The following is a 72,089-nucleotide window of genomic DNA, read 5'->3' as shown; positions in this document are numbered from 1 at the left end:
AATGGAATAATACAAACTAAAATGCCAACTACACGTATCCCTATCCAGTGGCACCAATTATTAGTATTTTTAACCAGATATTATGCTTTTCTATATCACTCCCAAGACTGCATCTGGAAAAAAGCTCAGAAGAGTTTCATGCAGAAAACCTGAACTGAAAAAAGGGAATTCAGCTGAGCTGTGGTTGTCCCACAGGCCAACTTCTCTCACTGGCCTGTTTCTAAGGGGGCATCACACCAAGGCCGGGCAGCTCTCAGGCCTTAACATCGGGTGTCTGATGAGGAGCTAAGGCTCTGCTGGTCCACAGGCCTCAGCTGCACCCTCTGCCCCTGGTTCTCCCACTTCTTCCTCTTACACAGACTCGGAGCTTCTGCCCCTCTGCTCCCCAGACAACATGCACACCCATGTGTGCAGCTGGGCCCCCAGGAGAGGGGTTTGTGTTAAGGGCTGTATCACTGTGGGAGGAGATTCTTTAAATTGCAAACAGTAATAAACGACTGCATCCTCAGCCTCCACCCTGCTGATTTTCAGGGTGAAATCTGTGCCTGATCCACTGCCACTGAACCTGTCTGGGACCCCAGTATCCCTGTTGGTAGCATAATAGATCAGGAGCTGTGGAGACTGGCCTGGTTTCTGCAGGTACCAATTCAAATAATTCTTTCCATCAGTGTGTAGGAGGCTCTGACTGGACCTGCAGGAGATGGAGGCCGGCTCTCCAGGGCTGACTGACAGGGAGAGTGGAGTCTGGGTCAGCACAATGGCCCCATCGGATCCTAAAGGAAAGAGGAAAGTCAAAGATTCTCAACAATTGATAAGCCAATTCTCGAAGTTCCCTTTTCCTTATCTCAGTCTACATCATTTTTTGTTTCAACTGAGATCCTAAAGAATCAACTTCTAAAAGAACCCAGGATTTCTGAAGCACAAAGTGTGTCTGAAATCTGCCTACACTTCACCCCCATTCTGCATCACCACCTTCAGCAGAGGACAGGGACTTGGATTTCATGTGGATCGATCCTCCTCATGCTCACAGATCCAAACATCTCCCGCCCTTGGCAGAGGGTGAGAGATGTGAACGTCCATATGGGCCAATACACATGAAAAGCAGTGCTGCTCCCCACAGCCCCCCTTGCCCTTCCCATCTCCCCTCCATCCTCACATGGGACCCAGAGCAGGAGGAGCCCCAGGAGCTGAGCAGGGAACCTCATGGTCAGCTGTGAACGGAGGAGCCCTGATCAGTCCAAGCCAGGCTAGAGCTGCCCTTTTATGTCAGGCTGGCCAGGGCAGGTCCTCCTTAGGGGACAGCATGCAAATCCCCTGGTGGGGGCAGCAGAGGGGAAAGAGCCAGTGGGGAGGTTGGGTGGGACTCAGCTCTGAGCCAAGAAATCTCATGGGGCTCATTTTTCTCATCATTTTCACTCATTATCTTGACATTCATGAGAGCAGCTGTCACTTCTCTTTACTCCCTTACAGTCTCAGGAAGATCTTTCATTGCTCCCTGGCTTGTGTTCACAGGTCATCCTTTTTTAATGAGAAGCTCTATTACAACTTATTCACTGAATCTTTCTAGTCTTAATTAAGTAAGATTTTTAACATTAGAAATAGTAATGAATGCTGCTTAAATAATATATCAAACATTTAAATCATCCATCAATGTGATCAAAAAGGTTTTCTTCTGGAAATCATTTCTAATCAGCTACATTAATAAACCCTCTGGACTCACTGGACCTCATGAGGACCATTGTCAGCGTGATGACTCATATGAGCCCCCAGAGCTGCTCTTAGTAGAAATCTGGAGAGCTGCCCATGTGGGAAGCAGCTTGACTGTAAATTACCATCAACCCTGAGGACCAGACCTAGTGATTTTTTTTAATTTAAGGCATAGAGTTATAATATCTTCCTATTTTGGAATGTGTCCTCTCTTTCTCTTCTTAGATAATAGAGCATAAGCCCTCATCTCACATGCCTCCTCTTCCTATTGGCAGGTCCAGGGGCTGCTCCGTTGTTCCTCTTTTAGCCACTAGGAGGTGTCTGTCTTTGTCCTTAAGGTCCAGACACAGCTCTTAAGGGAATCCAGTCATACCAGAGAACTGGTATTTTGATACAGACCTATAGCCATGAAACACTCATTTTAAAGTCATAACTCATTATTCATTAGATTAGGAATATGTAGGATTTCTGGCTGTGGGTTAGTGGGTTAAGAATCTGGCTGCACTGGGTCCCTGTGGAGCCATGGGTTCCATCCCTGGCCCAAGCATTTCCATGTGCTCCAGGTGGGGCCATAAACTATGAATAAAAAGAAATATGTAACACATATCAGAGTCTTATTTTCTTTATTAAACTCTTTTTTTGTTTCTTTAAGTTTTCATTTCAATAATGACAGCATAATAGCGTGGGGCTAAATTGAGGTATACAACATATATACATAGGATTGAAAATATAGAGTTTTGAGTGTTCTAAAAAGTTAGAAGATATACCAGATGTTTTTATTGAATTTTCATCTGGGTCCAATAAAAGACAGGACCTCTAATTTAGTGCTGGAAAAGCAGATTCAGTTTAAAACAAAATTAATACCAATTGAAAAAGTACATGAACAGACATGCCAATGAATATTCTTGGTTTTATGTGTCAAACTCAAATTAATAGCTATAACTGCTGAATAGGAGTTATACAACACAATGTTACCATTTTCTTTCCGTAACTTCTTAAGAATATTTTCCCTTTGTTTTTTTCCTACTTCCTAACACTCAGAGTGCTAATGTCTAAAGGAAATTTTTAATGACTACAGGAAATATTAACATAAAAGCATGCACAGGTACTTTGTATGTTGTTGTCAAATCCAGTAGACTTATCTTGAACATTTTGGGTAGTACATTTTGCTAGTATTTTATCTTTATAATCTAATACTTTCATTTGTGGTCTATTATGTTTCCATCATACGTCTCGAAGTTGACATTCTCTTTCTGTTTTCAAAGGAGTGTGATGGGCCTTTCAGTACATCCATTTAGGGAATTTTTAATGTCAAGGAGAGTGTCTAGAAGTACGGCCTACGGAGCGGTCCTGTCTGTTCCATGAGACTTTCCAGGAATACTTCGCTGCCCACTCCTACCTTCTGCGTTAGTATTCATGGCACCTGATCTCACCTTACCTCCTGGATGTGAAGGACCCTGGCTCTCTTCCTCCCAATCATTCTTGCATCCTCTTCCCTCAGTCATTTCTATACTCCTTGGGCAACTCCTCATTTTGTTTATATTTTCAGGGTGGTGGTTTCACATGAACTTTTTTTCCTTGAGTTTGTGTTGCTGCCCTTTTTTACACTCTACACCTATTTGAACATGTCCTTTCTGAACATGTAGATTTTGGATTTCTGGGTGTTATTTTGTATCTGCATTTACTTGGTTAATTATACATTACTCATTCTAAAAGAACAGTGTGACAGTTTTTCTTTTCTGTAGATTTTTTTAAATTTCCTTTGTTGGGGCTCCTCAGTGGCATATGGAATTTTCCAGGCCAGGGATGGAGTAGGAGCTGGAGCAATGCTGGATCTTTAACCCACTGCACCAGACAGGGGATTAAACCAGCACTTCCACAGAGACAAGCCTGGTTATTAAGTCACTGAGCCACAATCAGAAGCCCTCCATAGCTTTTTACAAGTATTCTGTGACCCAAAGAATTTCAGTACTCAACTTTCATTTTCTCCTTTATAGGAGTCTACCCTTGAGAATGAATGCATTTGTTCATTCAATGATGTGTTGGAGTAGATATTTCCTGATCAGCAGGAGGTGTTTCTTTAGGAGCAAGGAGGGATTTAGGTTGCTGAGGTGGTTTCTTTAAAACAACACCTAGTCTGTATCCACTACAAGAAAGCGCATCAATCATAAAGCTGGGTGCTGTGTCTTCGCACACATTGGTGCTATATTGTATCCAGAGGATGCATATCTGGAGCTGATTTCCACAACTTCACTCCCTGGAGCCACTAGATTCCCCAGACCCCAGCTGTCCTTTCTCTGAGGGACTGCATGCTTTTCTACTAGTTTCACATTTGTCCTTGGTGCTTCCCTCTGGGAAGTGACTCTTGCCTCCTAGGGTGCAGCCTATTGCTTCCCCTCCTGGCTCCATAGCCTTCTCTGTCACTGCTGGGATGATCTCTCTTCCCATAATCCCCCAGGATCCTCACTTCCTCTGAGTCAGGCTGTTGATGTCATCAATCTGGGTTGTTCTTTTCTCCATTGACATAGAGCATGAGGTCAGAGTATCCTCTGCTTTTGGTGATTCTGTAACGTTGTGCTGTGAGTAATTTCCTTACTTTATTGTCTGTTTTTTATGGTGTACTGAGGATTTTTTTATGAATTCTGATTTACACAGCTAAGTTCTTCTATGGGAACTTATGCCTATATGACCAAGGCAAGCCTAAAAAAATTTTTTTCCATCCCTTGAGTGGCATGATGGTTAGTGTATTGTTTTCCAGATACTTTATTAAGGTATGCATTGCTTCTTATTCTTCCCTTTCTCCGTATTTTTATCACTAGCAGATACTGAATTTTACTCTATAATTTTGTTTTCTTTTTAGGTCTGCACCCACAGCATATGGAAGTTCCAAGGCTAGGGGTCAAATTGGAGATAGAGCGGATGACTTATACCACAACCATGGCAACTCAGGTTCTGAGCTGCATCTGTGACATCATGACGATACTCGATCCTTAACCACTGAGCTAGGCCAGGCATTGAACATGCATCCTCATGGAGAGCAGTCAGTTTTGTTTTCACTGAGCCATGATGGGAACTCACTACTCTATACTTTGTAATGTGTCTATTGAGGGAATATTTTTTTTTTTTTTTGCCTTTCATCTTTCAATTGGGGAAATTACATAACCATTTTATAAAACTCAACTTGAGTTTTTAAATTAAAGTTGATTTTCATAATATATTATCTCACTTATATATTTCCAGTTTTGGTTTGCCTGTATTTTCTTTCATATGTCTCCACCTAAGTTCAAAGGCAGATGGGAGCATACTTTTCCCACTTTGCTAGGTCTTTGTCTGATTTTGCAGTTGAGGTTCACAGAACAAATTAAGAAGCATGTGCTGCTCTTGTATTTTCTCACAGTGTGTATAATTCAGAAAAGGCATGAATTTTATATAAGCTAGTGTTCATCTATTAGACTGTCTGACCCCGTTACTTCTTTTGTGGAAATATTTTTAAGGACTATGTCGAAGAATTTTCTGCTCATATCCTGATGTGCTAGTTTCCTAATGTTTGTCAGTTTCAGGAAGTGATAGATATTTCTTAGAATTTGTCTCTTAATGGGTTGCAAATTTTTAGCAATATTGTCTATTGTTTTTCACAAAGTTCTCCTATGGCCTCTACTTGTACTCCATGTGGGGGCCAAATGCTTTATTATGTGGAATCTCCTGCATCTGGATAAAGCCCTAAGAAATACTCCGGAGATATTTCTGGCCAGAAATATAAGGCAACTGCAAATACAGGGAACAGTCACTGCCTTCCTCAGGTTGGATTAGAATCACTGTCATCCACAGTCTCCCAGTGAGTCTGATCCACTGCTGTCTGCTATAGTAAAAGGAAGCAAAGGCAGCCATTATTCTGGGGGGTGGGGTAGAGTGCACAGAATTGTAGGCAGCTGGCACCTGCAGTCAGATATGCTCTGGCTTCTTGGGGGAGTGCAGAGAAGGGCTCATTTCTAGGCTTGGCTTCCCATGTGAACTTACCCCCAGGTAGTTTAAAATTTTCTTCACTGTTTTAAAACAAGACCTGACAAGAAACACCAACAGAGACAAATCACAAAATACCCAAGGGATAAAAGACTGATAATCCAAAACACACAAACACACTCACAAAACAAACCTTGTAAAAACTGAAGAATAGGGGAATAAACAACCTGCCCACAACTGAGCCAAAGGGCATACTGGACAGTTCACCCAAGAGACAGACAAGGGATAAGTAAGCACAGAAGAGATGTTCCACATCCTATGTCATCAGGAAATGAATATTTAAAAAAAATAGATACCACTGCACACCTTTCAGCATGGCCTAAATCCAAAACAGTGACCACACTCAATGCTGGCAAGGATGTGGAACAACAGTTACTCTCATTCATTGCTCGTGGGGGTGCAACATGGAACAGCCCCTGTGGAGACAAGCTGGTGGTTTCTTACAGAAAACGGTCTTACAATGGAGGGTCTTGCCATGGTTTTCCCCCAAACTTGAAAACAGTATCCAGATGAAATCTGCACACACTGTATATTTGCTGAATTTTGTATGGAAACCAGGATTTCTCTAAAAATTGATATCTCTTAAGAAAATCCTTCTTGGACTCTCAAGAATATCTTCACCTGCTATGTGAACCAAGTCACCTTGAATCACAAGCAAGGTGACTCAAGGGTCATCATCTCTGAATGTATTTCCCAGGAGAGGCATTGTCACATCTGTGCTGTGAGGGCTGAGGTGGGGAGAGAAAGTTAGGGCATCAAGGAAGGGCCCTGGCCCTTCTACCAAAAGCTTGCAGTGAACTTCATAAGGTGGTCTGAGAAATGCTCTCAGGAGATGGAGGAAGCAGAAGCAGATGGGGTGGCCCAGCCTCACACTTCTGCTTCCCTGGGAGGTTTTTGGGCTTGCCTATAACACTGTGGGAGGTGCACTATGATGCTGCTGACAGTAATAAGTTGCAACATCTTCAGCCTGCAGGCCACTGATGGTGAGGGTGAAATCAGTGCCAGATCCACTGCCCTTGAACCCGCATGGGACCCCACTTTGCAAAGTGGATGCTGAATAGATCAAGAGTTTAGGAGCTTTCCCTGGTTGTTGTTGATACCAGGCTAGCCACTTGTTAATGCTCTGACGGGCCCGGCAAGTGATGGAGACTGTGTCTCCTAGAGATGCAGCCAGGGAGGCTGGAGACTGGGTCAGCTGGATGGCACTCCTGGCACCTGCGAGGGGAAACAAAAAACACATATTCCTGTTATCAGAGGACTTCCTTGAAGAGCCCAGAGGTACTGAGCCCAGTGGCCGAGGGGATGCTCCCATGTCCCAGACACACAGAGACACTCAGGTGTCCCACAGTGAGCAGGGATGAGGGGTAGGTGTCAGCATTGGGAGTCATTTTGAGGTTCCCCCTCCTCACCTGGGAGCCAGAGCAGCAGGAGGCTGAGGAGCTGCATGGGGGCCCTCATGTCCATGCTGGTTCCTGAGCACTACTGCCTCCTGCCCAGGGTGGGCCGAGACTCTTAGTAAGTGTCCAGGGTGGTGGGCTGTGCTCTGAGAACATGCAAATCATCAGGGGGAGGAGAGGGCTGGGCACAGCTGCAGGGCTGGCTGGTCCCAGTGACAACCCAGGGGCTGTGCCCTGGGGACTCAGGTCAGAGCAGGCAGCACACATGTGCTGCAGAAAACATGTTTCTCCCTGGAGACCATAGAATGGACTCAGTGCACTGTCCTTTTGCGAGAGTATTTGTTTTCCTCCATTCAATGTTCCCCATTTCTTGCTCCATCTCCATCAAAAAGCAGGAATGTTGGGGCTGACGCATTTCAAAATACTGCAGGGAATGTAATCAACTCCCTGAATTGTGTACCTGGAGATCTAATTGAGGCTCAAGACCATACCTCTGCGATCTGATAACCTGATGTCCTTGGTGTGACACGTTCTTTGCCCAAACACAGAACCAGGATATCTGCAGAATTTCCCTCCGGATTCCTGCTGGACTGAGCAGTGCACATGTGGGAAGAGCCTAGCAGGGTTGGGGAAATGTCTGTCTGAAAGTCTGACAGGAAAATTCATAGCATTCCGTGCTCACACAGACTAGGGTTATCTTGGGCTCCACCAGCCAAAGCAGACCCCGCATCATTTATGGGCACAGGCTGGGTGTTCTCAATGGCTTTGCCTCAGGAATGGAGCAAAGTAGCCCCACACTCAATGCTGTTTGCTCTTTTCACACAAAGTGTATACAAGCAGGACTCCATAGAGTTAAGAGCTTCAGATGAAGATCATAGATGGTGCTGGAGTTCTCTTGGGCAACAGAGGGGTAATGATCCAGTGTTGTCACTACAGTTTCTCAGGTCACTGCTGCACATTCAGTCCATGGTCTGGGAACTTCATTTGCCTCGGGTGCTGCCAAAAATTTAATTACTGCAGAAGTATAGTTTAATGTCACAGGTTAGAGAAAATTGGCAAAATCAAAAATGGTGATAAAGAGATTAAAAAAAAATGAACATTCAGAGTTCTGGCCATTGGTAATAGGTTAACAAATCTGACTAGCATCCATGAGGATACAGGTTGGATCCCTGGCTTTGCTCAGTGGATTAAGGATTGGCATTGCTGTGAGCTGTTATGTAGGTTGCAGACACGGCTCAGATCTGATGTTGCTGTGGCTGTTGTGTAGGCTGGCAGCTACGGCTTTGATTAGACCCCTAGTCTGGGGTCCTCCATGTGCCCTGAGTGCAGCCTTTCAAAGAAAAACAAAAAAATTAACATCCACTAATGAGCCGTGGAACGGCTTCCAACATTATGTATAATTACAGCCCTGAAGAGAAAAGGTGAGGAGAAAGTTACAGAACATTTTAAAATATATATTGCTTAACATTGTTCTTGATTTAAGAAATCAATACTAGGACTTGCATAATTCAAATTCCAATTCCCCTTGAAACCTTGTGTTCAGTGGCTGAATATAGAGGCCCAAAATATCTCTTCTTAGCAATGGTTTCTAGCATCATGCTGGAAAATTATTCTGGAATTCATCTGATCTGAGGAATGATAAAATAATCTCCAAATTGAGGCCATAATTTAACATAATTACAGCACATATTTCTATGCAGATTCAGACGTCAATACATACACATTTTAGAGTGGGTTATTCTGAATCATGTATTAACTGACCTGGAAGGAGTCCTTTTCAGCAAGAGTTCCAGAAGAGAAAAGGACTCTGCAGTGAGTCCACCTGCATTTGAACATATGTCCTAGGTGTAAAATGACTTTTCACGTTCCTGTCCCAGGTGGGGAAAGTGCATGGAGGCTACAGAAAGCCCCATGGAGACAGACCACCAGGGGTATTGGAGCAAGAACAGAGTAACTGCTCAGCAGAAGACACATAGGGCTCCCAGGTTGTCATTAACCCCTAGCAGAGACTACATGCTGTCTAGGCATCATGAGCTGGGCATGTGACCTGAGCTGCTGTTATGAGCTGAATGGCATGTGAGGCACCAGGACATAACCATATGTATGCATAGCAGCCTTCATCATCAGGTAGAAGGGGACACACAGGCTGGACCTTGATGAAGTTCCCAAGGCCCAGATGTCCTGAGGCACATACAGAGGCTACTCAGAATCACATGGAATCTAACCTTGCTGCAAGGCTGCCTTTTCCTGCTCCTCTATCTCTAGAGTCCTGTGGATGCTCCATAGCCTCGTGACCTGGAGAGAAAGTAATGAAACTTTAATTCATGTAGGATATGTTACCATCCCTTCAAAGTAGATGTTCAAGGCCTTAAATCCCTTTTAAGAGTAGTGGATCTAGTACACCTGAGAGGAAAGTATTTTCAGTGGCAGGACATGGAGTCCTGTGTCCAACCCACTTTAACACACAGTGAGACAACCTGAGCCAGAGATCTTCACAGACTCAAGGGCAGTGGGTAACGGTTTGGTGAAAAGCTCAGGAGACTGGATAAACCTGGGCGATTGGTGCTGAAGAATCCCAAGCTGATTGTATGGGTGGATCTCTGGGACTGGGCTTAGTGTAAGGACCTCTGTGCTCTATGAACATGGTCAGTCACTGATGTCTCCTTGGCTGGAAGCGCTCAGTGATCAGAGAGCCAAGGTGACCAGCTCTGTGGATGTCAGTTTCCTCTTTCCCAGACACCCCAGTGCTTGTTCAATGAGGTCATGCATCACCTGGCCCAGGTGGCCAGAAAGGAGCTCCACAGCCTGGATGTGCCCTCACCTCAACCTGTATGGCTTTTCCCTCAGGGAATTGCTCCACAGGACAAAGGCAGGGACTCATCTGGTCCCTAAACTGTCACCCTGGCTTCAGAGCCTGGGGCACCATCTGGCCACCTGGTGGCAGCTTTAGGACATGCACTCCCTCCATCAGGAAGGGAAGGCCATTTGTGGTCACTGCCCTGGGCTCCTTGTCTGGGTCCACTTGCCTCTCTTGTCTGCCATGTTCTGCCAGCACCCACACCTGTGCTCACAAAACCCCTATTCGGCATCATGGTATCTCAACAACAGGGATGGGAGAGAATTCATTGGTCCTTTTCTACAATCGGTGAACTGGAGATGGGCACTTGCCATCTGCCTCTCCATGGCTGAATCATGAGCCACTGCAGCTGCCGACCCTGAATTCCCCTGAACCGTGCTCTGAGTGGAGATCAGGAGTGAGCCACTCTGCGCTCTGGGAAAACTACCAGAACAGGTCTTCGGATAGTTGGATATTTAGAGGAGAAATTTTTATGAGCCCGGTTTTTGCATCTCCTCATATCTAGAAAGGCACTTAAATCCTTCATGGTAACGTCTGCTCCTTGTGATTAGCATAAACCGTCATGAGACCAGCAGCAACCTTCTCTAAACACGTGTGCACGGTTGCATGTGCCTCCCCCCATCACCAAAATCACATGTCTACTGACATTTCCTCTCCATCCAGGAGTGCTTTTCCAGTGCTCCCTGAAATGCTGCCCCCAGGCTATAGGCATCCTCTTGCTCCAGAGAATCCTTGGTTCTCTGCTTACATTGTGCACAGATTTTACCTCCACCAGATACAACCAGCCTGAACACTGGAATATCCTCTTAGAGAATTGGTTACAGTCAGAGTTGGTATTAACTGTTTTTTGGTACGGTTTTTATTATAACTGGAATACAAAGATTCAAGAACCAAAATGCAGAAATAGGAGTGCCTCATATGAATGTCACACTTGCAAAACATTGCTTACTGTCCTTGAACTTGATTTCTCAATTGCAGACATCTTTGTTCTCCAAGAAGGCATGCTCAGGTTATGGGCACAGTCATGGTTCTATGGACCTGGGAGAGAATTCTTTCCCTTGGCTACTCAGGGCTGCTCATGTCACTAAACCAACAGCCCAAGAAGGACATGAGCCATTTGGGTGTTTGTCCTGAAACTGGTAATGAGGACAAAGAGACTTGGCACTGAGGCGTCTCTGGGAGGTCCTTAACATTCTAATGTCCAGTGTAAAAAGTAACAGATTACAGGAGCAGAGTACTGGAAAATTAACCAGAAGTTTCCTCCCACCCACAGGGGTGGCTCTGGGTTTGGGAAACCAGGGGTGGCCTTCTCTTCTGTCTCTATTGCATTTGTGGTAACTGGTTTCCATGCCACCTGCACATCTGACCTCAGTGGAGTCACAGAAGAAGGGCAGACCAAGATTGCAAGGGTCTTACAGGGCAGGCATGGGTGGAGTGTGTGGTCAGGCCCTCAAGGTGGCTGTTCTCTGCTCTCTGTCCATCCCCTGCCCCACCAACACCCTGTGCACATGACTGGCCTCCTAGGTACCTGCTCAGGTCCCCGCTAGTGATGGATGATCCAAGGGGCAGTGACAGACCCGCTACTCACTGATTTCCCTGGTACCTAAGGAGCCAAAATACCTTACTCCCCCTGTAGCTTATAATCTCCTCTCTCCCCCTGGGAGGAAGAAGGCAGTCAAGTGGTGCCTGCACCCGCCGCATAAAAGGGGGTATTTTGTGGTTTTCTTTCACTTCTGGTCTCCATTCCAGCTGATTCTGGACATACCAGGTTCCTGCTGTCAGATCCGGGATCTCTTCCTTAGTCCTTCATGCCCTTGTCTACTTACTGTAGGGTGGTAGCAGAACACAATTTAATGTCCCAACTGTATCTTAATTTGACCTTGTGTGTAGTTATTTTCTTTCCTAATTAGAATGAACAACACTCATACAACCATGTGCATTTAGCAGCAATTTTCACTATGTTCTCTTCAATTGCACAGAGATACATCAGTGCAGACAGCTGACCCTGTGGAGTTTCAGTTCAATGAGAGGGAGTCAGACTAGAAGTGTGAACATCATGAAGCAGTATGTTTTCTCGTACATTGGAAGATGAGGACTCCCTGGAACAAGAGTGTGGAGCAGAGTGTGCTATGAATGCAGGATGGCATGACCACAGAGCAGGTGCCAGAGCCCGTGTGCTTGGGTACCCCCAAAACACATACACTGAATTTCTTTTTTTAATTTTGGTGTTGAAAGTCTTTACTGACAGATTAAGAATTATTTTTATTAAAGAATGGTTGGTTTCCAATGTTGTGCCAATTCTGCCATACACTGAAATTCAACGACTCAAGGTAGAGATGTTATAGAGGGAGGTGCTTAGGTCATGGGAGTGGGGCCCTTAGCATTGGGATTCATGCTCTTAAAAAGACACCTCTAGGTGTCCCTGGTCCCTTCCTCCATATGAGGATAGGAACGGTGCCCCTCACCAACCACACTCACTGTCAGAATGATCCACAAACTACAGCCTCCAACAATCCTGAGAAGTAAATGACTGGAGTTTATCGACTGCCCAGTCTCTGGGTTTAGTTGAATAGACTGAAGGGACTGAACAGAGGACCTTGGAGCTGACTTGATGGGCTGAGAGTCACCCCACTGGGCATCTGCAGACAAGCTCTGCCTGCTGAGAGACAGACCATCAGGAGCAAAGCTGGGATGTCCAGATGGTGTGGCTCCTTCCAGGCAGAGCCAGGACACCAGGGAGGCTGGTGCCGAGCAGAGGGGTCAGGGCATGCCAGGGAGTGTCCAGATCAGGTGCAGTCCCATGGGCACTGCGAGGACTTGGGCTTTTGGTCTGTGTGAAGTGGAATCTAGTGCAAGTTTTGAGCAAAGGGGAAACATGACCCATTTTGAAACATCTCTCTGTTATGGATTGAGAACCGACTGCATGTTGGCAAGGGGGGAGCTGAAGGAATTGACATATCACACTTGTCAAGTTTAAGGTGCCAAACATTTCATTTGATAGAGTTATATGTCCCAATATGGTTGTCACTGTAGCATAACCAGACTCCTCTTCCCATGACGTAGTTATCATTTCCGTTTTGTGGAGGAAACAATGAAGATCTGGTCTCTTGGCAGCTGTGAACCTCCTAAGCCAGTACTGTTGACTATGACCCCTCTGCTGGGCATTCCCTCCCCAGAATTTGAGTCTACAAGGTCCAGGCTTTTGCCCTTAATCAACACGACCCCATAGGCCCCAGCCCAGCTTCCGGTCCCCCCATTCTCATCTGTTCTCAAGAGCTGGGCTGTTTTGGGTTCCACATAGAAGTGATATCTGGCAGTGCTTTCCTTGGCTGTCTGACATCACTCACTTCACATAGTGCCCTCAAGGGCCATCCTGCTGTCCCGAAGGGGAGGATTTCCTTCTCCTTCATGGAAGAACACCTGTGTTTGTATTTTTATTTACATACACATGTATTATACATCATATGCATGTTCACTGTTCTGTAGCTCCAATTGTCTTCACCAGGAGCTGATCTGCTGATGCTCCTGTACCTTTGGTTTATGTCTCCTCTCACCCAAAGAGGAAGCTCCAGGTCACTAGATAGTCACTCACTTGGGCTCAGATGACCACGGCATCACTCAGTCCCCAGGCTTCCCACTTTCACTTGCCTTCTCCCAGGACCTTCCAGAAACTCTGCATTTCAACAAGGCATTAGTGTTAGCAAATAATTGAATAAGTGCCTTAGGTTTCACAATGAGGGCTCTGGTCTGCTTATTCCTATGGATAGTTCTCTATACAATTTTAGACCTAATGGAATAGACACATTGAAGTGTTCATTTCCTTTGCCATAAAATTTCTTTTCCTCATTTCTAAAGTATTTTATATTCTTAAGCAGAAAAAATAGATCAGGTGTTTCATCAATTCAGTGCTTCTTTTCCTGTCTGTAATGCTCTATCATGGCATGTAAATGACAGGGCACATTATTTGGTCAAATGTCACTTTGGAACAGTAGTATAACTGGGATATTTACAGAATTTATTCAATGCAGGAATTTATACGCTCTTTACATTTTCCACTAAAATATATTATTTCATTTATTTTCATTTAATGATCATTTTGTATTAAAAATGCATTTATTTATTGTTTGAAACTTTTCCTTTTGACAACAGACCACCACATGTGTCAGACCTACAACCCTATTAGTTTAGATGGGTCCTCATTTGCTTCCCATCAGGGAGTTTTTACAAGTCTCCTATCATTCTAGATTATCCTGGGGTAAATGGAGTAATCTTTATTTTCCCCTTTATTCACGATTGTAGTTTATTTTTAAGGCCCATTTTAAAAACTGAAAGAAGCTCCCTTTTGCTACAAAACATGTAATTAAGGCAAATCATAGGCTCTGGCATTGAAACCTTGTATTTGGTGTACATTGTAAACAACCTATATTAATAAACAAAAGTTAAAGTCTCTAACAAATAATTCTCATGCCGAGTCACCCTGAGGGGAGCACGTGTGGAATACTTGCTCAAGTATGTTAAAGAAAGTGGACCTGTACAGATTAAGGAAGGAAGAAACTGATAGATGGGAAAAGTATCAATTCACCAATATTACCAAATATTACATTGAGAATTATGTGCCACTCATGGTTCATTTGTAATATGGTTAAACTTTTCTTGCCTCACATTAGTGTCATTTATTGGTTATTACATTGGGTGCATTTAACTGTCCAATGTAGGAACAGGGAGGATTGGGCTTCCCCTTCCCTCAGCCTCCCTGTCACATCCCTGGTTGCTACAGGACACAGGAACCACTAAGTATCCCTGCTGCTTCTGCCAGGACCAGGCTGTGCAGTTGATGGGGCCATAACAGAGGAGCCTGAGGTGCATCCCAGATGCTCATGGCCCAGAGCCCTCAGCTGCCATGTACCCCCTGAGCCCTCCCACAGCTGCCTTTCACATGGACTCAGAGCATCAGCTCCCAGTTCCCCAGAGAAGGTGCACCTTAGGCAGCTGGGCCCCCAGGCAGGGAGGTTTGTGTTCAGGGCAGTATCACTGTGGGAGGAGATTGTATATCTTGCAAACAGTAATAAACTCCAGCATCCTCAGCCTCCAGCCTGATGATTTTCAGGGTGAAATCGGTCCCTGACCTACTGCCACTGAACCTGCCTGGGACCCCAGAGGCCCTGTTGGTAGCCCAATAGATCAAGAGCTTTGGAGACTGGCCTGGTTTCTGCAGGTACCAATTCAAATAATTCTTTCCATAACTACCTCGGAGGCTCTGAGTGGACCTGCAGGAGATGGAGGCCGGCTCTCCAGGGCTGACTGACAGCGAGAGTGGAGTCTGGGTCAGCACAATGGCCCCACTGGATCCTGAAAATATAGAAGAGTATATTGGCATAAACCCCATGAGTAATTATGAGAATTTTCTACTTGCTTTTTCTTCACACCGAACTCTTTTCTGCATGTTGATTATTATACAAAATTTCCAATTCCAACCATCCAAGTTTACAACATAACAAGAGGTCCCCAGATGTCCTGTCCACTTTTCCACACTTCCTATGCCTCCATCACCAGCCGAGGATGGGGACCTGCTTCTTCTGGATTTTTCCTAATTATCACTTTGCTAAACCTCTCCTGCCCCTTGGCAGATGGTGAGAGATATGCACATACATGTGGACAAATACACATGACAAGCAGTGCTGCCCCCACAGCCCCCTTCCCCTTCTCATCTCCCTCCATCCTCCCCTGGGACCCAGAGCAGGGGGAGTCCCAGGATCTAGCAGGGAACCTCATGGTCAGCTGTGAAGAGATGAGCCCTGAATAGTCCAAGCCAGGCCTGAGCTGTCCTTTTATGTCAGACTGGCCAGGGCAGGTCCACCCTAGGGAACAACATGCAAATCCCCTGGTGGGGGCAGCAGAGGGGAAAGAGCCAGAGGTGGGGGAGTGGGCACAATTTTGACCTAAGGGAAATCAAGTTCTCCTGTGTTTAGAATGAAATGGATACATAGCATCTGTAGTTCTTGGAGTAGCAGGTGGCAGAATCTCACCATGAAAGTCTGAATTAATTGCAAGAACCAGGTGTCCATGGGGCAGCTGCTCTAAGAATGCATCAGAGACCCTGGGTGCAGACGTGTGTGTCCAGGGTCAGTACCAGGAGGGCATGGCTTTCTGCCTCAGAGCCTCCCCAGATGGTTCAGATGGGAGGACAGCTCCCTCCCCATTTGTCCTGAACACCCATGTTTTCTGCCAGTAACAGCACGGAGTTGAACTGGTGCAAGAGCTGCCATGTGCCAGCTCTTCCCAGGTTGACTGCTTATGGACCTTAGAGTCAGGTGTTAGAGTCAGTTAGATTGGATCGTTTCCAGGTACCTTGTGAATTACATTTCAAAGAGCACTTAAGAAACAGGACTTGACTGAGGAAAAAAGATGTTATGTCTGCTGTGCAGAGAGCTCATAGTCCCATTTCAGACAGTAAGAAAAGGCATAAGAATGTTATGTCTCAGGCACTAAAAGGAAATATCTGAACCTGTTTAAATCTGGTGCATATTATTTCATAATTCTGTTTCTCTCTGTCTCTGTCTCTCTCTGCCCTGTCTCTCCATCTATATATGGCGATCATGCCATGTACATGCCTACATGTACATATGCACAGACACATGTGTATATATGTATTATATACGTGACAGGCTAATCAAAGAATTTATGAAGAAAGCATTCACTTTTCATGAGGAAATATAATGAAAAAAGCATGATTTTATATGATTTTTGAGAGTGTTCCTAAAATATTATTTCCCAGGTTGACTCTTTCTCCTCAAAGCGAGAGTTGCCTGGTTCTTGACTGTTTGGTGTAAGAACCTCCTCCTCTCACTGATGTATGTTTATTCAGATCCCTGAGTCAATAATTCCAAAGGAGATGCTGTTTGCGAGGAGAATAATGACTGGGTCCTTTGTTTTCATGTCACGGGATAGTCTGTGTCTGTTACAGACACGTTCCTGGGCTTTATCTTTGAATGGTCACTGTGGACCAGGGTTTCCAGCCAGCACTACTCAGGGATTCAGCCTGTCACCCCCACCTGTCATGACATAGGAAAACCACACGATTCCTCAAATGTTTCAGACTGATGCAGGTCATGTTGACCTGAACAGCCCCTGAATAACAGTGACAACGTTAAATGGCTTTTATTCTGAAAATAAAGTCTTGGGGATTAGAAAAATTAGACTTTGCCCTCTTATTAAAGTCTGGATAATTTAACCCCAAGTTGAGGCTTAATTGACCAAGACAAATTACCTAATACAATAGTATGGAAGATTCCACAAGAAGCTTTTGTCTGAATGATTCCTGGGAAATGCTCAATAATAGGATTTTGAAACGATGCTGAAAAGGTAACTGAGCAAAACCTATGTTCACCTATAATGTGAACACGATGGCAACAATCTCATTTTGCTGCCATTCATCAGGGTCTAGAGGTAAATGTACAATTACAAATGTGACATATTTATCGGGTCAAAATGTTGTTTTCCATTTCATTGTATCTATTTCTGGAAGTGTTTGCTTTCTTGGCTTTGTTTGTGGTGCTAGCCAAATGATTCTGGGTGTTGCTCCTGGCTTTGAAGTTACCAGGCAATGTCTGTGTTTCTACAACCAGATGCAGGGCTGCTTTCCTGAACATTCCAGCCAGTGCAGGACACTCATGGCTTGGCAAGACTGTCTTGTTCATGTTTGAGTTTATGTTCATGCTGGCATTTTTCTGTAGGATGGAGACTGTGACACACTCTGGGAACCGTGTTTTGTAGACTTTGTTACCCCACAGAGCTCCCACCTGGGCTGCTTCAATCAAGATGAGAGACAGCAAGAACTGTTCCCCGTCTGGATCCAGATGGAGGTTCCTTGTGTTGAGATCAGGCCCCAGCAGAGGGGGCCCCAGGGGCAGGTGGGCTGGACCAGATCCTGAGCCCTGAGCACCTGGGATTGGAGCTGGCTGCCTGTCAAAACCAACAGCACACTGTCACTCACCAGAGGATCAAGTCCATGGCTTAAAGGGACATTGGGTTATGGAAAGCCCAGGGAAGGCTCTGCGAATGCTTTGACCTCTGACTCTATCAGTTATTTCAAAACATGGAGAAACAATGTTTCCACACATGACTCTTCTGGATCCTCAAGAACTTCCTCTCCATCTGCCTAACAGGCATCTGTATTTAATGGTTGACGCATTGTTATTTCTTTTCTCTTGGAACAAATTTAAAAATTCCTTAGACATAAAAAATGATCAATAGGATAAGTGGGAAATCACGTGTTCATGACGAAGGCTTTTTGTCTAGAAACATTAAATGATGTGCTGAATCCTGCTCCCCGTGGAGTAATTGCACAAAGGAAGATGGTCATTGCATTGTATCATCTGCCTGAGCTTCCTCTGATCTGTAGGTTCTTCACCTGCTCCAGGAACTTCACTCTGGGCTCACCCTTAAAACCCAGTATTTGTACCTGAAATAAAATCTCCTTCAAAGCCATGGCTGTACAGGCTGCTTAGCAATCTTCTCCCTCGTGCACATGTGAGGTTCTCTTTGACCTTGTAAGCATGTCAGGTGACTTGAGATGTGGGCAGTGAGGGCACAGGGAGGTTCTGGGACCCACAAGGCAGACCCTGCCTGTGGAGGAGGATTTGTATGGTGCCCTGGGTTCAGCAAGACAGGATTTTCTCAGAACGTCATAGATAAGGTCATGCACATAAAGCCAAATGGGGCCTCTCAGCTGAGAATTCTCAAGTTCAGTGCTTCTCTTTCATAGTCAGTGACTTCAGGAATCTAGCAATTCTTATGATTGTGAAAATGGGACACTGCAGACATTCTGGGAAAAAACCAACATTAAATTAAAACACTTAAAATGATTTTTTTTTTTTTTCTGTTGAGCCCATAGCATTTGGAAGATCCAGGCTCGGGATTGGACCCAAGTCACTGCAGTGACATTCCTGGATTTTTAAGCCATGGCAACATAAGGGAACTCTTAATTGATTTCTTAAAGCTCAATAACAATGCCTGTACATCACCAGTTTAACGCAAAAGGGAAGATCATATCAGGAAAGACACAAGAGATGAGTGAGTTTTTTAGTGCTCACTCCTCACCTTATAATACAAATCTACTAACCACCTCAGTAGTGACAACAGTGAATTCTGCCTCAGGGACCCACTAGCCTCACAGAACTGACTTCTCATCCACTCATTCACTTTTCACCAGAAGCAAAGATAAGCCAGAGTTCAAATGCTCTTTGAAGCATTACTTGCACTCATTTTTCAGTGCTTCCAGAAATGTGTAGGTGGACTCTTCTAAAGCAATTGCTAGGCCAAGTTGATAAAAAGGAGCAAAAATTAAAAAAAAATAATGAAAGTAAAAATAAAATGAGATACAATGTGTATTCCTGAAAGGAGGCAGGGAGGTCTTATAAAGTTTACTGAGAACTACAGGCCATAATAAATTCTTAGAAACTTCCATGTGGGAATCTTAAATCCCATATTCTTATCCTGGGCAGTTGGGAAGCTCTTCCATCAAGAGATGGGCTCTTAATTCTGGGCCCTGACAGCCTCATGTGAAATCTAAAACCCATTATGAGACTGTCTATTAGTCTACAATTCTAGGTAAGCTTATTGCATCAAAATGATTTATTTAAGAGGGAGGACAAGATGGCGGAGGAGTAGGAGGACACGCTCGCCCTCTCCCACAAACACAACAAAAAAAGCACATCTGCAGAATAAATGACTCGCACAGAACAGCAACCAATCGCTGGCAGAGGAACCTAAACTCCAATAACGGCAAGAAATTCGTGACATTATTGGGCAGAACGGGAGAAAAGAGGAGAGTGAGAGAAGGTGAATCCGAGCGGGACGGGCACTCCCGAAAGGGAACTGCGGAGGAGAAGGGATCCCGCACCCTGGAAAGTCACCTACCGGGCGAAAGATCAAACGAACCTGAGGAATCTCCAGATGCAGAGAAGAGTGTAGCAGTAAGTTGGAGTACGGAAAAGCCGATCAAGAACCCAACGGACCATCTGAACTACGGGCACAGTCACCAAAAATTGAGACGCCTGGGTGGGGGCTGGGCACCGAATCCTTGGCTCCAGAGGTTAGTCCCCCGGAAAGGGCCGGGGGACGACTGGGTGGGGGCTGGGCACCGAGACCTCGCCTCTGAAGGTTAGGCCCCGAGAAAGGGCCGGGGGACGCCGCCTGGGTGGGGGCTGGGCACCGAGACCTCGGCTCCAGAGATTAGTCCCCCGGCTAGGGGGGCGGGGCAGAGCGGAAACTGCTTGGGAGGTCTAGAAACCATTTGACCGGGCAGAGACTGCCTGGGAGACTAGAAAACAAAGCTGTCGCAGAGGAAGGGAGCAATACTACAGGGGCGGGGAAGTGGAAAGCCACATCAGAGGGAACCTGGGAGAAGAGCCTGGTCTGCGCCCGTGCTGGGGAGGGGAGAAAAGAAGGGGTGGGTCCCCATAGAATATCCCCCACGTCACAGCAAGCTTACAGGCCCGCTAGCTAGCTGAAAACTGTGCTTCCCAGTGCATCCCCTCCCCCCACCCCCGCCACGCCCTACGCTCTCACCGGACCTGGGGCTGCCTGCCATCCAGGAGGGCTGGCCTCAACAATTGCCTGAAGCCTACCACCGCAGGGGCGGTCCCTGCACAGGCCTGCTTGCCCTTTGGTGGGGCTACACTTCCGCAGAGCAGCACCAAACACCACCAGCCCCCGAGAAAAGGCCTGCAGCCCAGAAAAGCTAGAACAAGCTTAGCCAGGCTGTGAATAGATCGGCCTAATTCTCGGACGGTTTTTCTGAGTCGGGTTGCCCCGGGGAGGAGCCTCTTCAGTTTCCAACGGCCCTGCTACCCGCCCAAGCCCCCAGGGGGTGCCCCACTCCCGTGAAATAACTGCTCAGCACCACCAGCCCCCTGGAAGAGCCCCTGCAGCCCAGAAAAGCTGCAACAAGCTCCGCCAGACTGTGAAAAGATCCGCCTACATTCTCAGGCTGTCCTTCTGAGTTGGGCTACCCTAGGGAAGAGCCTCTTAGGTTCTCAGTGACCCAGATAGCTGCTCCAGCCCCCAGGGGGTGATGCACCCCTGAAGAGCAGCTGCCCAACACCGCCAACCCCCTGCAAGAACCCCACAGCCTAAAAACACCAGAGCAAGCTCTGCATGACCAAGTGAAATCTGCTACCATCGTGGTGTGGACCTCCCAGTCCTGTCTGCCGTCAGGAAGTCCTCCTTTGCTTCAAAGAAACACTGTTAGCCCCATCAACACTCCAGAAAAGCCACACTGCCTCAAAAAAGATTGACCAACAATGCCAGCCCTCAGGAAATATTCCACGGCAGTGACAAGGCAAACACTGCCCGATAACGGAGAGTACAACTCCCTCAGGAGAAAGAAAACAACAAGCAAGATGATGAAGCTGAGAAACCACCCCCAGTCAAACCAACAGGAGAACTCACCTAAAACAGTCAACAATGAAACAGATCTCTGCAGTCAGACAGTCCTGGAGTTCAAAAGAGAAATACTGAAAATACTGAAGGGATTAAGAGAAGACATGAACAGTAATGCAGATACCCTCAGAAAGGAACTAGAAAATATAAGGAGGAGCCAAGGAAAACTAGAACATTCATTTGCAGAGATGCAAACTGAACTAGGGGCAGTAAAAACCAGAATGAATAATGCAGAAGAACGAATCAGTGATATGGAAGATAGAATAATGGAAATCACTCAATCTGGTCAACAGACAGAAAACCGAATCAAAAAACTGGAAAGCAATATAAGAGACCTATGGGATAATATAAAGCGGGCCAATCTATGCATAATAGGAATTCCAGAAGAAGTAGAAAAAGATAAGGGAATGGAAAATATATTTGAAGAAATTATTGCTGGAAACTTCCCAAATCTAAAGGATACTGGATTCAAGATACAAGAAGCACAGAGGGCCCCAAACAAACTGAACCCAAACAGTTAGTGATAAAGAGAGGATCCTAAAGGCAGCAAGAGAAAAACAGAATGTTACCTACAAGGGAACCCCCATAAGAATATCAGATGATTTCTCTACAGAAACACTCCAGGCCAGGAGGGAATGGCAAGAGATATTGAAAGTGCTAAAAGGAGAAAATATGCAACCTAGAATACTCTATCCAGCAAGAATATCATTTAAAATATAAGGGGAAATAAAAATTTTTCCCAACAAACAAAAGCTTAAAGAATACAGCAACACAAAACCCAGGTTAAAGGAAATATTGAAAGGGCTTCTCTAAACCAAAAAGAAAGGAAGGAAAGGGAAGAAAAAAGAAAAGGAAAAAAAAAAGAAGAAGAAGAGGAAGAACTAGGACTGAGGAAACTGCAATCAGAGAGCAGTCACTCAAATAAGCCAGCATACAGATTTAATCATGAACATGCTTCAAACAAAATAAAATTAAAAAGAAAAAAATAAAAAAGAGTCATCAAAACCATAAAATGTGGGCAAGGGATGTCAGGAGGACCATCAGGCTAAAACACACAATTATGGGAAGGGGTTAGCATACTTAAAAAACAGGGCAACCACAAGCCAAAACCAAATATTGCATCTGCAAAAAATGAAAAAAAAATACACTCAAGCAGATAATAACAGGAGACCATCCAACCAAAAAAAAAAAAAAAAAAAAAAAAGAAAGGAAGAATGGAGAACCATAGAATCAACTGGAACACGAGGTTCAAATGGCAATAAATAATCATCTATCAGTTATCACCTTAAATGTCAATGGACTGAATGCCCCAATCAAAAGACACAGAGTGGCCGAGTGGATAAAAAGGCAAAAACCTTCAATATGCTGCCTACAAGAAACTCACCTTAGGACAAAAGATACATATAGATTAAAAGTGAAAGGGTGGGGAAAAATATTTCACGCCAATAGACATGACAGAAAAGCAGGAGTCGCAACGCTCATATCAGACAAAATAGACTTTAAAACAAAAGACATAAAGAAAGACAAAGAAGGACACTATTTAATGATTAAGGGATCCATTCAAGGAGAGGATGTTACTATCATCAACATATATGCCCCAAATATAGGAGCACCCAGATACATACAGCAAATATTAACAGACATAAAGGGAGATATTGATGAGAATACAATCATAGTAGGATACCTAAATACCCCCCTCACATCAATGGACAGATCCTCTAGACAGAAAACCAATAAAGCAACAGAGATCCTAAAGGAAACAATAGAAAAGTTAGACTTCATTGATATCTTCAGGACACTACATCCAAAAAAAGCAGAATACACATTCTTCTCAAATGCTCATGGAACATTCTCAAGAATCGACCACATATTGGGACACAAAGCGAATCTCAATAAATTTAGGAGCATAGAAATTATCTCAAGTATCTTCTCTGACCACAATGCCATGAAATTAGAAATCAACCATGGGAAAAGCAGAGAGAAAAAACCTACTACATGGAGACTCAACAACATGCTACTAAAAAACCAATGGGTCAATGAGGAAATCAAGAAGGAAATTAAAAACTACCTTGAAACAAATGATAATGAAGACACAACCTCTCAAAATCTATGGGATGCTGCGAAAGCAGTGCTCAGAGGGAAATTTACAGCAATCCAGGCCTTTCTCAAAAAAGAAGAAAGATCCCAAATTGACAACTTAACCCTCCACCTAAACGAATTAGAAAAAGAAGAACAAAGAAGTCCTAAAGTCAGCAGAAGGAAGGAAATTGTAAAGATCAAAGAAGAAATCAATAAAATAGAGACTCAAAAAACAATAGAGAAAATTAATAAAACCAAGAGCTGGTTCTTTGAAAAGGTGAACAAAATTGACAAACCCCTGGCCAGACTCACGAAAAAGAGGAGAGAAAGAACCCAAATAACCAAAATTATAAATGAAAAAGGAGAAATCACAACGGATACAGCAGAAATACAAAAAACCATAAGAGAATACTATGAACAACTGTATGGCAACAAGTTTGACAATCTGGAAGAAATGGACAATTTTCTAGAATCTTACAGCCTGCCAAAACTGAATCAAGCAGAAACAGACCAACTGAACAGACCGATCACTAGAAATGAAATTGAAGAGGTCATAAAATCACTCCCTACAAATAAAAGTCCAGGACCAGAGGGCTTCACAGGTGAATTTTATCAAACATATAAAGAGGAATTGGTGCCCATCCTCCTTAAACTCTTTCAAAAGGTTGAAGAAGAAGGAATACTCCCAAAGACATTCTGTGATGCCACCATCACCCTCATTCCAAAACCAGACAGAGGTACCACCAAAAAAGAAAACTATCGCCCAATATCATTGATGAATATAGATGCCAAATTCTCAACAAAATCTTAGCCAACCGAATCCAACAACATATCAAAAAAATTATACACCATGACCAGGTTGGGTTCATCCCAGGTACACAAGGATGGTTCAACATACGCAAATCAATCAACATCATACACCACATTAAGAAAAAAAAGGTCAAAAATCATATGATCATCTCAATAGACGCAGAAAAAGCATTTGACAAAGTTCAACATCCATTCATGATCAAGACCCTCGCCAAAGTGGGTATAGATGGAACATTCCTGAATATAATCAAAGCCATTTATGATAAACCCACAGCAAATATAATCCTCAATGGGGAAAAACTAAAAGCGTTCTCACTCAAATATGGAACAAGACAGGGATGCCCACTCTCACCACTGCTCTTCAACGTAGTTTTGGAAGTCCTAGCCACAGCAATTCGACAAACAAAAGAAATAAAAGGCATCCATATAGGAAGAGAAGAGATCAAACTGTCACTGTATGCAGATGACATGATACTATACCTAGAAAACCCTAAGGACTCAACCCCAAAACTCCTTGAACTGATTAATAAATTCAGCAAAGTGGCAGGATATAAGATGAACATTCAGAAGTCAGTTGCATTTCTGTATACTAGCAATGAAACATTAGAAAAGGAATACAAAAATACGATACCTTTTAAAATTGCACCTCACAAAATCAAATACCTCGGAATACACCTGACCAAGGAGGTAAAGGACCTATATGCCGAGAACTATAAAACTTTAATCAAAGAAATCAAAGCAGATGTAAAGAAATGGAAAGATATTCCATGTTCCTGGATTGGGAAAATCAATATTGTAAAAATGGCCACACTCCCCAAAGCAATCTCCAGATTCAATGCAATCCCTATCCAATGACCCAGGACATTTTTCACAGAACTAGAACAAACAATCCAAACATTTATATGGAACCACAAAAGACCCAGAATCGCCAAAGCAATCCTGAGAAACAAAAACCAAGCAGGAGGCATAACTCTCCCAGACTTCAAGAAATAATACAAAGCCACAGTCATCAAAACAGTGTGGTACTGGTATCAAAACAGACAGACAGACCAATGGAACAGAATAGAGAACCCAGAAATAACCCTGACACCTAGGGTCAATTAATCTTTGACAAGGGAGGCAAGAACATAAAATGGGAAAAGGAAAGTCTATTCAGCAAGCATTGCTGGGAAACCTGGACAGCTGCATGCAAAGCAATGAAACTAGAACACACCCTCACACCATGCACAAAAATAAACTCCAAATGGCTGAAAGACTTAAATATACGACAGGACACCATCAAACTCCTAGAAGAAAACATAGGCAAAACACTCTCTGACATCAACATCATGAATATTTTCTCAGGGCAGTCTCCCAAAGCAATAGAAATTAGAGCAAAAATAAACCCATGGGACCTCATCAAACTGAAAAGCTTCTGCACAGCAAAGGAAACCCAAAAGAAAACAAAAAGACAACTTACAGAATGGGAGAAAATAGTTTCAAATGATGCAACTGACAAGGGCTTAATCTCTAGAATATATAAGCAACTTATACAACCCAACAGCAAAAAAACCAATCAATCAATGGAAAAATGGGCAAAAGACCTGAATAGACAGTTCTCCAAAGAGATATACAGATGGCCAACAAACACATGAAAAAATGCTCAACATCGCTGATTATAAGAGAAATGCAAATCAAAACTACCATGAGATACCACCTCACACCAGTCAGAATGGCCATCATTAATAAATCGACAAATAACAAGTGCTGGAGGGGCTGTGGAGAAAAGGGAACCCGCCTGCACTGCTGGTGGGAATGTAAACTGGTACAGCCACTATGGAGAACAGTTTGGAGATGCCTTAGAAATCTATACATAGAACTTCCATATGACCCTGCAATCCCACTCTTGGGCATCTATCCAGACAAAGCTCTACTTAAAAGAGACACATGCACCCGCATGTTCATTGCAGCACTATTCACAATAGCCGGGACGTGGAAACAACCCAAATGTCCATCAACAGAGGATTGGATTCGGAAGATGTGGTATATATACACAATGGAATACTACTCAGCCATAAGAAAGGATGACATAATGCCATTTGCAGCAACATGGATGGAACTAGAGAATCTCAACCTGAGTGAAATGAGCCAGAAAGACAAAGACAAACACCATATGATATCACTTATAACTGGAATCTAATATTGAGCACAAATGAACATCACCTCAGAAAAGAAAATCATGGACTTGGAGAAGAGACTTATGGTTGCCTGATGGGAGGGGGAGGGAGTGGGAGGGATCGGGAGCTTGGGCTTATCAGACACAACCTAGAATAGATTTACAAGGAGATCCTGCTGAACAGCATTGAGAACTATGTCTAGATACTCATGTTGCAACAGAAGAAAGGGTGGGGGAAAAAACTGTAACTGCAGTGTATACATCTAAGGATAACCTGACCCCCTTGCTGTACAGTGGGAAAAAAAAAAGACAAAAAAATAAATAAATAAAAATAAAAGTTTTCTTCAACTCACAAAAAAAAAAAGATTTATTTAAGACAATAGCAAGAGGAGAATTCTTGGATTCTATGGAAACATGAAAGCAAAGAACTCCTGGTCACAGAAATGCAGCCAATCCTACTAACCAGACAGGTAAACACGTATTGTTTTGGGGTTTAGTGGTAATATTTAAAGTAAAACTCAGTAAAAATCATTCATCTTCATTGCAACATAAACCCGTAGTGTTGGATATAACTGGAATTGAACTAAGAATATGTATTTAAAAAAAGATAACAAAAAAACAAGCTATAGCATTTGTCTGAATGTAAATATTTGCTGAGAGGAGAAGTGAAGAGGGAGACAGAAGAGACATTGTAATCCTCACTGTGGTAGGCAGATAAAGAAAAGCTTTGGACCAGAAGGACCAAAACTTGCAAGAGGATAGACATGTGCGGTAAGAATTGGACGTGACTGCCCCCTAGTGGGCTGTTGAGATAGGCTCAGGGACAGTGTCCTGACTTGAAAGGTGCAGGACACTTATATATTCAGATATATATTTAAAGCCTTTAAAAAATGAGACATTTCAGTTATTCATTTAATTATATCTAACCTAGAAACTGAGTGAGATTTGTATTCACGAAATGAGTCACTTTATTTATGTTTGACATTTTTTCCTTTTTATGACAATATGCCATCAAGCTTGTAATCTCCACAAAATTATTTAAGTTGCAAAAAGACAAGAAAATCCAGAGCAAGGGAGAATGTCAGAGGGTTTGGAAAATCAACATTGAAAAATCCACAAGAAATAGAAGGGTGAAAGAGATGTGATATTTTCATTGCATGAGAGAGCCATGAGATTACATTGGAAAATAGAATCACACAGGCTGAAATTGCAGCTAAAAAGATCCTTTTCTAGTAGTGCCATTGTTTCTAACCTGATGTTATGCTCTCCTCTATGGTTATCAATACACACCAGGATAAAAGTTCTGATTGGCCCAGGCAGAAAACAAAGGCTGAACAAATGGACTTCAGCTAAGCTTTGGGTGACCTGCAGGCCAGCTCCTATCACTGGCCAGTTTCTAAGGGGGCATCTCACCAAAGCCAGGGAGCTGACAGGTCTGAACATGTGGTGTCCGAGGAGGAGCTGAGGCTCTGCTGGTCCACAGGCCTCAGCTGCACCCTCTGCCCCTGGTTCTCCCACTTCTTCCTCTTACACAGACTCAGAGCATCTGCCCCTCTGCTCCCCCAGACAACACACACCCATGTGTGCAGCTGGGCCCCCAGGAGAGGGGTTTGTGTCAAGGGCTGTATCACTGTGGGAGGAAATTCTTTAAATTGCTGGCAGTAATAAACGCCTGCATCCTCAGCCTCCACCCTGCTGATTTTCAGGGTGAAATCTGTGCCTGACCCACTGCCGCTGAACCTGTCTGGGACCCCAGAGGCCCTGTTGGTAGCCTCATAGATCAGGAGCTGTGGAGACTGGCCTGGTTTCTGCTGGTACCAACTCAACAAATTGCTTCCATATTCCTCAAGGCTCTGACTGGACCTGCAGGAGATGGAGGCCGGCTCTCCAGGGCTGACTGACAGGGAGAGTGGAGTCTGGGTCAGCACGATGGCCCCACTGGATCCTGAAATAATGAGAGAGAAGAAGAGCATTCTGAGCCAGTATCATGAGTAATTTTCACAATTCTCTACTTGTTATTTACTTCATGCTAGATTCATTTTTGATTGAGAGTTCTCCCCAAAATATTCACCTTGAGAAAACCCCAGGACTTACAGCATCAAAGATCTCTAGAGGTCATGTGTCTACTTGCCCACACTTTCACCAGAGGATGGGTACTTATTTTGTCTGGTTTTATCCTCATTCTCTCTTTGCTAAACATCTGCCCTTGGCAGAGGGTGAGAGATGTGCACATACATGTTTGCACATGCCCACAAAAAGCAGCCCTGCCCCACAGCACCCCCTTCCCCTTCTCATCTCCCCTCCATCCTCACCTGGGACCCAGAGCAGGAGGAGCCCCAGGAGCTGAGCAGGGAACCTCATGGTCAGCTGTGCCCGGATGAGCCCTGATCAGTCCAAGCCAGACTAGAGCTGCCCTTTTATGTCAGGCTGGCCTGGGCAGGTCCTCCCCAGGGGACAGCATGCAAATCCCCTGGTGGGGGCAGCAGAGGGGGAAGAGCAGGTGGGTGGAGGCACTCACATTTGAACCAAGAGATATCACGGTCTCACCATTCTCATCATTTTCACCCGTTATCTTGACATTCATGGGAGCAGCTGTCACTTCTCTTTACTCCCTTACAGTCTCAGGAAGATCTCTCATTGCTCCCCTGCTTGTGCTCACAGGTCATCCTTTTGAATGTACTGAGTCTTTCTAGTCCTAGTTGAGTAAGTCATTTTAAAATTAAAAATAGCAATGAATGCTACTTAAAATTTATCAAACATTTAAATCATCAATCGATGTGATCAAAATGTTCTCTTCTGGAAACATTCTTTTCAGCTACGTTAATAAACCCCTGGACTCACTGGACCTCATGAGGATCCCCGTCACCGTGATGACACATATGAGCCCCCAGAGCTGCTCTTCTTAGTAGAAATCTGGGGAGCTGCCCAGGTGGGAAAAGCTTGACTGTAAGACCTTCGACCCTGAGGTCAGACCTAGTTTTGTTTGTTGTTTGTTTGTTTGCTTTGTCTTTTTCCTTTTCTAGGGCTGCTGCCATGGCATGTGGAGGTTCCCGGGCTGGGGGTCTAATCGGAGTTGTAGCCACCAGCCTACACTACAGCCACAGCAATGTGGGATCCTTCACCCACTGAGCAAGGCCAGGGATCAAAACCACACCCTCATGGTTCCTAGTCGGATTCATTAACCACTGAGCCACGACGGGAACTCCCAGACGGAGTGATTTTCTATTAGAGCCGTATAGTCATCAAACCTGCATATCTTGGAGTGTGTTCTCTCTTTTCTTCTTAGATGAAAGAGCCTGAAGCCTCATCTCACATGCTCCTCTCTCTAGTGGCAGGTCCAAGGGCTGCACCATTGTTCCTCTTTCAGCCACTAGGAGGTGGCTGTCTTTCTCCCTGAGGTCCAGACACAGCTCTGAAGTGAATCCCGTCACACTAGAGAACTGGCATGTTGACAGGGACCTATAGCTGTGAAACACTCATTTGTCTTTTATTTTTATGATTTTTCCTTTTTAGGGCCACACCTGAGGCATAGGGAAGTTCCCGGGCTAGTAGTCAAATGGGACCTACAGCTGCTGGCCAACCCCACAGCCACAGCAATGCCAGATGCTTAACCCACTGAGTGAGGCCGGGGATTGAACCCCCCACCTCATGGTTCCTAGCCAGATTCGTTTCCACTGTGCCATGACAGGAACTCCAAAACACTCATTTTTAAATAGTAACTAATTTTTAATTTGTTAAGAAACAGGTTGGATTTCTGGCTGTTGGCTAGGGGGTTAAGAATCCGACAGCCATGCCTTGGATCGCTTTGGGGGTACATGTTCCATCCTGGCCCAGGAATTTCCAAGTGCTGTTGCTGTGGCCATAAAAAAACATTTCAAAAGGAATATGTAACAAATCACAGAGTCTTACTTCATTTATTAAACTCTTTATTTTTGCTCCATGTAACTTGCCTTTCATAGCAAAAACTTCATTATGTGGTGAGGTGTAAATTAAGATATACAAAATGTGTACCTCTCATTTACAACGTCAGTGTGAAAATATAGATATTTAAACTTTCTAGACAGTTAAAGCGTATCCTAGAGATTTTCGTTTAATGTTCCTCCGGGTCCAATAAAATAAAGAACCTCTAATTCAGTCGTTGAAAAGCAGATCTAGTTTAAAACAGAATTTATACCAATTGAAAAAGTACATGAACACACAAGTCAATGAATTTTGTTGATTTTACATTTCAAACTCAGACTTCATAGCTCTAATTCCGAATAGCATTTATACATCAAAATGTGACCACCTTCTTTGTGTAAATTCTTAAAGAACATTTTCATTTTTTTCTCTACTTCCCAACACACAGCGTGCTAGTTTCTAAGGGAAAATCGTAATGAGTAGAAAGAAAAAAATAACATAAAAGCATGCACATATGCTTTGTATGCTGCTGTCAAATCCAACTGACTTTTCTTGAACATTTAGTGTAGTATATTTTGGGAATATTTTATCTTTATAATCTAATGCTTTAAATGTCAAGGAGAGTGTATAGAAGTACAGCCGAAGGAGAGGTCCTGTCTGTTCCATGAGACTTTCTAGGAATGCTGCGCTGCCCACTCCTGCCGTCTGCATTATTCTTCATGGCACCTGATCTCACCTTACCTCCTGGATGTGAAGGACCCTGGCTCTCTTCCTCCCAACCATTCTTGCATCCTCTTCCCTCAGTCATTTCTATTCTCCTTGGGCACCTCCTCATTTTGTCACACTTTCAGGGTGGCATTTTCCCTTTAGTTTTTTTTTTTTTTTTTTTGCGTTAGTGTTGCTGCCATTCTCTACATGCTACTCTTCTTTGACCATGTCCATTCTGAAGATGCAGATTTTGTATTTTTGGTGTTATTTCATGTCTTCACTTACTTGGGTCATTATTCTGTATTCATTCTAAAGGAATGGTGGGACCTTTTTTTCTTTTTGGTAACATTTTAAAATTTCCCTTCTTCAGGCTCCTCAGTGGCATATGGAAGTTCCCAGTTTTATCCCACTGGTAAAGTCGGAGCGAGAGCAACTCTGGATCCTTAACCCACTGCATCAGGCAGGGGATTGAACCATCAGCTTCACAGAGACAAGGCTGATTATTAAGCCACTGAGCCACAATGGGATGTCCTCTGAAGCATTTAAAAGGTATTGCTGCCTCCCAAAGAATTTCGGTTTTCAACATTCCTATCTCCACATTGGAGACTACCTTGAGAACCGTGTTCCCTCGATGATGTGTTGGAGTAGCTATTTCCTGATCCGCAAGACATGATTCTTTAGGAGCAGGAGGAACTTTCTTTAGGTTGCTGAGGTGGTTTCTTTACACCAACACCTAGTCTGTATCCACTACAAGAAAGTGCATCCTTTAAACCCCTTGGTGCTGTGTCTTCTGACTCTTTGGTGCTCTGTGGTTGCCAGAGGATGCATATCTGGAGCTGATTTCCACAACTTCACTCTCCGGAGGCCCCTGTTTCCCCAGGCCAAGGCTGTCCTTTCTCTGGGGGACTGCAGGCAGGGTTTCGTGTGTGTCCTTGGTGCTTCCCTCTGGGAAGTGACCATTGCCTCCTAGGGTGCAGCCTATTGCTCCCCCTCCTGGCTCCATAGCCTTCTCTGTCACTGCTGGGATGAACTCTCTTCCCATACTCCCCCAGGATGCTCACTTCCTCTGAGTCGGGCTGTCCACATTGTCAATCTGGGTTGTTCTTTTCTCCATTGACATAGAGCATGAGGTCAGAGTATGCTCTGCTTCTAGTGCTTCTGTAAGCCTGGGCTTTGAGGATTTTCCTTTACCTTATTGTCCGTTTGTACTGTCTCCTGAGGCTCTTTTATGAACTCCCCTTTATCAAGCTGTTGTTCTCCTATGGGAACTTAGGCCTGCGTGAACACGGTAAGTGTGAAAACGTATTTCCACCCATTCCCTTGAGGAGCATGAGGATTAGTGTGGGTTTTTCTACATCGTATATGAAGTTGTGCACTGCCTCTTACTCTGCTCTTTCCAAGTACTTTTATCACCAGTAGGTACTGTCTTCTACGTATACTTTTTAAAGTATCGATTGAGGCGCTCATTATTTATCTTTTAATCTTTTAATTTGGGAAATGACAAACTCTGGTTTCTCTTCAGATCACATAAATCTTTCACCTTTATTTGGGAAATGACATAATCAGGTTTTAAAACCCCACTTGAGCTTTTTCTTCAAAGCTGCGGATGCTCATAATGTCTTACTTCACTTGTATATTTCCAGTTTGGGTTTGCCAGCATTTTCTTTCAGATGACTACACCTAAGTTCAAAGGCCGAAGGGAGCATCCTTTTCCCACTTTGCTCTGTCTTTGTCTGATTTTGCAGTTGAGGTTCATGCAACCAATGAAGGATCATTTTCTGCTCTTGTATTTTCTCAAATTTGGCCTAATTCGGAAGAGGCATGAGTTTTCCTAAAGCTAGTGTTCATCTCTTAGACTGTCTGACTCCAGAATTTCCTTTGGGGGAATATTTGCAAGGATCCATCCAATTATTTCCTGGTCATCCTGATGGGCAAGTTTCCTAATGTTTGTCAGTTTGGGGAAGTGATATATCTTTCTTAGAATTTGTCTCTTAACCGCTTGCAAATTTTGAGGCATAATGTTTATGTTTTTTCACAAAGTTCTCCTATGGCTCCAACTTGTGCTGCACGCATGGACCCAATGCTTTGTTATGTGGAATCTCCAAGAATATTTCTGGCCAGCAAGTAAGGAAAAGGCAAATACAAGAAACAATCAGTGCCTTCCACATGGTGGAACAGGTCGTTGTCATCCACAGTCCCCCAGGGAGTCTGATCCACTGGTGTCCGTTAGAGTGTAAGGAGGCAAAGGCAGCCATTATTCTGGGTGAGGAGAGTGGGCAGAAGTGGAGGCAGCCAGCACCTGCAGTCAGACGTGCTCTGGCTTTTGGGGGAGGGCAGAGAGGGCCTCATTGCTAGCCTCTGCTTCCCGGATGAACTTACCCCCAGGTAGATTAAACACTTCTTCCCTGTATTAAAACAAGACCTGGCAAGAAACATTGAGAGAAGCAAATCTCAAAATCCACATGGAAAAAAAGATGGATAATCCAGAACATGCACACAAAAAAAGCAAGAACTTATAAAAACTGAATGATATGGGAATGAACAACCGGTCCATAATTGAGGCAAAGATCATACTAGACAGTTCATCGAAGAGACAGCCCGATGACAAGTAAGCATACGAAAAGTTATTCCACACTCTGTGTCATCGGAAGATGCAAATTAAAACAATAGACACCCTGCACACCTGTCAGGATGGCCTAAAGCCCAAACAGTGACAACACTCAATGCTGGCAAGGATGTGGAACAACAGAACCTCTTATTCATTGGTGGTGGGGATGCAATGTGGTACAGCCACTGTGCAGCCAGGCTGGTGGTTTCTTACAGAAAACAGTCCTATCATGTTTTCCTCCCAAACTTGAAAACAATATCCGCATGAATTCAGCACACAATGCTCCCTGGCCCTTCTAGCAAAAACTTGCCATGACCTTCAACGTGTGGTCTGAGAAATGCTCTCAGCAGATGGAGGCACCAGGGGCAGCTGGGGCAGCCCAGCCTCACACATCTTCTTCCCGGGGGGTGGGGGTGGGGGTGGGGGTTAGGTGCTGGCCTGTCACACTCTGGGAGGTGCATTGTTAAGCTGCTGACAATAATAAGTTGCAACATCTTCAGCCTGCAGGCCGCTGATGGTGACGGTGAAATGGGTGCCAGATCCACTGCCCTTGAACCCGCATGGGACCCCACTTTGCAAAGTGCATGCATCACATAAAAGGAGTTTAGGAGGCTTCCCTGGTTGTTGTTGATACCAGGCTAAATAACTGCTAATGCTCTGACGGGCCCGGCAAGTGATGGAGACTGTGTCTCCTAGAGATGCAGCCAGGGAGGCTGGAGACTGGGTCAGCTGGATGGCACTCCTGGCACCTGAGAGGGGAAACAAAAACCACACATATTCCTGTTGTCAGAGGACTTCCTTGAAGAGCCCAGAGGTACTGAGCCCAGTGGCCGAGGGGATGCTCCCATGTCCCAGACACACAGAGACACTCAGGGGCCTGACAGGGAGCAGGGATGAGGGGCAGGTGTCAGCCGTGGGAGTCATTCAGGGGGTCTCCCTCCTCCCCTGGGAGCCAGAGCAGCAGGAGGCCGAGGAGCTGCACGGGGGCCCTCATGTCCATGCTGGCTCCTGATCACCCCTGCCTCCTGCCCAGGGTGGGCCCAGACTCTTAGTAAGTGTCCAGGGTGGTGGGCTGTGCTCTGGGAACAAGCAGATCAGCCGGGGGAGGGGAGGGCTAGGCACAGCTGCAGGGCTGGCTGGTCTCAGTGACAGCCCAGGGGCTGTGCCCTGGGGACTCGGGTCAGAGCAGGCAGCACACCCTTGCTGCCAAAAACACCTTTCTCCCTGGAGACCCTAGGACGGACTCAGTGCACCGTCCTGTTGGGAGAGTGTTTGTTTCCTCCATTCAAGGCTCCCCATTGTCTTTCTTGCTCCATCTCCATCTAAGAGCAGGAATATCAGGGATGAAGTATTTCGAAATACTGCAGGGAATTTCATAATACCACTTCATTGTGTACCTGGAGCTATTCTTGAAGCTGGAGAATTTCCCATTATGGTCTGATTCTCAGACGTCTTGGGTGAGATACATTCTTTGATCCTCCTCAGACCAACCACCCACTGTGTCTCCCTGAACTAACTGTGTTTCCTGCACCTGCATCGGATTCCTGCATCACCAGATCTCCTAAGAGATGCCAGTTCTCAGGGGTGGGTGGCAGGGAGCTGGGGCTCAAGCAGGGGGAGGTGCGGACCATGGAGGCAGGTGAGGTTAGGAGCCCGTACCTGGGCTGCAGCCCACACGGTGTGGACAGGGCACCAGCACAGACAGGAAGGGAGCCCAGCCTGTGGTATGGCAGTCACAGGGGAGACAGGAGGCTGTCCCCTCAAGGGGGTGCTGCCGCTGCTGGCCCAGTGCCGGGTGTGGAGCTGGAGGGAGATGAGGAAGGCATTGGTGTAGCCAGCGTGGCCAGTGCTGGTCATCTCCCCAACCACCACTGCTTCTTCGTCCAGTCACAGAGGAAGGCCCTGGACTTGGAGAAAATAAAGCCGGCCCCAAGCCAGTCTGATCCTTTCTCTCTGAAGCAGGGTGAGGACCAAGACCACAGCCTGTGGAGTTGCTGTGAGCTGCAGAGAGGCCAGGGAGGAGGAGCCATGGGGCTGGAGAGAAAGCCGGCCTGCTGTCAGTGTCACCAGGCCAGGGAGCCCCAGGCCTTCAGGGTGTGGCTGCAAAGGAGAGAAGCTGCATCCCCACACACAGTGGGAAAGCCTGTGTGCACCCAGGGGTCCCTGTGTCATCCTTGTCCATGAGGACTCCTGGAGCAGCGGTTATCTCGGCAAGTGCTAGCTGAGTCTTACTGCATTTGTGTGTGTGTGTGTGTGTGTGTGTGTGTGTGTGTGTGTGTTGTACAGTATTTTTAGAATTTTTTCTTTTGTTTTACTTTTTCGGCCTCCACCCATGGCATATGGAGGTTCTCAGGCTAGGGGTCAAATGGGACCTACAGCTGCCTGCCTACACCACTGCTCACAGCAACGCCAGATCCTTAACCACTGAGCAAGGCCAGGGATCAAGCCGGCAAGCTCCTGGTTCCTAGTCAGCCTCATTTCCACTGTGCCACAATGGGGACTATTATTATCCTTTTCTGTTTCTTTTTAGGCCCATACCCACAGCCTATGGAAATTCCCAGGATAGCAGTCAAATCAGAGTTGTAGCCAGGAGCCTACACAACAGCCACAGCAACACCAGATCCAAGCTGCATCTGCACCCTGCGCCATAGCTCATGGCAACACCGGATCCTTATCCCATTGATCGAGGCCAGGGATCAAACCTGTGACCTCATGGTTACTAGTCAGATTCGTTTCCACTGTGCTATAACAGAAATGCCTATTTTTAAAACATTTTTAGATGATTTTATTTTTTCCGTTATAGTTGGTTTACAGTGTTCTGCCATGTTCTACTGAACAGCCAAGTGAGCCAGTCACACATGAATAGCCTTTCTGTTTCTCACGTTATCCTCCATCTCGCTCCATCACAAGTGATTAGATATAGTCCCCTGTGCTACTCAGCAGGATCTCACTGCATGTGTTTTCATATGTACTTTTCCTTGAAGTGTGCATGTGTGTGTAAGTGTGTTTACCTATGTGTGTTTTCTGATCAGTTTCTTCTTCTGTCCCTATTCCCGATCAAGATCAAGTTCTATCTCAAGCTCATTACAAACGTTTTTAACAAATTAAATTTATACCTCAGCATATGGCTTTTCAAAGCTTCAATTTAAAGATTTTTTTTCCACATGTTAGGAAATAATGCATGTTCAGGCGAGAACTGCACTGACATATACAATTTGAGGCCTACAAGTTTTAAGTTTACCCAAAAAATAAAATGAGAGTTTCCGTCATGGTGCCGTGGAAATGAATCTGACTAGGAAGCATGAGGTTGTGGGCTCAATCCCCGGCCTTGCTCAGTGCTTAAGGATGTGGCTTTGCCGAGAACTGTGGTGTAGGTCGCAGACACGGCTTGGGTCAGGCACTGCTGTGGCTGTGGTGTAGGCCAGTGGCTACAGCTCCGATTTCACACCTAGCCTGGGAACCTCCACATGTGGCGGGTGAGGCCCTAAAAAGACAAATGACAAAAATAAATAAAAATAAAAATAAATAAAAACAAAACCAAACAAAAAGTGAAATGGCTTAGGAAGAGATTTGTTCTAAACTGTGGCTCTTTTATATCTCCTGTAATTTGAAAGTTGAGGATGAAAAATAAACTGTTTCCAAATCCACCACCAATACAAGGTCATTCAAGGTTATAGAAGCTTTTGGTAAAGTTTAAGGTCAGATGACCAGAAACCTCAATTTACATTGCATTAAAGAGTGCCTAGAAATAGTCCCACTAAATCGCATTATCTCCCTGAGTAGAGGAAGAGTCCAGAGTGTGGGCTCAAGGAAACCTTTCACACCATCACCCACACACCAAGCACATGCAGGGCACAGTGCACACCGGGGCAGAGCTGGGGTCTCGAACCCTGAGCAGAAGGGGAAGGCCTGCTGTGCCCATGGCTCAGAGATTCTTCCACATGTTGGATTTTGCTGTGCATGGACGTTAAGGTGGAGGGCAAGGAGAGTCCCGAAAGGGACCTTTGCAAGGCGGTGGTGACCTAAGAGGGCCTGAGGATGCCAATGACATCAGGTCTCTAATCTTTGAGCTGACGGTGTCAGCTTCAGCAGGTGGGGAAAGGTGGCCGCCTGAGATGGATCCTGCTCAGCAAGGGTAGAGACGGGCTGTGTGGACACAGCCATGTCAGAGAGGAGGGGGGCAGGCCAGGCTTCCAACCCCAGAGCCCAGGACCCAGAGAGGGTTTCTCCACCACCCACCCTGAGAGCATCTCCTTCTCCAGTGTCCTCACCACACCTGAGACCTTAAATATTCGAAGGGGCTCCCTCTTGAAAATGGGACAGTCTCCCTCCTACTTCCCCAGAATTTCCAAGATCAGGCCTAGGACCTTTGTGGATGGTGGTGTTTGTCTGCCATCTAATGGCAGTTTGGTGACAAGGAAACTTATAGGCTGTTGGATGCTGTGGCCCAAGAGTCTAGACCTTGAGGTTTTCGTTGTCAGTCATGAATTCAACTGATAGGATTACATCCACCCCAGGTCATATTGTGTGGGAACACAGCCTCACCGATACCTAAGGCAGGGCACGTATATAATACATACAGTGAGGTGAGGCTGGCCACATGTGTACATCAGGGAGTCAATCAACAATCAAAAGGATTTGACATTTCCTTTTCTTTCAGAGTACTATGCCTCACATTAAGGTCCTCCATCCATATTGAGTTTATTTTTTACATGAAAATGTGTGTGTGAAAATGTTCCATTTTCATTCTTTTACGTGTATCTCTCCAGGTTTTCCCATTTGTCAAGAGAAGTATTTCACCACTGTGTACACGACACCCTGACAGCAGTGTAATATATGATAGGGAGTCAGCCAGCTGCTTTGGATGTCAGCTACATCTGGAAGACTCAGGGAAGGAGAGGACTCTGCCTCAAGTTCAAGGAGCAAGAGGAGTGGCTCCTCTACTTGGGCCATGTGATCAGCACAGCACACGGTGCTGGTTACAGCTGGATGAGATAGGATTCTGTGTGCACGCTCTGAAAAGCTCAGATATAAAGGCACTTCCTAGATTTCTAGGCTTGTGGTGGAAAGCCACGCCTTTCTCAATAAACAAACAAAAACTATATGTTTTTTTAAAAAAAGCCATCTCCCCGAAGGTCAAGGACCGCTGCTAGATTTGTCTGTAGGACAATAAGCAGCTATGTGGCTGAACTGCCCAGTGGGATCTGTTCATTTTAAAGCCGGCAAGTTATCAGTATGTCTGGGTCTCAGCGGCAGTGAGTCTTAGCAGAGCCGTGGCTCTTTGAGGACTGGGTCTAAGCAAATCCAGCAGGCAGACTCCATCTGCATGGGAAGGACCTCAGTCCCCACAGCAGTCACCCCCCTGGCCCTAACATCTCTTCATCAGCTTAGACATTGGCATCCGAGGGGCGCTCAAGCAGGTGACTTGGGAGAGAAGACTTCAGGTTTGTCCTGGGCGCACCAGCATCATACGTTGGTGCGGTGTGAGTAAGAACGCAGCACTCCCGCCCTACAGCCCAGCTCTTGCTGGGCTCGAAATGAACTGCTGAGTCAGCAGATGCTGGAGCAGTGCACATGCTCACCACCTTGGCCTTAAAAGGGATGTGACTAGAGACCAGGATGTTCAGAGATTTCTGGAGAGCTGGTTCCTCAAGGGCCTGGAAAGACATAATTAGGAGGTGAAAGGTTAGGAGTTCTGGGGAAAGGGCTCTGGGAATGCCTAAGATTTGTGTCCAAGGTGAGGAGAAAATGCTACAAGGCACAAGTTACAACTCAATTCTGTCACCTTTGAACTAGAGCCTCGGCCCAGAAATTGTTGGAATTGAAAAGAAACCAACGGCAAAGGACCCAGGACCTCCTTCTGGGCTGCCTGGTGACGTCCTGGTGGTTGTCAGGTGGCCGATGTCCCTTGGATGGAGTGCTGTCCACATTCTATTCCCAGGCACCCAACGGCTGGCAGCAACGGACCAAGAAAATGCTCCCCAAAGGTAAGGGAGCTCTCAAGTGTGCCCCCCACAAGGTTGAGATTTCCATTCCCATCCAGAATGTTGAATGTGTCTCTTCCTTAAAGAAAGGGATCAGCTGACAGCTTCTCTGCCTTCTGGAGACCACACCTTCCACCAGCAGGAGGGAGGGTCTGGCTCAGGGATCAGGGGCTGTGGAACCTGCCAGACGTGAGAGGGGCCAGAAAGGCAAGGGACCTGTGTTAGGGGCTGTGACTCTGTGTCGGGTCCAGGGAGCGTCCTGCTCACAGGAGGACAAGCAGCATCCCCTGGCTCCACACTGGGCATCAGAGCAACCCGCTATGTGCATTTTGGATGAAACTGTGCCCACTGGGAATTTGTGTAGAAACACCCTCTGAAAACTTTTCTCTGGGCTCTAAACTTCTTAGTAGAAGCCATTTTTTTTTTCATTTGTCTTTATGAACTTGTTAATCCAAGTTCGACTGCACACTTGCCATGCAAAATGTACTTTGAATCCCTTAATCACAACCACGATTATATCATCCTAGTGATCTGAAATATTTACTCTTTTCTTCTTTTTATGGCCACACCTGTGATATATGCAAGTTCCCAGGTCAGGGAAGTCCACCACAGCCCCTGCAAAGGCAGATCCATGCCACACCTGTGAGCTACGCAGCTTGTGGCAATGCCAGATCCTTATCCCACTTAGTGAGACCAGGGATCAAACCCTCCTCCTCATGGGTCCTAGTTGGGTGCATAACCCACTGAGCCACAACAGGAACTCCCTGAAAGCATTTCACCGTGAATCCATCGTGCCATAACATGAACCCAGCATGCCCATTATTTCTTCAGACATATTTTTAAAACCTTTTAAAAACTGGGGTCAGGAGTTCCTGTTGGGGCTCAGCGGGTTAGGAACCTGACTAGTATCCATGAGGATGTGGATTGGATCCCTGGCCTTGCTCCGTGGGTTAGGGAGCTGGTGCTGCCGTGAGCTGTGGTGTGGGTCGCAGACACAGCTCCGATGCCGCGATGCTGTGGCTGTGAAAAAGGCCAGTGGCTGCAGCTCCGTTTGACCCCTAGCCTGGGAAAGCCAAATGCTTCAGCTGAAGCCCTAAGAAAAGCAAAACAAACAAATAAGAATTTTGAAAAAGGGGATCTAGTCAATGTATCCATTTTCTACACTTAGATCTAGAAAATAGGATCCAGATTTATACTCATGACATGAGCATGTCATGTGAAACACTACGTTTGTTTATTGTCTGATTGTTTGGCTTTTAGGACAATTGATGACCCAAGGTATAATCTCCAAAACATTACTTAAGTTGAAAACAGACAAGAATATCCATTTCACGGGATTGTGTTAGAGGGTTTGGAAAGCCAATGTTGCAACAGACAAAAAAATAAAAATAAAATAAAAGGGTAAATGGAGACACTGTATTCTCATTGCTTTAGAGTTTAATGGAAAATATAATAATAGAGCCTAAAATTCTATAATTAAAAGTCCATTTTTTGTTGTACTATCTTTTGTTTTCACCTGACAGTCAGCTATTCTTTATCACTTCCAAAGCTGCATCTGATAAAGTTCTCACTCGGTCCAGGCCGAAAACCTGAGGTGTAAAAAGGGAACTCAGCTGAGCTGTGGTTGTCCTGGAGGCCAACTTCTCTCACTGGCCTGTTTCTAAGGGGGCATCACGCCAAGGCCATGAAGCTGACGGGGCCTTGACATGTGGTGTCTGAGGAGGAGCTGAGGCTCTGCTGGTCCACAGGCCTCAGCTGCACCCTCTGCCCCTGGTTCCCCCACCTCTTCCTCTTACACAGACTCAGAGCTTCTGCCCCTCTGCTCCCCCAGACAACACACAGCCATGTGTGCAGCTGGGCCCCCAGGAGAGGGGTTTGTGTCAAGGGCTGTATCACTGTGGGAGGAGATTCTTTAAGTTGCTGGCAGTAATAAACGCCTGCATCCTCAGCCTCCACCCTGCTGATTTTCAGGGTGAAATCTGTGCCTGACCCACTGCCGCTGAACCTGTCTGGGACCCCAGAGGCCCTGTTGGTAGCCTCATAGATCAGGAGCTGTGGAGACTGGCCTGGTTTCTGCTGGTACCATCTCAACACATTGTAATAAGTATAACTCTCAAGGCTCTGACTGGACCTGCAGGAGATGGAGGCCGGCTCTCCAGGGCTGACTGACAGGGAGAGTGGAGTCTGGGTCAGCACGATGGCCCCACTGGATCCTGAAATAATGAGAGAAAAGAAGAGCATTTTGAGCCAGTATCATGAGTAATTTTCACAATTCTCTACTTGTTATTTACTTCATGCTAGATTATTTTTGATTGAGAGTTCTCCCCAAAATATTCACCTTGAGAAAACCCCAGGACTTACACCATCAAAGATCTCTAGAGGTCATGTGTCCACTTGCCCACACTTTCACCAGAGGATGGGTACTTATTTTGTCTGGTTTTATCCTCATTCTCTCTTTGCTAAACATCTGCCCTTGGCAGAGGGTGAGAGATGTGCACATACATGTTTGCACATGCCCACAAAAAGCAGCCCTGCCCCCACAGCACCCCCTTCCCCTTCTCATCTCCCCTCCATCCTCACCTGGGACCCAGAGCAGGAGGAGCCCCAGGAGCTGAGCAGGGAACCTCATGGTCAGCTGTGCCGGATGAGCCCTGATCAGTCCAAGCCAGACTAGAGCTGCCCTTTTATGTCAGGCTGGCCTGGGCAGGTCCTCCCTAGGGGATGGCATGCAAATCCCCTGGTGGGGGCAGTAGAGGGGGAAGAGCAGGTGGGTGGAGGCACTCACATTTGAACCAAGAGAAATCATGGTCTCATTTTTCTCATCATTTTCACCCGTTATCTTGACATTCATGGGAGCAGCTGTCACTTCTCTTTACTCCCTTACAGTCTCAGGAAGATCTCTCATTGCTCCCCTGCTTGTGCTCACACATAATCCTTTTGAATGAGAAGCTCTAGTACATCTTATGTCTGATCTTTCTAGTCTAGTTTAGCAAGACTTTTAGAATTAAAAATAGTAACGAATGCTACTTAGAATTTATCAAACACTTAAACCATCAATCAATGTGATCAAAAAGGTTTTCTTCTGGAAATCATTTCTCTTCAGCTACGTTAATAAACCGGCTGGACTCACTGGACCTCCTGAGGATCCTCGCACCATGATGACACACACGATCCCCCAGAGCTGCTCTTCTTGGAAGAAATGTGGAGAGGTGCCCACGTGGGAAGCAGCTTGAGTGTAAGTCCTTCATCCCTGAGGAATAGACCTAGTGATTTTAATTTAATTTATTTATTTAATTTTGTTTTGTTTATTTATTTTTTGTCTTTTTGCCTTTTCTAGGGCTGCTCCCACAGCATATGGGGTTCCCAGGCTAGGGGTCTAATCAGAGCTGTAGCACCGGCCTACACTATAGCCAAGCAACGCGGGATCGAGCCGCATCTGCAACCTACACCACAGCTCACGCAGGCCAGATCCTGCATCCACTGAGCAAGGCCAGGGATCAAACCACACCCTCATGGTTCCTAGTCGGATTCATTAACCACTGAGCCAGACAGGAATTCCCAGACGGAGTGATTTTATATTAGAGCCTTATAGTGATAAAACCTGCATATCTTGGAGTGTGTTCTCTCTTTTCTTCTTAGATGAAAGAGCCTGAAGCCTCATCTCACATGCCTCCTCTCTCTAGTGGCAGGTCCAAGGGCTGCACCATTGTTCCTCTTTCAGCCACTAGGAGGTGGCTGTCTTTCTCCCTGAGGTCCAGACACAGCTCTGAAGTGACTTCAGTTACACTAGAGAACTGGCATGTTGACATGGACCTATAGCTGTGAAACACTCATTTGTATTTTATTTTTATGATTTTTCCTTTTTAGGGCCACACCTGAGGCATAGGGAAGTTCCCAGGCTAGGGGTCAAAGGGGACCTACCACTTCCAGCCTACCCCACAGCCACAGCAATGCCAGGTGCTTAACCACTGAGTGAGGCCGGGGATCGAATCCCCCACCTGATGGTTCCTAGTCAGATTTGTTTCCACTGTGCCATGATGGGAACTCCAAAACACTCATTTTTAAATAGGAACTAATTTTTCATTTGTTAAGAAACAGGTTGGATTTCTGGCTGTTGGCTAGGGGTTAAGTATCTGATGGCCGTGCCTTGGGTCGCTTTGGGGGTACATGTTCCATCCCTGGCCCAGGAATTTCCATGTGCTGTTGCTGCGGCCATAAAAAAACATTTCAAAAGGAATATGTAACAAATCAAAGAGTCTTAGTTCATTTATTAAACTCTTTGTTTTTGCTCCATGTAACTTGCATTTCATAACAAAAACTTAATAGTGTGGTGAGGTAAATTAAGATATACAAAATGTAGACCTCTCATTTACAACGTCAGTGTGAAAATATAGATATTTAAACTTTCTAGACAGTTAAAGCATATCCTAGAGATTTTCGTTTAATGTTCCTCCGGGTCCAATAAAATAAAGAACCTCTAATTCAGTCATTGAAAAGCAGATCTAGTTTAAAACAGAATTTATACCAATTGAAAAAGTCATGAACACACATGTCCATGAATTTTGTTGATTTTACATTTCAGACTCAGAATTCATAGCTCTAATTCCGAATAGCATTTATACATCAAAATGTGACCACCTTCTTTGTGTAAATTCTTAAAGAACATTTTCATTTTTTTCTCTACTTCCCAACACACAGCGTGCTAGTTTCTAAGGGAAAATCGTAATGAGTAGAAAGAAAAAAATAACATAAAAGCATGCACATGTGCTTTGTATGCTGCTGTCAAATCCAACTGACTTTTCTTGAACATTTAGTGTAGTATATTTCGGGAATATTTTATCTTTATAATCTAATGCTTTAAATGTCAAGGAGAGTGTATAGAAGTACAGCCGAAGGAGAGGTCCTGTCTGTTCCATGAGACTTTCTAGGAATGCTGCGCTGCCCACTCCTGCCGTCTGCATTATTCTTCATGGCACCTGATCTCACCTTACCTCCTGGATGTGAAGGACCCTGGCTCTCTTCCTCCCAACCATTCTTGCATCCTCTTCCCTCAGTCATTTCTATTCTCCTTGGGCACCTCCTCATTTTGTCTACACTTTCAGGGTGGCATTTTCACTTTAGTTTTTTTTTTTTTTTTGCGTTTGTGTTGCTGCCATTCTCTACATGCTACTCTTCTTTGACCATGTCCATTCTGAAGATGCAGATTTTGTATTTTTGGTGTTATTTCATGTCTTCACTTACTTGGGTAATCATTCCGTATTCATTCTGAAGGAATGGTGGGACCTTTTCTTCTTTTTGGTAACATTTTAAAATTTCCCTTCTTCAGGCTCCTCAGTGGCATATGGAAGTTTCCAGTTTTATCCCACTGATAAAGTTGGAGCGAGAGCAACTCTGGATCCTTAACCCACTGCATCAGGCGGGGGATTGAACCATCAGCTTCACAGAGACAAGGCTCATTATTAAGCCACTGAGCCACAATGGGAAGTCCTCTATAGCTTTTTAAAAGTATGGCTGCTGAGGATTAAGATGGAGGAATAGGAGGACTGGAGCTCAACTTCTCTCCTAAAAACAACAAAATTCACAACCAGAAGCTGAGCAATCTCCACCCGAATGGACCGGAAACCTTAAAAAAGATACCCTACTCCAGAAGCAAAAGAGGAGGACACATCAAGAGGTAGGAGGGGCGACTTTGTGATATAAACAACCCCATACCTCCCAGGTGGGAAGCTCCACAGACTGAACACTAACTGGTTCACAGAGACTCACCTACAGGAGCGAGAGTTCTGAGCCCCACATCAAACTCTCAGGTGCTGGGATCTGGTACTGGGAGAAAGAGCCCCTGGAGCATCTGGCATTGAAGGCCAGTGGGCTTGTGCGCAGGAACTCCATGGGACTGGGGGAAACCGAGACCCCATTCTTAAAAGGCTTACACGGACTTTCACGTGCACTGGATCCCAGGGCAGAGCAAGGTCTCCATAGGAATCTGGGTCAAACCTGACTGCAGTTCTTGGAGGTCATCCTGGGAAAACAGGCATGAATGTGGCTTGTTGTGAGGGAGGGACATTGAAGGCAAAGCTCTGGGAAGATTCAGCAGTTGCCTTTCTCTGGAGGTGGCCTTTTTGGGGAAATCTGGCCCCACCCATCTGTCAGCACTGAGAAGCCCCAGGGCAAACAACAATCCAGGTGGGATCACAGCCCCACCCCTCAGTAAACAGGCTGCCTAAAGACCCCTCAGGCACACAGCTGCCACTAATCCCATCCAGAGACTAAACCCCACCCACCAGAGGGATTAGAGGGATTAGAATCAGCTCCACTGCCAGGGGGCAGGCATCAGCCCCTCCCATCAGGAAGCCTACAGCAAGCCCCCCATACCGACTTCAGCCACAAGGGGGGCAGGCACCAGAGGTAAGAGAGGCTACAACCCTTGTATCTGTAAAAAGGTCACCATGCCAAACACCTATAAAATGAAAAGACAGAGAACTATAACTCAGACGAGGGAGAAGGGAAAAACCCCAGAAAATCAGCTAAGTGATCAGGAGATTGTCAGCCTCCAGGAAAAAGACTTTTAGACTGTTGATGCTAAAGATGATGCAAGACGTTGGAAATAAACTGGAGGCAAAGATGGATAACTTACAGGAAACACTGAGCAACGAGATACAAGATGTAAAAGTTAAACAAGAAGAGATGCAAAATACAATAACGGAAATAAAAAAGGCACTAGAAGCAGCTAACAGCAGAATACAGGAGGCAGAAGAACAAATAAGCGAGGTGGAGGATAGATTAGTGGAAATTATGGATGCGGGACAGAAAAGATAAAAAAGACTGAAAACAAATGAAGAGAGTCTCAGAGAACTCTGGGACAATGTTCAACGCACCAACATCCGTATCATAGGGGTGCCAGAAGGAGAAGAGAGAGAGAAGGGGACAGAAAAAATATTCCAAGAGATAATAGCTGAAAACTTCCCTAACATGGGAAAGGAACCACTCACTCAAATCCAGGAAGCACAACGAGTATCATATAAAATAAACACCAAGGAGGAATATCAATCCAACTGACCAAAATTAAAGACAAAGAGAAAATCTTGAAAGCAGCTAGGGAAAAGAAACAAGTAACATACAAGGGAACCCCAATAAGGTTATCGGCAGGTTTTTCACCTGAAACTCGGCAGGCCAGAAGGGAGTGGCATGATATACTTCACGTGATGACAGGAAAAAGCCTCCAACCAAGATGACTTTACCCAGCAAGGCTCTCATTCAGATTTGAAGGAGAAATCAAAGCCTTCACAGGTAAGCAAAAGTTGAGAGAATTCAGCAACACTAAACCAGCCTTACAACAAATCCTAAAGGAACTTCTCTAGGCAGAAAAGAAAAGGCAGCAACAGGAAACAAAAATGCCACAAGTGACAAGGCTCACCAGTAAAGGTATATATACAGTAAAGACATGAAATCATCCATGCACAATTATACCACCAAAATCAGAAATCAGGAGAAGAGGTGGGTACAGATGCAGGATTCTGGAGATGAACTTGCAATTAAGAGAACAACAAAACAATCTCATATCCATGTAGACTCTTACATCAAACCAAAACTCTGCAACTGATACACAAACAAGGAATCTCTGGAGAAGAAAGATATCTCATAGTAAATCAGTGCATAATCCACCATGAAGGGGGTTATTTGACATCATTCTTGGAATGCTGACGTCTTCTTAGATCTGATTCTGGTTTCCTCTCCATCAAAGAATTTATGATAATTATAATTAAATAATGCAACTGTACAATTAAATAACACAGTTCTGCAAACGTGTTATTAATAACCGTTTCTCTTCATGGTATTATGTAAAGTCTATAATGTCTTGTTTATCACATCACCTAGAATGGTGTAATGCCTTTATTGAAGAATCAATAAGTGTAACAAATTGTGAGGACATATTTATATAGTTACCCTGTATTTTAACCCATTTATGCATTTTATATTTTACTTATTTTCAGAGGGTGTATTATTTTTGTTATTCTTACCAGTTAAGGTATTCTTTTTACTATGCTATATAAAATATTTAATGGTATATAAGGCTTTCTTCTTTATAAATTTTAGTTGCATAATAGACACAATTTTAATATAATGCCAGTTTTTAAAGAAAAATTGAAATGTAATACATAATACCAAATACTAAAGAGGAAAGCCATACAAACTGGGATAAAGCCGAGAATGAATTTCCTATTTGTCTCAGCATATTTTCCATTCCACTTCTGCAGAGGGAGACACTTAATCTGTTTCTTAAGATCCATGATATAAGAATCTGTCTGAATGGAATTGTGTTTAAATATATGTATTTTATTCTGTTAAAAAAATAATGTTCTGTGATAATCCATGTGGGAAAAGAATGTGAAAGGGAATAGATATACGTACATGTATAACTGAATCTCTTTGATGTACAGCAGAAATTATCACACCTTTGTAAATCAACCCTACCTCAATAAATTAAAAAAATTAAAAAATAAAAAAGACATAAAACAAAAACAAAGAAACAAACATACAAAAGGATTGCTGCCTCCCAAAGAATTTCGGTGTTCAACATTCCTATCTCCACATTGGAGCCTACCCTTGAGAACCGTGTTCCCTCGATGATGTGTTGGAGTAGCTATTTCCTGATCCGCAAGACACGTTTCTTTAGGAGCAGGAGGAACTTTCCTTAGGTTGCTGAGGTGGTTTCTTTACACTAACACCTAGTCTGTATCCACTACAAGAAAGTGCATCCTTTAAACCCTTTGGTGCTGTGTCTTCTGACTCTTTGGTGCTCTGTGGTTGCCAGAGGATGCATATCTGGAGCTGATTTCCACAACTTCACTCTCCGGAGGCCCCTGTTTCCCCAGGCCATGGCTGTCCTTTCTTGGGGGACTGCAGGCAGGGTTTCGTGTGTGTCCTTGGTGCTTCCCTCTGGGAAGTGACCATTGCCTCCTAGGGTGCAGCCTATTGCTCCCCCTCCTGGCTCCATAGCCTTCTCTGTCACTGCTGGGATGAACTCTCTTCCCATACTCCCCCAGGATGCTCACTTCCTCTGAGTCGGGCTGTCCACATTGTCAATCTGGGTTGTTCTTTTCTCCATTGACATAGAGCATGAGGTCAGAGTATGCTCTGCTTCTAGTGCTTCTGTAAGCCTGGGCTTTGAGGATTTTCCTTTACCTTATTGTCCGTTTGTACTGTCTCCTGAGGCTCTTTTATGAACTCCCCTTTATCAAGCTGTTGTTCTCCTATGGAAACTTAGGCCTGTGTGAACACGGTAAGTGTGAAAACGTATTTCCATCCATTCCCTTGAGGAGCATGAGGATTAGTGTGGGTTTTTCTACATCGTATATGAAGTTGTGCACTGCCTCTTACTCTGCTCTTTCCAAGTACTTTTATCACCAGTAGATACTGACTTCTATGTATACTTTTTAAAGTATCTATTGAGGTGCTCATTTTTTATCCTTTAATCTTTTAATTTGGGAAATGACAAACTCTGGTTTCTCTTCAGATCGCATAAATCTTTCACCTTTCACTTGGGAAATTACATAAACAGTTTTTTGAAACCCAACTTGAGTTTTTAATTAAAGCTGCTGATGCTCATAATGTATTACTTCACTTGTATATTTCCAGTTTGGGTTTGCAGGTATTTTCTTTCAGATGTCTATACCTAAGTTCACAGGCCGATGGGAGCATCCTTTCCCACTTTGCTCTGTCTTTGTCTGATTTTGCAATTGAGGTTCATGTAACAAATGAAGGATCATTTTCTGCTCTTGTATTTTCTCAAATTTGGCATAATTCAGAAGAGGCATGAGTTTTCACATAAGCTAGTGTTCATCTCTTAGAGTATCTGACTCTAGAATTTCCTTTGTGGAAATATTTGTAAGGACCCTGTCCAATTATTTTCTGATCACCCTGACAGGTAAGTTTCCTAATGTTTGTCAGTTTGGGGAAGTGATATATATTTCTTAGGATTTGCCTCTTAACAGCTTGCAAATTTTGAGGCATAATATTTATAGTTTTTCACAAAGTTCTCCTATGGCTTCAACTTATGCTGCACACATGGTCCAAGTGTTTTATTATGTGGAATCTCCTGAATCTGGATAAAGCTCTAAGAAATACTCCAAGAATATTTCTGGCCAGCAAGTGAGGAAAAGGCAAATACAAGGAAGAATCACTCCCTTCCACCTCTTGGAACAGGTCACTGTCACCCACAGTCCCTCAGGGAGTCTGATCCACTGCTGTCCGATACAGTGCAAGGAGGCAAAGGCAGCCATTATTCTGGGAGAGTAGAGTGTGCAGAAGTGGATGCAGCCAGCACCTGCAGTCAGATGTGCTCCGGCTTTTGGGGGAGGGCAGAGAAGACCTCATTTCTAGCTTTAGCTTCCTGGATGAACTTATCCCCAGGTAGATTAAACACTTCTTTCCTGTATTAAAACATGATTTGGCAAGAAACATCAAGAGAGAAACATCTCAAAATCCACATGGGATAATAGATGGATAATCCAGAACACACACGCAAAAATCAAAAACTTACAAAATCTGAACAATATGGGAATAAACAACTGGTCTAAAATTGAGACAAAGACCATACAAGACAGTTCATCAAAGAGACAGACCGAAGACAAATAAGAATATGAGAAATTATTCCACATTCTGTGTCATAGGAAGATGCAAATAATAGACACCACTGCGCACCTGTCAGGATGGCCTAAAGCCAAAACAGTGAGAACACTCAATGCTGGCAAGGATGTGGAGCAAGAGAAACTCTTATTCATTGCTGGTGGGGATGCAACATGGTACAGCCATTGTGGGGACACGCCAGTGGTTGCATACAGAAAGAAAAGTCCTATCATGTTTTTCTCCCAAACTTGAAAACAATACCCGCTTGAATTCTGCACACAATATTCCCTGGCCCTTCTAGCAAAAACTTGCCATGACCTTCTAGTGTGGTCTGAGAAATGCTCTCAGCAGATGGAGGCACCAAGAGCAGCTGGGGTGGCCAGCCTCACACATCTGCTTCCCCGAGGGGGTTTTGTGCTGGCCTGTAACACTGTGGGAGGCGCACTGTTAAGCTGCTGACAATAATAAGTTGCAACATCTTCAGCCTGCAGGCCACTGATGGTGAGGGTGAAATCTGTGCCAGATACACTACCCTTGAACCGGGAAGGGACTCCACTTTGCAAAGCGGATGCCCAATAAATGAGGAGCTTAGGAGCCTTCCCTGCTTGTTGTTGATACCAGGCTAAATTATTGCTAACACTCTGACTGGCCCGGCAAGTGATGGAGACTGTGTCTCCTAGAGATGCAGCCAGGGAGGCTGGAGACTGGGTCATCTGGATGGCACAGCTGGCACCTGAGAGGGGAAACAAAAACACATATTCCTGTTATCAGAGGACTTCCTTGAAGAGACCAGAGGTACTGAGCACAGTGGCTGAGGGGATGCTCCCATGCCCCAGACACACAGAGACACTCAGGTGTCCCACAGTGAGTAGGGTCAAGGGGCAGGTGTCAGCAGTGGGAGTCATTGTGAGGGTCTCCCTCCTCACCTGGGAGCCAGAGCAGCAAGAGGCTGAGGAGCTGCATGGGGGCCCTCATGTTCATGCTGGGTCCCGACTGCCACTGCCTCCTTCCCAGGGTGGGCCCAGACTCTTAGTAAGTGTCCAGGGTAGGGGGTTGTGCTCTGGGAACATGCAAATCAGCAGGGGGAGGGGAGGGCTGGGCACAGCTGCAGGGCTGGCTGGTCCCAGTGACAACCCAGGGGCTGTGCCCTGGGGACTCAGGTCAGAGCAGGCAGCACACATGTACTGCAGAGAACAGGTTTCTCCCTGGAGACCATAGGATGGACTCAGTGCACTGTCCTTTTGGGAGAGTATTTGTTTTCTTCCCCTCAATGTTCCCCATTTCTTGCTCCATCTCCATCTAAGAGCTGGAATATCAGGGATAAAATATTTCAAAATACTGCAGGGAATTTAATAATACCACTTCATTGTGTGCCTGGACCTATTCTTGAAGCTGGAGAATTTTCCTCTATGGTCTGATTCTCTGATGACTAGGATGAGGTACATGCTTTGATGCTCCTCAGACCAACCACTGACTGTGTTTCCCTGAACTAAATGTGTTGGTTCACCTGCATCTTCCTGCATCACCAGATCTCCTAAGAGATACCAGCTCTCAGGGGTTGGTGGAAGGGAGCTGGGGCTCAAGCAGGGGGAGGCATGGACCATTGAGAAAGGTGATGTTAGAAACCTGACACCTGGGCAGGAGCCCACAAGGTGTGGACATGGCGCTGGCAGAGACAGGAGGGGAGCCTCGCCTGTGGTATGGCAGCCACAGGGGAGACAGGAGGGTGTCCCCTCAAGGGGGTGCTGCCAGTCCTGGCCCAGTGCCAGGTGTGGAGCTGGAGGGACATGAGGAAAGCATTCATGTGGCTGGCATGGCCAGTGCTGGTCATCTCCCCAACCACCTCTGCTTCTTGGTCCAGTTACAGAGGAGGGCCCTGGACTTGGAGCTCAGATATGGAGAAACTAATAACACCCCCAATCCAGTCTGATCTTTTCTCTCTGAAGCAGGGTGAGGACCAAGACCACAGCCTGTAATTTTGAACTTGAGCCCCAGCCCAGAAATTGTCTGAATTGAAAGGAAACCAGCTGAAACTGACCCAGGACCTCCTTCTATGCTGTCTGGTAACTTCCTGGTGGTTGTCGGCTGGCTGAAGTCCCTTAGATGGAGTGCCATCCACATTCTATTCCCAGGCACCCAACAGCTGGCAGCAACTTCTGAAGAAAATGTTCCCCCAAAGGCAAGTGAGCTCTCAAGTGTGCCCCCCCCAACACAGGTTGAGATTTCCATTCCCATCCAGAGTGTTGAATGTGTGTCTTTTCCTTAAAGAAAGAGATCAGCTGACAGCTTCTCTGATTCTGGAGACCACACACTCCACCAACAGGAGGGCTGGTCTGGCTCAGGAACCAGGGGCCATGGAATCTGCCAGATGGGAGAGGGGCCAGAAAATCAAACTGCTCTCTGCAGCTGCAGTGCCAGTAGCCCTGCCCCCTGGGTCTGTGAGGGCACAGGGGACTTGCTCAAAGACATTGGCCCTCTGGACCCAACTGACATATAGTGACCACTGGGCTGAAGGATAATGAGCCTAGTGGCTGCTCCTGGGAGGCCCTGGCAGCCATTCCCTGGATGAGGTATGGGAGGAACCCCCTGTGTGGGGAGGTTGTCCTGGTGGGTCCATACCCCCTGTCTACACAGAAGGGGACCCAGGCTGGGACTGAGGCCTCCAGGCCTCTCCCTCCAGGCTCTCCAGACATTTCCCCAGAGCCCTGGTTGGAAGCTCTGCATCCTCTGGGCCCCAGAGCTGCTCCTGTGCCCTGAGGATGGAGCCCCCTTGGGAGGCCTGTGTTAGGAGCTGTGACTCTGTGCAGGGTCCAGGGAGCGTCCTGCTCACAGGAGGATGTGCAGTGTCCCCAGGCTCCACACTGGGCATCAGAGCAGCAAGCCATTTGCATTTTGGATCAAATTGTGCCCACTGTGATTATGTGTAGAAACACGCTCTGAAGACCTGTCATTCTTTGTGTGTGTTCTAAACTTCCTACCATAAGCCGCTTTCTTTTTCTTCTTTGAACTTTCTAGTAAATCCAAGTTTATCTGCACTTGCTATGGAATCTCTTCTGCTGGATATGAAATAATCTCTCATTGGATTTATTGATCAAAAACTGGATTCTATCATCCTGGACATCTTAAATTATTTTCCTCTGATCATACCGTGTCATTGCATGCAACCAGCATGCCCATTTTTGTTCAGACGTATTTTTAGGGCATTTTAACAAATGGGATCTATTTGATGTGTCCATTTTCTAAAATTATAACTAGAAACTTAGTGTCTAATATAAACATGAAATAAACATGTCACATGAAAAGCCACATGTGTTCTTTTCTGATTGTTTTCTTTTTATGACAATATACTATCATGATTGTATCACAAATAATTTTTTTTTAAGTTGCCAAAAGGCAATAACATTCATCTCGAGGTACAACATTAAAGGGTTTGGAAAGCCAACATTGCAACAAGTCCAAAAAATAAAAGGGTAAATTGGAGAAATTGTATTTTTATTAGATGAGAGTGTGATGGAAAATGGAATAATACAAACTAAAATGCCAACTACATGTATCCCTATCCAGTGGCACCAATTATTAGTATTTTTAACCAGATATTATGCTTTTCTATATCACTCCCAAGACTGCATCTGGAAAAAAGCTCAGAAGAGTTTCAAGCAGAAAACCTGAACTGAGAAAAGGGAATTCAGCTGAGCTGTGGTTGTCCCACAGGCCAACTTCTCTCACTGGCCTGTTTCTAAGGGGGCATCACACCAAGGCCGGGCAGCTCTCAGGCCTTAACATCGGGTGTCTGATGAGGAGCTAAGGCTCTGCTGGTCCACAGGCCTCAGCTGCACCCTCTGCCCCTGGTTCTCCCACTTCTTCCTCTTACACAGACTCAGAGCTTCTGCCCCTCTGCTCCCCAGACAACATGCACACCGATGTGTGCAGCTGGGCCCCCAGGAGAGGGGTTTGTGTCAAGGGCTGTATCACTGTGGGAGGAGATTGTAAAGCTTGAAAACAGTAATAAACTCCCACATCCTCAGCCTCCACCCTGCTGATTTTCAGGGTGAAATCTGTGCCTGACCCACTGCCACTGAACCTGTCTGGGACCCCAGTGGCCCTGTTGGTAGCAAAATAGATCAGGAGCTGTGGAGACTGGCCTGGTTTCTGCAGGTACCAGTGCAATAGCGAGTCTCCATCACTGTCTACGAGGCTCTGACTGGACCTGCAGGAGATGGAGGCCGGCTCTCCAGGGCTGACTGACAGGGAGAGTGGAGTCTGGGTCAGCACAATGGCCCCATCGGATCCTAAAGGAAAGAGGAAAGTCAAAGATTCTCAACAATTGATAAGCCAATTCTCGAAGTTCCCTTTTCCTCATCTCAGTCTACATCATTTTTTGTTTCAACTGAGATCCTAAAGCATCAACTTCTAAAAGAACCCAGGATTTCTGAAGCACAAAGTGTGTCTGAAATCTGCCTACACTTCACCCCCATTCTGCATCACCACCTTCAGCAGAGGACAGGGACTTGGATTTCATATGGATCGATCCTCCTCATGCTCACAGATCCAAACATCTCCCGCCCTTGGCAGAGGGTGAGAGATGTGAACGTCCATATGGGCCAATACACATGAAAAGCAGTGCTGCTCCCCACAGCCCCCCTTGCCCTTCCCATCTCCCCTCCATCCTCACCTGGGACCCAGAGCAGGAGGAGCCCCAGGAGCTGAGCAGGGAACCTCATGGTCAGCTGTGAACGGAGGAGCCCTGATCAGTCCAAGCCAGGCTAGAGCTGCCCTTTTATGTCAGGCTGGCCAGGGCAGGTCCTCCTTAGGGGACAGCATGCAAATCCCCTGGTGGGGGCAGCAGAGGGGAAAGAGCCAGTGGGGAGGTTGGGTGGGACTCAGCTTTGAGCCAAGAAATCTCATGGGGCTCATTTTTCTCACCATTTTCACTCATTATCTTGACATTCATGAGAGCAGCTGTCACTTCTCTTTACTCCCTTACAGTCTCAGGAAGATCTTTCATTGCTCCCTGGTTTGTGTTCACAGGTCATCCTTTTTTAATGAGAAGCTCTATCACAACTTATTCACTGAATCTTTCTAGTCTTAATTAAGTAAGATTTTTAACATTAGAAATAGTAATGAATAATACTTAAATAATGTATCAAACATTTAAATCACCCGTCAATGTGATCAAAAAGGTTTTCTTTTGGAAATCATTTTTAATCAGCTACATTAATAAACCCTCTGGACTCACTGGACCTCATGAGGATCATTGTCAGCGTGATGACTCATATGAGCCCCCAGAGCTGCTCTTAGTAGAAATCTGGAGAGCTGCCCATGTGGGAAGCAGCTTGACTGTAAATTACCATCAACCCTGAGGACCAGACCTAGTGATTTTTTTTTAATTTAAGGCATAGAGTTATAATATCTTCCTATTTTGGAATGTGTCCTCTCTTTCTCTTCTTAGATAATAGAGCATAAGCCCTCATCTCACATGCCTCCTCTTCCTATTGGCAGGTCCAGGGGCTGCTCCGTTGTTCCTCTTTTAGCCACTAGGAGGTGTCTGTCTTTGTCCTTAAGGTCCAGACACAGCTCTTAAGGGAATCCAGTCATACCAGAGAACTGGCATTTTGATACAGACCTATAGCCATGAAACACTCATTTTAAAGTCATAACTCATTATTCATTAGATTAGAAATATGTAGGATTTCTGGCTGTGGGTTAAGAATCTGGCTGCACTGGGTCCCTGTGGAGCCATGGGTTCCATCCCTGGCCCAAGCATTTCCATGTGCTCCAGGTGGGGCCATAAACTATGAATAAAAAGAAATATGTAACACATATCAGAGTCTTATTTCCTTTATTAAACTCTTTTTTGTTTCTTTAACTTTTCATTTCAATAATGACAGCATAATAGCGTGGGGCTAAATTGAGGTATACAACATATATACATAGGATTGAAAATATAGAGTTTTGAGTGTTCTAAAAAGTTAGAAGATATACCAGATGTTTTTATTGAATTTTCATCTGGGTCCAATAAAAGACAGGACCTCTAATTTAGTGCTGGAAAAGCAGATTCAGTTTAAAACAAAATTAATACCAATTGAAAAAGTACATGAACAGACATGCCAATGAATATTCTTGGTTTTATGTGTCAAACTCAAATTATTAGCTATAACTGCTGAATAGGAGTTATACAACACAATGTTACCATTTTCTTTCCATAACTTCTTAAGAATATTTTCCCTTTGTTTTTCTCCTACTTCCTAACACTCAGAGTGCTAATGTCTAAAGGAAATTTTTAATGACTACAGGAAATATTAACATAAAAGCATGCACATGTTACTTTGTATGTTGTTGTCAAATCCAATAGACTTATCTTGAACATTTTGGGTAGTACATTTTGCTAGTATTTTATCTTTATAATCTAATACTTTCATTTGTGGTCTATTATGTTTCCATCATACGTCTCGAAGTTGACATTCTCTTTCTGTTTTCAAAGGAGTGTGATGGGCCTTTCAGTACATCCATTTAGGGAATTTTTAATGTCAAGGAGAGTGTCTAGAAGTACGGCCTAAGGAGCGGTCCTGTCTGTTCCATGAGACTTTCCAGGAATACTTCGCTGCCCACTCCTACCTTCTGCGTTAGTATTCATGGCACCTGATCTCACCTTACCTGTTGGATGTGAATGATCCTGGCTCTCTTCCTCCCAATCATTCTTGCATCCTCTTCCCTCAGTCATTTCTATACTCCTTGGGCAACTCCTCATTTTGTTTATATTTTCAGGGTGGTGGTTTCACATGAACTTTTGTTTCTTGAGTTTGTGTTGCTGCCCTTTTTTACACTCTACACCTATTTTGAACATGTCCTTTCTGAACATGTAGATTTTGGATTTCTGGGTGTTATTTTGTATCTGCATTTACTTGGTTAATTATACATTACTCATTCTAAAAGAACGGTGTGACAGTTTTTCTTTTCTGTAGATTTTTTTAAAATTTCCTTTGTTGGGGCTCCTCAGTGGCATACGGAATTTTCCAGGCCAGGGACGGAGTAGGAGCTGGAGCAATGCTGGATCTTTAACCCACTGCACCAGACAGGGGATTAAACCAGCACTTCCACAGAGACAAGCCTGGTTATTAAGTCACTGAGCCACAATCAGAAGCCCTCCATAGCGTTTTACAAGAATTCTGTGACCCAAAGAATTTCAGTACTCAACTTTCATTTTCTCCTTTATAGGAGCCTACCCTTGAGAATGAATGCATTTGTTCATTCAGTGATGTGTTGGAGTAGATATTTCCTGATCAGCAGGAGGTGTTTCTTTAGGAGCAAGGAGGAATTTAGGTTGCTGAGGTGGTTTCTTTACACCAACACCTAGTCTGTATCCACTACAAGAAAGCGCATCAATCATAAAGCTGGGTGCTGTGTCTTCGCACTCATTGGTGTTATATTGTTTCCAGAGGATGCATATCTGGAGCTGATTTCCACAACTTCACTCCCTGGAGCCACTAGATTCCCCAGACCCCAGCTGTCCTTTCTCTGAGGGACTGCATGCTTTTCTACTGGTTTCACATTTGTCCTTGGTGCTTCCCTCTGGGAAGTGACCATTGCCTCCTAGGGTGCAGCCTATTGCTTCCCCTCCTGGCTCCATAGCCTTCTCTGTCACTGCTGGGATGATCTCTCTTCCCATACTCCCTTGGATCAGTCCAAGCCAGAATAGAGCTGCCCTTTTATGTCAGGCTGGCCTGGGCAGGTCCTCCCCAGGGGACAGCATGCAAATCCCCTGGTAGGGGCAGCAGAGGGGGAAGAGCAGGTGGGTGGAGTCACTCACATTTGAACCAAGAGAATTCACGGTCTCACCATTCTCATCATTTTCACCCGTTATCTTGACATTCATGGGAGCAGCTGTCACTTCTCTTTACTCCCTTACAGTCTCAGGAAGATCTCTCATTGCTCCCCTGCTTGTGCTCACAGGTCATCCTTTTGAATGTACTGAGTCTTTCTAGTCCTAGTTTAGTAAGTCATTTTAAAGTTAAAAATAGCAATAAATGCTACTTAAAATTTATCAAACATTTAAATCATCAATCGATGTGATCAAAATGTTCTCTTCTGGAAAACATTCTTCTTCAGCTACGTTAATAAACCCTCTGGACTCACTGGACCTCTTGAGGATCCCCGTCACCGTGATGACACATATGAGCCCCCAGAGCTGCTCTTCTTAGTAGAAATCTGGGGAGCTGCCCACGTGGGAAAAAGCTTGACTGTAAGACCTTCGACCCTGACGTCCAGACCTAGTTTTGTTTGATTGTTTGTTTGTTTGCTTTTGTCTTTTTTCCTTTTCTAGGGCTGCTGCCATGGCATGTGGAGGTTCCCGGGCTAGGGGTCTAATCGGAGTTGCAGCCACCAGCCTACACTACAGCCACAGCAATGTGGGATCCTTCACCCACTGAGCAAGGCCAGGGATCGAAACCACACCCTCATGGTTCCTAGTGGGATTCATTAACCACTGAGCCACGACGGGAACTCCCAGACGGAGCGATTTTCTATTAGAGCCCTATAGTCATCAAACCTGCATATCTTGGAGTGTGTTCTCTCGTTTCTTCTTAGATGAAAGAGCCTGAAGCCTCATCTCACATGCCTCCTCTCTCTAGTGGCAGGTCCAAGGGCTGCACCATTGTTCCTCTTTCAGCCACTAGGAGGTGGCTGTCTTTCTCCCTGAGGTCCAGACACAGCTCTGAAGTGAATCCCGTCACACTAGAGAACTGGCATGTTGACAGGGACCTATAGCTGTGAAACACTCATTTGTCTTTTATTTTTATGATTTTTCCTTTTTAGGGCCACACCTGAGGCATAGGGAAGTTCCCGGGCTAGCGGTCAAAGGGGACCTACAGCTGATGGCCAACCCCACAGCCACAGCAATGCCAGATGCTTAACCCACTGAGTGAGGCCGGGGATTGAACCCCCCACCTCATGGTTCCTAGCCAGATTCGTTTCCACTGTGCCATGACAGGAACTCCAAAACACTCATTTTTAAATACGAACTAATTTTTCATTTGTTAAGAAACAGGTTGGATTTCTGGCTGTTGGCTAGTGGGTTAAGTATCTGATGGCCGTGCCTTGGTTCGCTTTGGGGGTACATGTTCCATCCTGGCCCAGGAATTTCCAAGTGCTGTTGCTGTGGCCATAAAAAAACATTTCAAAAGGAATATGTAACAAATCACAGAGTCTTAGTTCATTTATTAAACTCTTTGTTTTTGCTCCATGTAACTTGCATTTCATAGCAAAAACTTCATTATGTGGTGAGGTGTAAATTAAGATATACAAAATGTGTACCTCTGATTTACAATGTCAGTGTGAAAATACAGATATTTAAACTTTCTAGACAGTTAAAGCATATCCTAGAGATTTTCGTTTAATGTTCCTCCGGGTGCAATAAAATAAAGAACCTCTAATTCAGTCATTGAAAAGCAGATCTAGTTTAAAACAGAATTTATACCAATTGAAAAAGTACATGAACACACAAGTCAATGAATTTTGTTGATTTTACGTTTCAAACTCAGACTTCATAGCTCTAATTCCGAATAGCATTTATACATCAAAATGTGACCACCTTCTTTGTGTAAATTCTTAAAGAACATTTTCATTTTTTTCTCTACTTCCCAACACACAGCGTGCTAGTTTCTAAGGGAAAATCGTAATGAGTAGAAAGAAAAAAATAACATAAAAGCATGCACATATGCTTTGTATGCTGCTGTCAAATCCAACTGACTTTTCTTGAACATTTAGTGTAGTATATTTTGGGAATATTTTATCTTTATAATCTAATGCTTTAAATATCAAGGAGAGTGTATAGAAGTACAGCCTAAGGAGAGGTCCTGTCTGTTCCATGAGACTTTCTAGGAATGCTGCGCTTCCCACTCCTGCCGTCTGCATTATTCTTCATGGCACCTGATCTCACCTTACCTCCTGGATGTGAAGGACCCTGGCTCTCTTCCTCCCAACCATTCTTGCATCCTCTTCCCTCAGTCATTTCTATTCTCCTTGGGCACCTCCTCATTTTGTCCACACTTTCAGGGTGGCATTTTCACTTTAGTTTTTTTTTGTGTGTGTGTGTTTGTGTTGCTGCCATTCTCCACATGCTACTCTTCTTTGACCATGTCCATTCTGAAGATGCAGATTTTGTATTTTTGGTGTTATTTCATGTCTTCACTTACTTGGGTCATTATTCTGTATTCATTCTAAAGGAATGGTGGGACCGTTTCTTCTTTTTGGTAACATTTTAAAATTTCCCTTCTTCAGGCTCCTCAGTGGCATATGGAAGTTCCCAGTATTATCCCACTGATAAAGTTGGAGCCAGAGCAACTCTGGATCCTTAACCCACTGCATCAGGCAGGGGATTGAACCATCAGCTTCACAGAGACAAGCCTCATTATTAAGCCACTGAGCCACAGTGGGAAGTCCTCCTTAGCTTTTTAAAAGTATGGCTGCTGAGGATTAAGATGGCAGAATAGGAGGACTATAGCTCAACTTCTCTCCTAAAAACAACAAAATTCACAACCAGAAGCTGAGCAATCTCCACCCAAATGGGCCAGAAACCTTAAAAAAGATACCCTACTCCAGAAGAAAAAGAGGAGGATACATCAAGAGGTAGGAGGGGCGACTTTGTGATATAAACAACCCCATACATCCCAGGTGGGAAACTCCACAGACTGAACACTAACTGGTTCACAGAGACTCACCTACAGGAGCGAGAGTTCTGAGCCCCACATCAAACTCTCAGGTGCTGGGATCTGGTACTGGGAGAAAGAGCCCCTGGAGCATCTGACATTGAAGGCCAGTGGGGCTTGTGCGCAGGAACTCCATGGGCTGGGGGAAACCGAGACCCCATTCTTAAAAGGCTTACACGGACTTTCACGTGCACTGGATCCCAGGGCAGAGCAAGTTCTCCATAGGAATCTGGGTCAAACCTGAATGCAGTTCTTGGAGGACATCCTGGGAAAACAGGCATGAATGTGGCTTGTTGTGAGGGAGGGACATTGAAGGCAAAGCTCTGGGAAGATTCAGCAGTTGCCTTTCTCTGGAGGTGGCCTTTTTGGGGAAATCTGGCCCCACCCATCTGTCAGCACTGAGAAGCCCCAGGGCAAACAACAATCCAGGTGGGATCACAGCCCCACCCCTCAGTAAACAGGCTACCTAAAGACCCCTCAGGCACACAGCTGCCACTAATCCCATCCAGAGACTACGCCCCACCCACCAGAGGGATTAGAATCAGCTCCACCTACCTGTGGGCAGGCATCAGCCCCTCCCATCAGGAAGCCTACAGCAAACCCCCATACTGACTTCAGCCATAAGGGGGGCAGACACCAGAGGTAAGAGAGGCTACAACCCTTGTATCTGTAAAAAGGTCACCATGCCAAACACCTATAAAAATGAAAAGACAGAGAACTATAACTCAGACGAGGGAGAAGGGAAAAACCCCAGAAAATCAGCTAAGTGATCAGGAGATTGTCAGCCTCCAGGAAAAAGACTTTTAGACTGTTGATGCTAAAGATGATGCAAGACGTTGGAAATAAACTGGAGGCAAAGATGGATAACTTACAGGAAACACTGAGCAACGAGATACAAGATGTAAAAGTTAAACAAGAAGAGATGCAAAATACAATAACGGAAATAAAAAAGGCACTAGAAGCAGCTAACAGCAGAATGCAGGAGGCAGAAGAACGAATAAGCGAGGTGGAGGACAGATTAGTGGAAATTATGGATGCGGGACAGAAAAGATAAAAAAGACTGAAAACAAATGAAGAGAGTCTCAGAGAACTCTGGGACAATGTTCAACGCACCAACATCCGTATTATAGGGGTGCCAGAAGGAGAAGAGAGAGAGAAGGGGACAGGAAAAATATTTCAAGAGATAATAGCTGAAAACTTCCCTAACATGAGAAAGGAACCACACACTCAAATCCAGCAAGCACAAAGAGTACCATATAAAATAAACCCAAGGAGGAATATCAATCCAACTGACCAAAATTAAAGACAAAGAGAAAATCCTGAAAGCAGCTAGGGAAAAGAAACAAGTAACATACAAGGGAACCCCAATAAGGTTATCGGCAGATTTTTCACCTGAAAGTTGGCAGGCCAGAAGGGAGTGGCATGATATACTTCACGTGATGACAGGAAAAAGCCTCCAACCAAGATGACTTTACCCAGCAAGGCTCTCATTCAGATTTGAAGGAGAAATCAAAGCCTTCACAGACAAGCAAAAGTTGAGAGAATTCAGCAACACTAAACCAGCCTTACAACAAATCCTAAAGGAACTTCTCTAGGCAGAAAAGAAAAGGCAGCAACAGGAAACAAAAATGCCACAAGTGACAAGGCTCACCAGTAAAGGTATATATACAGTAAAGACATGAAATCATCCATGCACAATTATACCACCAAAATCAGAAATCAGGAGAAGAGGTGGGTACAGATGCAGGATTCTGGAGATGAACTTGCAATTAAGAGAACAACAAAACAATCTCATATCCATGTAGACTCTTACATCAAACCAAAACTCTGCAACTGATACACAAACAAGGAATCTCTGGAGAAGAAAGATATCTCATAGTAAATCAGTGCATAATCCACCATGAAGGGGGTTATTTGACATCATTCTTGGAATGCTGACGTCTTCTTAGATCTGATTCTGGTTTCCTCTCCATCAAAGAATTTATGATAATTATAATTAAATAATGCAACTGTACAATTAAATAACACAGTTCTGCAAACGTGTTATTAATAACCGTTTCTCTTCATGGTATTATGTAAAGTCTATAATGTCTTGTTTATCACATCACCTAGAATGGTGTAATGCCTTTATTGAAGAATCAATAAGGTGTAACAAATTGTGAGGACATATTTATGTAGTTACCCTGTATTTTAACCCATTTATGCATTTTATATTTTACTTATTTTCAGAGGGTATATTATTTTTGTTATTCTTACCAGTTAAGGTATTCTTTTTACTATGCTATATAAAATATTTAATGGTATATAAGGCTTTCTTCTTTATAAATTTTAGTTGCATAATAGACACAATTTTAATATAATGCCAGTTTTTAAAGAAAAATTGAAATGTAATACATAATACCAAATACTAAAGAGGAAAGCCATACAAACTGGGATAAAGCCGAGAATGAATTTCCTATTTGTCTCAGCATATTTTCCATTCCACTTCTGCAGAGGGAGACACTTAATCTGTTTCTTAAGATCCATGATATAAGAATCTGTCTGAATGGAATTGTGTTTAAATATATGTATTTTATTCTGTTAAAAAAATAATGTTCTGTGATAATCCATGTGGGAAAAGAATGTGAAAGGGAATAGATATACGTACATGTATAACTGAATCTCTTTGATGTACAGCAGAAATTATCACAACTTTGTAAATCAAGTATACTTCAATAAATTTAAAAAAATAAAAAAATAAAAAAGAGATAACACAAGAACAAACAAACAAAGAAAAAAAGGATTGCTGCCTCCCAAAGAATTTCGGTTTTCAACATTCCTTTCTGCTTATTGGAGCCTACCCTTGAGAACCGTGTTCCCTCGATGATGTGTTGGAGTAGCTATTTCCTGATCCGCAAGACATGATTCTTTAGGAGCAGGAGGAACTTTCCTTAGGTTGCTGAGGTGGTTTCTTTACACCAACACCTAGTCTGTATCCACTACAAGGAAGTGCATCCTTTAAGCCCTTTGGTGCTGTGTCTTCTGACTCTTTGGTGCTCTGTGGTTGCCAGAGGATGCATATCTGGAGCTGATTTCCACAACTTCACTCTCCGGAGGCACCTGTTTCCCCAGGCCCCGGCTGTCCTTTCTCTGGGGGACTGCAGGCAGGGTTTCGTGTGTGTCCTTGGTGCTTCCCTCTGGGAAGTGACCATTGCCTCCTAGGGTGCAGCCTATTGCTCCCCCTCCTGGCTCCAGAGCCCTCTCTGTCACTGCTGGGATGAACTCTCTTCCCATACTCCCCCAGGATGCTCACTTCCTCTGAGTCGGGCTGTCCACATTGTCAATCTGGGTTGTTCTTTTCTCCATTGACATAGAGCATGAGGTCAGAGTATGCTCTGCTTCTAGTGCTTCTGTAAGTCTGGGCTTTGAGGATTTTCCTTTGCCTTATTGTCCGTTTGTACTGTCTCCTGAGGCTCTTTTATGAACTCCCCTTTATCAAGCTGTTGTTCTCCTATGGGAACTTAGGCCTGTGTGAACACGGTAAGTGTGAAAACGTATTTCCATCCATTCCCTTGAGGAGCATGAGGATTAGTGTGGGTTTTTCTACATCGTATATGAAGTTGTGCACGGCCTCTTACTCTGCTCTTTCCAAGTACTTTTATTACCAGTAGATACTGACTTATATGTGTACTTTTTAAAGTATCCATTGAGGTGCTCATTATTATATCTTTTAATCTTTTAGTTTGGGAAATGACAAACTCTGGTTTCTCTTCAGATCGCATAAATCTTTCACCTTTCACTTGGGAAATTACATAAACAGTTTTTTGAAACCCAACTTGAGTTTTGTAATTAAAGCTGCTGATGCTCATAATGTATTACTTCACTTGTATATTTCCAGTTTGGGTTTGCAGGTATTTTCTTTCAGATGTCTATACCTAAGTTCACAGGCCGAAGGGAGCATCCTTTTCCCACTTTGCTCTGTCTTTGTCTGCTTTTGCAATTGAGGCTCATGGAACAAATGAAGGATCATTTTCTGCCCTTGTATTTTCTCAAATTTGGCATAATTCAGAAGAGGCATAAGTTTTCACATAAGCTAGTGTTCATCTCTTAGAGTATCTGACTCTAGAATTTCCTTTGTGGAAATATTTGTAAGGACCCTGTCCAATTATTTTCTGATCACCCTGACAGGTAAGTTTCCCAATGTTTGTCAGTTTGGGGAAGTGATATATATTTCTTAGGATTTGCCTCTTAACAGCTTGCAAATTTTGAGGCATAATATTTATAGTTTTTCACAAAGTTCTCCTATGGCTTCAACTTATGCTGCACACACATGGTCCAAGTGTTTTATTATGTGGAATCTCCTGAATCTGTATAAAGCTCTAAGAAATACTCCAAGAATACTTCTGGCCAGCAAGTAAGGAAAAGGCAAATACAAAGAACAATCAGTGCCTTCCACATGGTGGAACACGTCGTTGTCACCCACAGTCCCTCAGGGAGTCTGATCCACTGCTGTCTGATACAGTGCAAGGAGGCAAAGGCAGCCATTATTCTGGGAGAGTAGAGTGTGCAGAAGTGGATGCAGCCAGCACCTGCAGTCAGATGTGCTCCGGCTTTTGGGGGAGGGCAGAGAAGACCTCATTTCTAGCTTTAGCTTCCTGGATGAACTTACCCCCGGTAGATTAAACACTTCTTTCCTGTAATAAAACATGACTTGGCCAGAAACATCAAGAGAGAAACATCTCAAAATCCACATGGGATAATAGATGGATAATCCAGAACACACACACAAAAATCAAAAACTTACAAAATCTGAACAATATGGGAATAAAAAACTGGTCTAAAATTGAGACAAAGACCATACAAGACAGTTCATCAAAGAGACAGACTGAGGACAAATAAGAATATGAGAAATTATTCCACATTCTGTGTCATAGGAAGATGCAAATAATAGACACCACTGCACACCTGTCAGGATGGCCTAAAGCCAAAACAGTGAGAACACTCAATGCTGGCAAGGATGTGGAGCAAGAGAAACTCTTATTCATTGCTGGTGGGGATGCAACATGGTACAGCCATTGTGGGGACACGCCAGTGGTTGCATACAGAAAGAAAAGTCCTATCATGTTTTTCTCCCAAACTTGAAAACAATACCCGCTTCAATTCTGCACACAATATTCCCTGGCCCTTCTAGCAAAAACTTGCCATGACCTTCTAGTGTGGTCTGAGAAATGCTCTCAGCAGATGGAGGCACCAAGAGCAGCTGGGGTGGCCAGCCTCACACATCTGCTTCCCCGAGGGGGTTTTGTGCTGGCCTGTAACACTGTGGGAGGCGCACTGTTAAGCTGCTGACAATAATAAGTTGCAACATCTTCAGCCTGCAGGCCACTGATGGTGAGGGTGAAATCTGTGCCAGATACACTACCCTTGAACCGGGAAGGGACTCCACTTTGCAAAGCGGATGCCCAATAAATGAGGAGCTTAGGAGCCTTCCCTGCTTGTTGTTGATACCAGGCTAAATTATTGCTAACACTCTGACTGGCCCGGCAAGTGATGGAGACTGTGTCTCCTAGAGATGCAGCCAGGGAGGCTGGAGACTGGGCCATCTGGATGGCACAGCTGGCACCTGAGAGGGGAAACAAAAACCACATATTCCTGTTACCAGAGGACTTCCTTGAAGAAACCAGAGGTACTGAGCACAGTGGCTGAGGGGATGCTCCCATGCCCCAGACACACAGAGACACTCAGGTGTCCCACAGTGAGTAGGGTCAAGGGGCAGGTGTCAGCAGTGGGAGTCATTGTGAGGGTCTCCCTCCTCACCTGGGAGCCAGAGCAGCAAGAGGCTGAGGAGCTGCATGGGGGCCCTCATGTCCATGCTGGGTCCCGACTGCCACTGCCTCCTTCCCTGGGTGGGCCCAGACTCTTAGTAAGTGTCCAGGGTAGGGGGTTGTGTTCTGGGAACATGCAAATCAGCAGGGGGAGGGGAGGGCTGGGCACAGCTGCAGGGCTGGCTGGTCCCAGTGACAACCCAGGGGCTGTGCCCTGGGGACTCAGGTCAGAGCAGGGAGCACACATGTGCTGCAGAGAACAGGTTTCTCCCTGGAGAGCATAGGATGGACTCAGTGCACTGTCCTTTTGGGAGAGTATTTGTTTTCTTCCCCTCAATGTTCCCCATTTCTTGCTCCATCTCCATCTAAGAGCTGGAATATCAGGGATAAAATATTTCAAAATACTGCAGGGAATTTAATAATACCACTTCATTGTGTGCCTGGACCTATTCTTGAAGCTGGAGAATTTTCCTCTATGGTCTGATTCTCTGATGACTAGGATGAGGTACATGCTTTGATGCTCCTCAGACCAACCACTGACTGTGTTTCCCTGAACTAAATGTGTTGGTTCACCAGCATCTTCCTGCATCACCAGATCTCCTAAGAGATACCAGCTCTCAGGGGTTGGTGGAAGGGAGCTGGGGCTCAAGCAGGGGGAGGCCATGGACCATTGAGAAAGGTGATGTTAGAAACCTGACACCTGGGCAGGAGCCCACAAGGTGTGGACATGGCGCTGGCAGAGACAGGAGGGGAGCCTCGCCTGTGTATGGCAGCCACAGGGGGAAGACAGGAGGTGTCCCTCAAGGGGGTGCTGCCAGTCCTGGCCCAGTGCCAGGTGTGGAGCCTGGAGGGACATGAGGAAAGCATTCATGTGGCTGGCATGGCCAGTGCTGGTCATCTCCCCAACCACCTCTGCTTCTTGGTCCAGTTACAGGAGAGGGCCCTGGACTTGGAGCTCAGATATGGAGAAAACTAAAGACACCCCCAATCCAGTCTGATCTTTTCTCTCTGAAGCAGGGTGAGGACCAAGACCACAGCCTGTAATTTTGAACTTGAGCCCCAGCCCAGAAATTGTCTGAATTGAAAGGAAACCAGCTGAAACTGACCCAGGACCTCCCTCTATGCTGCCTGGTAACTTCCTGGTGGTTGTCGGCTGGCTGAAGTCCCTTAGATGGAGGGCCATCCACATTCTATTCCCAGGCACCCAACAGCTGGCAGCAACTTCTGAAGAAAATGTTCCCCCAAAGGCAAGTGAGCTCTCAAGTGTGCCCCCCCCAACACAGGTTGAGATTTCCATTCCCATCCAGAGTGTTGAATGTGTGTCTTTTCCTTAAAGAAAGAGATCAGCTGACAGCTTCTCTGATTCTGGAGACCACACACTCCACCAAGAGGAGGGCTGGTCTGGCTCAGGAACCAGGGGCCATGGAATCTGCCAGATGGGAGAGGGGCCAGAAAATCAAACTGCTCTCTGCAGCCTGCAGTGCCAGTAGCCCTGCCCCCTGGGTCTGTGAGGGCACAGGGGACTTGCTCAAAGACATTGGCCCTCTGGACCCAACTGACATATAGTGACCACTGGGCTGAAGGATAATGAGCCTAGTGGCTGCTCCTGGGAGGGCCTGGCAGCCATTCCCTGGATGAGGTATGGGAGGAACCCCCTATGTGGGGAGGAGGGAAGAGGCTCTGGGAGGTTGTCCTGGTGGGTCCATACCCCCTGTCTACACAGAAGGGGACCCAGGCTGGGACTGAAGCCTCCAGGCCTCTCCCTCCAGGCTCTCCAGACATTTCCCCAGAGCCCTGGTTGGAAGCTCTGCATCCTCTGGGCCCCATAGCTGCTCCTGTGCCCTGAGGATGGAGCCCCCTTGGAGGCCTGTGTTAGGAGCTGTGACTCTGTGCAGGGTCCAGGGAGCGTCCCTGCTCACAGGAGGATGTGCAGTGTCCCCAGGCTCCACACTGGGCATCAGAGCAGCAAGCCATTTGCATTTTGGATCAAATTGTGCCCACTGTGATTATGTGTAGAAACACGCTCTGAAGACCTGTCATTCTTTGTGTGTGTTCATAAGCCGCTTTCTTTTTCTTCTTTGAACTTTCTAGTAATCCAAGTTTATCTGCACTTGCTATGGAATCTCTTCTGCTGGATATGAAATAATCTTCATTGGATTTATTGATCAAAAACTGGATTCTATCATCCTGGACATCTTAAATTATTTTCCTCTGATCATACCGTGTCATTGCATGCAACCAGCATGCCCATTTTTGTTCAGACGTATTTTTAGGGCATTTTAACAAATGGGATCTATTGATGTGTCCATTTTCTAAAATTATAACTAGAAACTTAGTGTCTAATATAAACATGAAATAAACATGTCACATGAAAAGCCACATGTGTTCTTTTCTGATTGTTTTCTTTTTATGACAATATACTATCATGATTGTATCACAAATAATTTTTTTTAAGTTGCCAAAAGGCAATAACATTCATCTCGAGGTACAACATTAAAGGTTTGGAAAGCCAACATTGCAACAAGTCCAAAAAATAAAAGGGTAAATTGGAGAAATTGTATTTTTATTAGATGAGAGTGTGATGGAAAATGGAATAATACAAACTAAAATGCCAACTACATGTATCCCTATCCAGTGGCACCAATTATTAGTATTTTTAACCAGATATTATGCTTTTCTATATCACTCCCAAGACTGCATCTGGAAAAAAGCTCAGAAGAGTTTCAAGCAGAAAACCTGAACTGAGAAAAGGGAATTCATCTGAGCTGTGGTTGTCCCACAGGCCAACTTCTCTCACTGGCCTGTTTCTAAGGGGGCATCACACCAAGGCCGGGCAGCTCTCAGGCCTTAACATCGGGTGTCTGATGAGGAGCTAAGGCTCTGCTGGTCCACAGGCCTCAGCTGCACCCTCTGCCCCTGGTTCTCCCACTTCTTCTCTTACACAGACTCAGAGCTTCGCCCCTCTGCTCCCCAGACAACATGCACCCATGTGTGCAGCTGGCCCCAGAGAGGGGTTTGTGTAAGGGTATATCACTGTGGGAGGAGATTGTAAAGCTTGAAAACAGTAATAACTCCCACATCCTCAGCCTCCACCCTGCTGATTTTCAGGGTGAAATCTGTGCCTGATCCACTGCCATGAACCTGTCTGGGACCCCAGTATCCCTGTTGGTAGCTATAGATCAAGCTGTGGAGACTGGCCTGGTTTCTGCAGGTACCAATTCAAATAATTCTTTCCATAGTGTGTAGGAGGCTCTGACTGGACTGCAGGAGATGGAGGCCGGGCTCTCCAGGGCTGACTGACAGGGAGAGTGGAGTCTGGGTCAGGCACAATGGCCCCATCGGATCCTAAAGGAAAGAGGAAAGTCAAAGATTCTCAACAATTGATAAGCCAATTCTCAAGTTCCCTTTTCCTTATCTCAATCTACATCATTTTTTGTTTCAACTGAGATCCTAAAGATCAACTTCTAAAAGAACCCAGGATTTCTGAAGCACAAAGCGTGTCTGAAATCTGCCTACACTTCACCCCCATTCTGCATCACCACCTTCAGCAGAGGACAGGGACTTGGATTTCATGTGGATCGATCCTCCTCATGCTCACAGATCCAAACATCTCCCGCCCTGGCAGAGGGTGAGAGATGTGAACGTCCATATGGGCCAATACACATGAAAAGCAGTGCTGCTCCCCACAGCCCCCCTTGCCCTTCCCATCTCCCCTCCATCCTCACCTGGACCCAGAGCAGGAGGAGCCCCAGGAGCTGAGCAGGGAACCTCATGGTCAGCTGTGAACGGAGGAGCCCTGATCAGTCCAAGCCAGGCTAGAGCTGCCCTTTTATGTCAGACTGGCCAGGGAAGGTCCTCCTTAGGGGACAGCATGCAAATCCCTGGTTGGGGGCAGCAGAGGGGAAAGAGCCAGTGGGGGAGGTTGGGTGGGACTCAGCTTTTGAGCCAAGAAATCTCATGGGGCTCATTTTTCTCACCATTTTCACTCATTATCTTGACATTCATGAGAGCAGCTTTCACTTCTCTTTACTCCCTTACAGTCTCAGGAAGATCTTTCATTGCTCCCCGGCTTGTGTTCACAGGTCATCCTTTTTTAATGAGAAGCTCTATAACAACTTATTCACTGATCTTTCTAGTCTTAATTTAAGTAAGATTTTTAACATTAGAAATAGTAATGAATGCTGCTTAAATAATATATCAACATTTAAATCATCCATCAATGTGATCAAAAAGGTTTTCTTTTGGAAATCATTTTCTAATCAGCTACATTATAAACCCTCTGGACTCACTGGACCTCATGAGGACCATTGTCAGCGTGATGACTCATATGAGCCCCCAGAGCTGCTCTTAGTAGGAAATCTGGAGAGCTGCCCATGTGGGAAGCAGCTTGACTGTAAATTACCATCAACCCTGAGGACCAGACCTAGTGATTTTTTTTTAATTTAAGGCTATAGAGTTATTAATATTCCTTTTTTCTTCCTATTTTGGACATGTTTGTCCTCTTCCTTTCTCCTTCCTTTATTTTAGATAATTTGGATTTCTGGCTGTGGGTTAAGAATCTGGCTGCACTGGGTCCCTGTGGAGCCATGGGTTCCATCCCTGGCCCAAGCATTTCCATGTGCTCCAGGTGGGGCCATAAACTATGAATAAAAAGAAATATGTAACACATATCAGAGTCTTATTTTCTTTATTAAACTCTTTTTTGTTTCTTTAACTTTTCATTTCAATAATGACAGCATAATAGCGTGGGGCTAAATTGAGGTATACAACATATATACATAGGATTGAAAATATAGAGTTTTGAGTGTTCTAAAAAGTTAGAAGATATACCAGATGTTTTTATTGAATTTTCATCTGGGTCCAATAAAAGACAGGACCTCTAATTTAGTGCTGGAAAAGCAGATTCAGTTTAAAACAAAATTAATACCAATTGAAAAAGTACATGAACAGACATGCAATGAATATTCTTGGTTTTATGTGTCAAACTCAAATTATTAGCTATAACTGCTGAATAGGAGTTATACAACACAATGTTACCATTTTCTTTCCAACTTCTTAAGAATATTTTCCCTTTGTTTTTCTCCTACTTCCTAACACTCAGAGTGCTAATGTCTAAAGGAAATTTTTAATGACTACAGGAAATATTAACATAAAAGCATGCACATGTACTTTGTATGTTGTTGTCAAATCCAATAGACTTATCTTGAACATTTTGGGTAGTACATTTTGCTAGTATTTTATCTTTATAATCTAATACTTTCATTTGTGGTCTATTATGTTTCCATCATA

At 44.8% G+C, this 72,089-nt stretch overlaps 1 long non-coding RNA gene and 6 gene segments (V, D, J or C); all 7 read right to left on the bottom strand.

The window, feature by feature from the left end:
- Positions 1–587: 587 nt before the first annotated feature.
- LOC110258326 lies at positions 588–1,203 on the bottom strand. The gene is made up of 2 exons (XR_002341070.1): positions 1,157–1,203; positions 588–773 (listed from the first exon to the last, which is right to left on the bottom strand). It is a non-coding gene; the product is annotated as an uncharacterized LOC110258326 (long non-coding RNA).
- A 5,413-nt stretch (positions 1,204–6,616) lies between these two features.
- Positions 6,617–7,240, bottom strand: LOC110258325. The segment is given in 2 exon segments: positions 6,617–6,942; positions 7,137–7,240. Coding segments are annotated over 2 exon segments (366 nt in total).
- Positions 7,241–27,420: 20,180 nt separating this feature from the next.
- LOC106509766 lies at positions 27,421–28,918 on the bottom strand. The segment is given in 2 exon segments: positions 27,421–28,412; positions 28,780–28,918. Coding segments are annotated over 2 exon segments (585 nt in total).
- Positions 28,919–41,176: 12,258 nt separating this feature from the next.
- On the bottom strand, positions 41,177–42,313 carry LOC110258324. The segment is given in 2 exon segments: positions 41,177–41,880; positions 42,248–42,313. Coding segments are annotated over 2 exon segments (591 nt in total).
- Positions 42,314–50,637: 8,324 nt separating this feature from the next.
- LOC106508904 lies at positions 50,638–51,324 on the bottom strand. The segment is given in 2 exon segments: positions 50,638–51,026; positions 51,220–51,324. Coding segments are annotated over 2 exon segments (444 nt in total).
- Positions 51,325–54,160: 2,836 nt separating this feature from the next.
- LOC110258329 lies at positions 54,161–55,103 on the bottom strand. The segment is given in 2 exon segments: positions 54,161–54,582; positions 54,966–55,103. Coding segments are annotated over 2 exon segments (471 nt in total).
- Positions 55,104–66,209: 11,106 nt separating this feature from the next.
- On the bottom strand, positions 66,210–66,857 carry LOC110258327. The segment is given in 2 exon segments: positions 66,210–66,598; positions 66,793–66,857. Coding segments are annotated over 2 exon segments (444 nt in total).
- Positions 66,858–72,089: the final 5,232 nt, after the last annotated feature.

The sequence above is a fragment of the Sus scrofa genome, unplaced genomic scaffold, assembly GCF_000003025.6.
Source record: "Sus scrofa isolate TJ Tabasco breed Duroc unplaced genomic scaffold, Sscrofa11.1 Contig1913, whole genome shotgun sequence".
Lineage (NCBI taxonomy): Eukaryota > Metazoa > Chordata > Mammalia > Artiodactyla > Suidae > Sus > Sus scrofa.
This window is presented reverse-complemented; position numbering and strand designations above follow the sequence as displayed.